The following is a 72,089-nucleotide window of genomic DNA, read 5'->3' as shown; positions in this document are numbered from 1 at the left end:
GAAGACTGTTCCAATGTCGAACAGCTTTTCCTGTCCATCTTCCACCTTTGGGCCCTTGAGATATTTGAAGGTGGCTATCACATCCCCTCTCAGTCTCCTTTTTCCCAGGCTAAAAATACCCAACTCCCTCAACCGCTCCTCATAAGACTTGGCTTCTAGGCTCTTCATCATCTTGGTCGCACCCGTTCCAGATTTATCAGGTTTGCCATTCCATACACGCATCCCACGCCCACGTACAACCCTATCCTATGAGGTAGGCTAGGCTGAAAGATGGAGACTGGCTCAAGCTGAGAACTTTAAGGTGAGCCCTTCCGAATCAGACCATCTAAGTTAAGCAAGTAGCACCCAAAGGCTCCGTTGGTTAGACCGTTAGAGCATGCCGCTGATAACGCCACAGTTGCGTGACAACTGCATATTCCCGCATTGCAGGGGGTTAGACTAGATGATCCTCAGGGTCCCTTCCAACTCTATGATTCTATGAATTCTAGGAAGCCTAATTTCCACACAGTGGCAATTGGGTGCCTCTGGACATCCCCCAAGCTGGGCAGGAAGGCAAGAGCGTCCCACCGACCCAAGTCGTGATCGGCTCCCCAGAAACTGGTAGTCAGTGACGCAGCATTATCTTCGAACAGGGATGAACAATAGCTAATAGCAGGGATCTGAACCCAGGTATTCTTCCTTAGGGTTGCCAGATTTCAAATATATAGCACCCGCAAAGTTGTTGAGCTATTTTTAGGGAAACCCAGAAATTGCTGAGCTTTCTTTGGGAACGTACCCCAAAACAGTTATTTTAATCTTCTGGAGCTGTTTCCGCTGCTTTTTCAATCACGTTGTCATACATGGCGCCCTTTATATGTCCAGCTATCCTTTGTCAACAAGAAATTGTCGCTGTTTTTTGTGTTAAATATATGTTATATGGAAATTTATGGACCTAATAGGTATCTAAAGCCATTTGCACGTAACAAACAGGAGCCTACACAACACAAAACACTGTTGCTGGATGTAGGTTATATTTTATTTGTTTTTATCTTATATTTTGGAAATGTACATCCAGTTTTTTCCTTTACATTTTTTGCGGGCCCCCAAGAGAGTGGGGCCCTAAGCTATAGCTTGTTTATCTTCTACGTAAATCCGGCACTGTTGTGATACAGTGGTTAGGGTCAGTGCGCTCCGGATATATTGCGGGATTCCAATTCCCATTGGCCATGCTGACTAGGGCTGATGGGAGCTGGAGTCTGGCAGCGCCAGGAGGACAGGGCTTCCTCTCCTAGGATTCAAAGAATCGTAGAAATGGAAGGGACCCAAGGGTCAACCCCCGCAATGCAGGGATTAAGACTCTTCAACAGCAGCCAGCTAAGCACCGACTCAGCTTTCCCCACTGAAACCGGTGAGTCTTTGCAGTTTTATTTCTTTGACCGCGGGAGGCTGAAGCGTTTCGGCTTAAGGGCCACGCCGACCACTGGCAAACTCTCCACGGGCCGCACGGTGAGCATGGACACTGCCGAAACGCCGCCTCTCAAGGTTGCGCGCAGGCCACGTAGCCATTTACGCCTTTCTAACAAATATCCCCCGCGGTTGACAATAAAAATTAAATTTGCACACAGTAATTAAACACAAAAGCAATACTATTAAATCCCACAAGAGTAATCTCAAAAGGACTAAGGGCCAAGCGTATCTCCCCTGAGGAGTTTCAGTCCTTATCTTTACCGGCATCGTGCCCTCGATCTTCCTGTTAGTACATCTGATAAATCCTAATTGCGCCGAATATTTATTATTATTTATTATATTTGTATTAAATTGGCTTCTCCGCTTCCGAGAACGTGATCGTTGTCGAGCTCTGTCCCGCCCCAGTCCCTGGAGCTCAGATGTTGGGTTGCATGTGCGCAAAATACAACCCGTAATCTCGATGAAAGAAACAAAACGCAGCGTACTCAAACTGAAGGCAAGTCTCTCTGTCCTTCTCCAAGCCTGGGAAATGGCAAGGAAAAGAGGCCCTGGAAACCAGCCCGCCTCGCCTCGTGTGAAGAACACCAAGTTCCCTCTGGGCTGTGACTGGAGGCTGAACTCTCTTTGCCTAGGAAGGCAGCTCAGATTCGGGCTTTAGAGAATCTCCATGCAGAGAGGCTCCTCTTTCTGCTTTCTGCGCAGCGAATGACAAGAAACTCAACTTGGATGACCAGAATCAGGCGCCAGGCACATCCTGGGGAACCTCTACCTGTTACTGACTCCAACTCCCATCATGGACATAGCCAGGATTTATGTTACGGGAAACAGGACACTCACTTGCCACCATCCTCTTTCTGGCTCTGTCTAACACAGCCTTTCTCAACCTGTGGGTCCCCAGATGTTGTTGAACTACAACTCCCATCACCCCTAGCTAGCAAGGCCAAAGCTCAGGGATGATGGGAGTTGTAGTGCAACAACATCTGGGGACCCACAGGTTGAGAACCACTGGTAGCCGATCCGGAATGAAATGTCTCAACAACAGTTGTTTTACTTTCTTTTCACTCCAAGTGCTCAGAAAAATCTGCTATTTCAATTTCCAATAGTCTGATTATTTTTTACTTTTAATTAAGCATTTTTATTGATGTTATTTATTATTTTAGTTAAGTATTTTATTTATTTACCGGATTTAGGAGAGGCGAGTGCCCCCCCCCTACCCCACACTCATGACTCCCATCATTCCCAGACAGCAGGGGTTTGGAGATCCACTAGTCACCTATCCGTGACATATAGCAAGCCGCCCAACCTGCAGACTGCCCCATTCGGGGCTTACATGCTGCATTATATGCTCTGCAAAGCAGAGACATCACCTTGCCAACAAAAGTCCGTATAGTAAAAGCTATGGTTTTCCCAGTAGTGATGTATGGAAGTGAGAGCTGGACCATAAAGGAGGCTGATCGCAGAAGAATTGATGCTTTGGAATTCTGGTGCTGGAGGAGACTCTTGAGAGTCCCATGGACTGCAAGAAGATCAAACCTATCCATTCTGAAGGAAATCAGCCCTGAGTGCTCACTGGAAGGACAGATCCTGAAGCTGAGGCTCCAAGACTTTGGCCACCTCATAAGAAGAGAAGACTCCCTGGGAAAGACCCTGATGTTGGGAAAGATGGAGGGCACAAGGAGAAGGGGACGACAGAGGACGAGATGGTTGGACAGTGTTCTCGAAGCTACCAGCATGAGTTTGACCAAACTGCGGGAGACTGTGGGAGACAGGAGTGCCTGGCGTGCTCTGGTCCATGGGGTCACAAAGAGTCGGACACGACTAAACGACTAAACAACAGCAACATGCTGCATTTAAAAAACATGCAGGCAAGCTGGGGAAGTGAGGTTTCAGGGCGGCTAATGATCTAGTTTAATTCACATTTGCTTAGAAATAAATCCATATGTGCTGACGCGCCATCGAGTCATCCATTACCCGCAACGCCGCAGTTCCCAGAAGTATAAACTCACCACTCGGCCATAAAGCTCTCCGAGCCAGTTTCTGCATCTCAGACTAATCTACTCTACCTCGCAGGGTTGTTGTGAGGACGGGGCCAGGCGAGACAGTGTACGTGACCCTGAACGGTGTGGATTGAATGTCAAATGAATGTGACTAAATCCGGGTGTTACATTCCCCAAAGAGCCCAGCAGCCTTTCTCTCACAGAGCTATAATTCCCAGCACTCCAAACCAACTAGAGTTCTCAGGGTAATTTAGGGCAAATCGTGTGCTTTGAACGTGTGTCGGGTGTGCTTTCAATATATGGTGTGTGAATCTGCCCATTGACTTTAACTGTGTTTATGATTCTACCCTAAACAGCCTGCTTTGGTTTTTTTAAATCACATTCTGAATATGATTCCAGGAGAAAATGGGAATATCCTGGATTGCACGGCAAGACACAATTACCCTGAATCTTGCTTTGGACGCAGACGAGTGTATATTTTTAAGTAGTTCCCGTCTTCCATCAGACTCACGTCTATTTTTTTTAATAGGTAATAATAAAAAATAACAATAATAAATAGCCTAGTCATTTCTTCTTAAAGGGAAGGACGTGCCTCTTTCATCGTTTTTACTTTGAGTAAATAGTACCCTCGTTGTATGTATGCATGTATAGCTGTAAAGGTCTAGACGGGATTTAAAAAATCAGATTTCAACTCTACTTATGTTGTTATTTAAGGTAAGTGCGATTTATTTATTTAGCAATTTATTTATTTATTTGCTAACAAAGTTTTTTTCTAGTTGAGGAGGTGTTGGGGGGGGACTTGCAGGGAATTGAAAGCAAAACCGACATAGCGCTCACGCTCTCTTCTTTCTCTCGTGTGTATGCATGTGTGTGTGCGTGTGCGAATTTTAAATCCTTTTCCACACGATCACACGAATGAGACAGAATACCGAGGCTTGGCACGCGGGAGAAGGAAAGCGGCTCGAACAGGTGATTTTGCCGAAAAGAAACACAATTTGCTAAGAAGTGCCCGGAGGCAGCCTACGGTAGAAGCATTGCGCAGGCAAAGAACGTCTCGCGTCCCCGGTCAAATAAAACCCAACTTTGCTCGAGTTTTGGACCTTCTAACCGCATCTGAATCAAGAGGATTTATTAACATGGACGTTGCGGGGGGGGCAGGTGCCCCAGCCTAAATCAAGTAAATAATTAAAAATACTAATCTAAAAGTAGAAATCGTAGAAAGCCTTTGACAGTTTTTTCTCAGCACCTGGGGTCAAAAGAAAATAATTTCGTTAGAGGTGGTACTGATAACACCAACCCTTATGTGACAACTGAATATTCCCGCATTGTAGGGGGTTGGGCTTCCAACTCCCTTCCAACTCTATTATTCTATGAACTTATGAACTGTTGTTGAGACATTTCATTCCGAATCAGCTAGACAGAGCCAGACAAAGCATGATGCGTGTCTTGGCTTCCCCACATAAATCCTGGCTATGCCCATGTTTATTGGTAATCAATTTTTCAAGAACTTGGGACCCCAATTCGCTTCTCTCTCCCCCACCATTTTCTTTTCCTGAAGACCCGAGGTCTTCAAATAGGAAAGGGCAAATTCTTGGGAACGGGAACTCACCCCACCAATCCTGTAAGAATAACCTTCTTCTTAGACTATTTACCAGTTTAAGGGGTCTTCTGGGTGGCTAGGAAGCGTTGTGGCTTTCTTGTTAATTTCACAGAAGCTACTGCAGAAAACTCTTCCTTAACTGACTCATTCAGCTCCCTCCCGAGCTCGCAGCCTCACCATCGGGACAGGTCAGACTTCCCCAAGCTGATTAGCAACCCAAAATATTTGAGAGCACCGGGTTGGGGGTAGGAAAGCATAGATTTTTAAGCCGGGAAGCGAGTGGCCAAACTCCAGCTGTTTTGGGACTACAACTCCCATCATTCCTAGCTAACAGGACCAGTGGTCAGGGATGATGGGAATTGTAGTCCCAAAACAGCTGGAAGGCTAAGTTTGGCCATCACTTCAATCTAGACGGATCAGTCATCCCCGTGTTTAAGCTCTATGTCCAAGTGGGAAGAAGTGCTTTTAACGTTATCAGCCCAAACTTTGGACCCACTTTCTTCAACTACGCTTGGAACATCCTATATGCACCCGGATATAAAGGCTGACGCATACACACGTGCGGTTTAATTGCCGCGAGCATCCCGTCTACACGACCCTGTTTTGACTGTGCTCATTATATGAGTGACTTGCTACTACTGCTGTGAAGTTACTTCCCGTCAAGTGCGACCAGGCAGTCATGTTTTAGTAGGCGTTTACCACTACAGTAGTTCTGGGAAAGCGTTATAGCATTATTATACTACTGGTGGTAAGCAGCAAAGAGGTGATTGGTACAGTAATGATTTGGTAGTCTTGCTGACTTACTGCCTGTGTTTAATAAGAACTAACAGTGCAATCCTGGGCATGTTTACTGCAGAGTAAGCCCTACTGTATTCAATGGTACTTACTCCCTGGTAAGCGTGCATTGAACCGCAGCCTAACAGTGTAGTCTTAGTCTGTGTGCAAACTACCTTTAAAGCCCATTCGAAGCACATTTGCTTCAAAGAATTCTGGGTACTGTAGTTTGTTAAGGGCTGCTATTGAATTCACTGGGGCTGCCTCCCTGGGAAGTTGTGTGGGGACAGCAGCCTAGAAGACTCTGGAATTAAAATGTCCTTTTCTTATTTAAAAATGGGAAGTGGCAGGGGTGGGGGAGACACCACCACCACCATCATGTCTGCTATTTTCTTCCTTGAGTAGTTACTGGAATTAGTTTCTGGGAAAGCTAAGCCGATGGGAAACCTACCTCTGCCATGGATAATGCAATAATTGTGTGTGGGGGTGGGTTGTGTGTTTTGGTTTAGTTTTATTACATATTTTGTGTTTTCATTTTGTATTTTTATGCTGTGACACCGCCCTGTGATTTTTGGATGAAGGGCAGTACTGTATAAAAAATTAATTAATTAATAATGGATTGTCTCTGTGGTCTTGGGCAAAGCAGGTTTTATCAGCCCCAGTTTTTCATCTGACCCATGAGAAAAACAGGGGCCTATTCCACAAAGTTGTTGCAAGGGCAACCATAAAGAAGACTGCCCAGCACTTTGCAAATTAAAGCACTCCAATTACATATTTATTCAAAGTGTGAATAATGTTAATAATAAAGTTTACCTCCCTCTGTCACAAAAAGCCAGAAGCCTGTTTTAAATTGCTTTAACTTGCCCCCAGTTATCAAGCTTCAGACTGAAATGCTTTTGAGGCAGAAATTTGTCACTTTTCCTTCGGCTAATTTGTAAACCTTTGTACTCTGGTGGAATGAAATTAAAAGGCAATTCAAAATAAAGTAATGTAATCATAGAATTGTATAGAGTTGGCGCGGACCCCTAAGGGTTATCTAGCTGAACCTTCTGCCAATCTGGGGGCCAGCTCTTTCACCAAAGATATCTTGCTTTTCTCTGCCGCCCTCGTTCCACCATCCCAAAACTGCTGAATAAGCAGGTGGACAAGCTGGGGTGAAATGCCAACCAGTTGCGTCGGTCATATTGCAACACCAACTGCCAGGGCAGTTCAAAGAGGTGCCTAAACTGAGACGAGCTTTCTCTTGACTGTTTGTTGTTTCAGAAAAATGTAGTCTCTTCTGTACAGGCTGATCCAGCTGAAGGCTGTTCTTATCCCAACATGCCTAATTGGTACCTTGAGTCCAAGGTGTCATTAAAAACACTTGGATTATAGTTGGAGGTACAGAAGTTGGGCTCAGAGGAACGCCAGGCTGTGTTTCTGAAATTCAGCGGTGCACAGAGAGGTGGCCTTTGGAACTGATTGGGCCTGATCCGGTCATACTCTTCTTGCAAAGAATGGTGGGCCTGGGAGGGTGGGTCCTTCCTTTTGATATTCTACAGCCTCCTTTCCTTTCCACTCTGCACAGACTTTGGCGGCACCCACAAGCTAGCTGCATGAACAAGGGCCAGCCTACATGTGAATCAAGTTGGTTTTATTAGCATCAAACACACATAATTCTTGTAAGTACATGTGTTCTACTGACGTGGGAGAACCTTTGATGGTGATTTATTGGGGAGACAGGCCTCCAGTCTGTAATTGTCCCCTTAAAAAAAGAGCACCTAGACATTCTGCACATCTAAGCTTACCCTAAAATGGGAGTAACTTGGCTTTACAAAAGAATGGGATGGCTCCAGTTCCATGATTCTTTCGTTCAACTCTCGTTCCAACTGAGACTTTTCACGTATTTTATTCTTGAGAACCAGCAGACCCAAACATGTTTGGGTAGAAGGCTACTCTCTGGATTCCAATAGAATTTACTAACTATGTAAGTGTGTAGCTGATCACAGCCTCAACTCACAGTTAGCCCAATGCATATTGTTTCCTGATCCAAAGGACAAGAAGGCACCACACACATCCACATTCCATATTCAAAAGCTGACTTGACTGAGAGCTGAACCTCATACTGCATGCAAACCATATATTTAAAGCGTGTTTGTGTGCGTACACACAAACACACAGAAAAAGAATTCTGAGAACTGTAGTTTCGCTCTCACAGAGCTAAATACTCAGCACCCTTAGCACACTAAAGTTCCCAGGATTTGAATGTATGCAGCCCTACCTGAACACTGGCAGAGCGATTGTATCTTCCATTTCACCTGACGGTAGTGGACTAGTTGAGAGGGTTTATGGCAGGTGTATGGCACAGAGTTTTGATTTCCAGTACAGCGAGCAGAGAGCTCAGGAGGAATAGCTGGGTCAAATGGGTGAGGATTGGGGAGAGGGGAATACTGCTGTTGTCTCTAAGCATTTGCCACCTGAGGCGGTTGCTCCACTAAGCCTAATGGTAGGGCTGGCCTTCTGAACTAGGGATTTTTCATATCAGTCACAGCTATTAAAATTTATTATTGTCTTACAATATTCACGTTCATAGAGATGAGTGGGGTAGGGAGGTTGGAGGAAATCTGTTAAACAAATAAAAGAATAAATTCTAGATCAGTATTTCTACAAAACTACTTTTTCCTTATCTGGGGATAGGCATGGGGGAGATGTACTTTGAACTTTCCAATGTGAACCGAAAATTCATTTGCCCTTCTCTGAATTTTGCAGGCAGGTCTCCAAGAAATGTTTACAGAATTGCACACACTAGGGAAAACAATGCATAAAAATGCATATATTTGTGGGGGGGGGGAAACATTTAAAATGCATTCTATTAGGGAAATTGCTTAATAAAAAATGTATATTACGTAAAATTGCATACGGACAGTTATACATTAGGAGAAATCCACTGGTGGGTTTTCAGGAAGACTAAAAAAAAAAAAGACTGGTGCAGAAATGTGGAGAGCTGAATGTAAGAAAAATGTAAAACTAAGAAAAAAACAGAACTGACATATTTGCCCATTCCTTTCTGAACATCCCTGGGATTGAAGCCAGAGAACATCAGGCAAATTGGAGAAGGATGTCTTCATATTACTAAGTTATGTGTGGTTTTAGTGATGGATTCTGATGTTGTCTTATTGTATGTGTATATGTACTGTATGTATATAATAAAATCAGCCTTCTCATGGGAAGCTGCTCTGAGAGAACCTTTTGGTTTTGAAAAATGATATGCAAGTTAAAAAATTACAATATAGCTGAAACTGAGACCTTTTTGCAGGCACAGCATGTGCTCTGTCCATGTGCATCAGAACTCTCTAAGACTTGCCAAAAGTTGGACTTTTGAGGATTTTCCTGGAAATTGATTAGAAACAGGATCAGCTTTTTTTATTATTATTTCAGTCATGCATGACAAATCCCTGTTCTACACAAATATTGACGCAGAAGAGCAGGGACCACATCAGAACTGAATTAGATTAGAACGGTCTCTAATCGGCATGATAAATGCATGATAAGGGAGTCAGTTATCTTTAATTTTTATTATTGGCCTCTGTTAAGAACATAAGACATGCTGGAGCAGGCTAAAGGCCCATCCAATCCAGCATTCATTTGTTACCCAATATTTTCTTCGGTAACAAAAGTACATACGGCACCTCTGCTTTCAGTTCATAGAGTTCTTTCTACAGATCATTCATATTCAATGTGAGACACTAATATAATAGACAGTACAAAGTTGGGGGAGAAGAGTGGTGCGGGGAGAGAGCAGGGGGAGAGAACTTCCATTCTTCTTCATAGTGTATATGAAAGTTTTTTGTGTTAGTGTCATGTAGGTAGGTTCTATTTCTATTCATTTATTAGTTTTTGTTGGCAGTGAGAGAGATAGGGGAGGCAGAGCAAGGTTGGTTGCCTATAGTTGACTGCAGCGAATTTCATTTGTGTGTGTGAGGGGGCCGGAGGTTGTTGGGTCAACTTAGCCATATCGATTCATATGCTGTCAGTGTGCTCCTGTTGTGGTCTTGTTGGGCTGTGGAGAGGCACACCGGGATGAAGATGTCCTCTTTTGTTTGTCCCCATGCTAGTTTGAGTTTGTTGGTTAGTTTTCCTAGTACAGACGCACTACAAAGAACTCATAAGCCACATGGTCTCAGCAGCCAGGAGCATCCTAACCAGACACTGGAGGGACCTGTCAGGAGTCAACATGGACCACTGGTACCAAACCATCTGGGAAACAACCCTACCAGCATTCTGTTCTCACAGTGGTCAAGCAGGAACCCCTGTAGAAAGCCCACAGATAGACATGACTGCAACAACAACTGGTGTCTGGAACAGCACCTTGATCAATGAACATTAAAGGTAAAGGGACCCCTGACCATTAGGTCCAGTCGTGACCAACTCTGGGGTTGCGATGCTCATCTTGCTTTATTGGCCGAGGGAGCTGGCGTACAGCTTCCGGGTCATGTGGCCAGCATGACTAAGCCGCTTCTGGCGAACCAGAGCAGCACACGGAAACACCATTTACCTTCCCGCTGGAGTGGTACCTATTTATCTACTTGTACTTTGACGTGCTTTCGAACTGCTAGGTTGGCAGGAGCAGGGATTGAGCAATGGGAGCTCACCCCGTCGCAGGGATTCGAACCGCCGACCTTCTGATCAGCAAGCCCTAGGCTCTGTAATTTAAGCCACAGTGCCACCCGCAATGAACATTAGCAGGGGATAAAGATTTTTCTCTCTGCTTATGAACCTACCGATTCCTGCAAATCAAGCTAGCTGTTAAAAGCAGAAGAGCCGGCAGGCCAGTTTGTTTATTCCCCAGGTCAGTCAGGAACGGAGGGAGCACAGGGTCAAACTGGGCTTTTAATGTCATTAGTCTCATGAGCTCTTCTGTTTTATAGGGTGATATATTGAAGTGGTGTGTTTTAGTGGGTTTTTAAAAATATCCTGAGCTCTGTGGAAGTGGGTGTGGAATCCAAGCAAACCATAAAGCCTTCCATATGATTCTTTTTGTTTTCAAAAGAAGCCGTTGGGGTTGGCAAGCCCTTTCTCCTTGGGCTGTTGTCCCCATTTGCAAAACTATCTTCTCTCCAGTTCCATTAAGTCTCTTTTGAAAAGTGCCCAGTTCAGGTTGGAAAATAAGTCAAATATAGATAATTTATTGATCTCTATTATATCAAATGTCAATAATATAACTTTTTATTGTTCTAGCTGCAGGCCATAACACTCAATCATACAAATCTATAGCTATAAACAATACATAGAGGTAATAAAACCCTGCAGTGACATACCAGAGGAAGTGTAACAACCCATAACATTGGTAGAACAAACTTTCTCCTATGTTTTCTTGCAGCTGCTGCAAACTAGGCAACTGTATAGGTCAAAATCCACCTGTTCTTTGAAGCCTTTGGCTTAGCCCCATGAGCTTAATCAGAATTATGACCCACTGAGTTCAATGGGACTTACTGACAGGTCAGTACGTATACTATGCACTGTATAGGATTACAGTGTCATTGTATATATGACTACTCAGAAAAAAGTCCTAGTGTCCTGTCCTCCCCCCCCCCCAAAAAAAATTAAGTGATGTTGGCACTCCTGCTTCATCCCCAAGTAAAATGAAGCCAGGGTACATGCAAATAAATTTGTTCACAATCATCTCCTTTAATACTTGCATTTCATAGAGAGTCTCTTCGCTGTTACCCCCTGATTAGATTTAGATTGTAAGCTCCTTGCATTAGAGACCTGGTTTGTTTTTTGTATAAAGTACTCAAGCACTATGTACTGCTGGTTGTGTTTTTGGTGTTACTGCCATTGTGATCACCATCAACACACTTTTCTGCTCCAAAACCCCATTTTATTTTATTTTCCATAAATATCTAAGGTATTTTGGTTAAGATGGAAAGCAAAATCTCTTTCCTGGCAAACTTATATATAAAAGCGAAGTAAAGAAGCCAGCAGACCAAATCCTACACCTCACTGTATTTTATCAAATCCGAAAGTTATTATTATAGGTTTCTGTACTGTGTAGTGGATGGATTGCAAGCCCACCAACTTGTCACATTTGAGTTTTATTGTGTTTCTTGTTCTGTACAGTTTTCTTTTTGTGGTGGTAAAACAGCTTTGCAAACAAGCATGTTGCAGAATCTCCATGGGCTTTTAAAATCCAGAAATGTTCCCTGCATATCCGGAGCCAGGGACCATCAATAAAGTCATGCATCAGAGGGAGTAGCGAAGCTGTGCCAAAGGAGGGAAGGGATATTCGTTAAAAATGGAGCAAAGTGTTACCAACGGAAAGATATTTTTAAGCCTTAAAAAAAAAAGTGTAATACATTTTATGTCTGGTCATTAGACCAATTTTGGAAACTATTTCCTATGCCTTCTTCTCATGTATGGTCAGATTCCACCGCCACCTCTTCCACCCAAAGAATTTATATGAAACTATTCACAGTGCTGCCATTCACAGAGTGTTTTAACCAGGGGTAGGCAACCTGGGGCCCGGGGGCCAGATCGCCTTCTCAATCCGGCTCGCAGACGGTCCGGGAATCAGTGTATTTTTACATGAGTAGAATGTGTGCTTTCATTTAAAATGCATCTCTGGGTTATTTGTGGGGCGTAGGAATTCTTTCACTTTTCTTTTTCAAAATATAGTATGTTCCACCACATGGTCTGAGGGACGGTGGACCGGCCCACGGCTGGAAAAGGTTCCTGACCCCTGTTTTTAATTATCAATCCCTCTTCCCAGGGAACTCTGTAAATTGTAGCACTGTGAGGGGAAGAGGGGTCTCCTGACAACTCTCAGCACCCTTAACAAACTACAATTCCCAGAATGCTTTGAAGGAAGCCATGGCTGTTTATAGTGGCATGATACTGCTTTAACTGTATAGTGCTGATAGGGGCTTTATTTGGAGAGCCAAGTAGTTGCATGGAGCTGGTGTAACTTAGGACATGTCTCCACATTAGAACGTGCTGTGCACCTGTTACGTTTTATGAGTTATCAGATCGTGCCATAACGGTTACATTAGAACAATAAATGCTGTGTGTAAATGAAGTTTATATGTACTCTGGGCCAAGTTCTTGTTGACCCTATGTGTCATCAAGTACTGAAGTAGTAGGAAGAGGGATGTAGGCAGGATGCAAAATTGGTAGTAGACCAGACTGCCGGTAATTTATTTTGTACTGATTCAAGCTGGAATTAATTAGGCAAGTGGAGAAATGCCCTTTGAAAATGAGCTGGAGCCAAACGTACCAGCAATAGCAGATACATCAGTTGCGAAGAATATTGTAGGGGTCTGCCATATGCCAAAACTAAAAATTATACACCATTATGTTTTGTATTTGTAGGGCTCAGAAGGATAAATAAAATCTTAAAAGGTTGATTATAAGTCAAGAAGTCAAATATGCTACATGCTTAAGTAGAATGTCCCACTGAATTTGATGGGACTTGTTCCAGAGAAAGTGAGCAGTGATAGACCTTGGTGACTCAAATTCCAGTGGTACCCTGTGTGATACCAAAATCCACCTCCCCAACCCACACACCTCTTGCCTTCTGTTGGACACCATTGCTATGGTGCCTGCTGTAGCGCCCCAGAAGCTCTAAACCAGTTGCGCTCCCCTAGATCTGCCTTTGAAGTGAGCATACATTTGCCATCTAATCCAACTAATTCTTACTCAAAAAAGAATTCTGCTGATCCCACTGGGATTCCTCCCATGTTAAGTGTGCACCTTGCAGTACAATCTTAAGCATGTTTGCTCCGAAGACATCACCTTGCCAACAAAGGTCCATATAGTAAAAGCTATGGTTTTTCCAGTAGTGATGATGTATGGAAAGGAGAGCAGGACCATAAATAAGGCTGATTGCTGAAGAATTAATGCTTTTGAATTATGGTGCTGGAGGAGACTCTTGAGAGTCCCATGGACCGCAAGAAGATCAAACCTATCCATTCTGAAGGAAATCAGCCCTGAGTGCTCACTGGAAGGACAGATCCTGAAACTGAGGCTCCAATACTTTGGCCACCTCATGAGAAGAGAAGACTCCCTGAGAAAGACCCTGATGTTGGGAAAGATGGAGGGCACAAGGAGAAGGGGATGACAGAGGATGAGATGGTTGGATAGTGTTCTCGAAGCTACCAGCATGAGTTTGACCAAACTGCGGGAGGCAGTGGAAGACAGGAGTGCCTGGCGTGCTCTGGTCCATGGGGTCACGAAGAGTCGGACACGACTAAACAACTAAACAACAACAACAACAACCGATCCCGTAGAGCTCATTGGGGTTTGTTTCCTAGTAAGCTTGTCTTGAATTGCTGACCAAGGTTGAAATCCTATACTCAAATTTCCTGGAAGGAACCCCTGTTGGACACACTGGGATTTCTCAAGCAAACATTCATAGAATTGACACTATGCATCCATTAAAATGGAACTTGATAAAAAGCATCTGCTCTGTATAAAGTAATAACTGGCAAGATGAGACTCCTTGTTGTTTTTGTTTGACTTACTACACAGCAAGTGATGTGGGGATCCCAGCCTAGGTCAGGCATTTGCAGTTTTATAGGAGCTGCTGGAAAATTCTGTCTCGGCAAAATGTCATTTAGGAAAGTAGCCGAGACATTTGAAGAATCTCTTCCCACTTCTCTCCTAGATATTTAACAGGCGCTGACAACTGGGCAGCAATATCACTAGTACACTGAACTTTGTCAGTGGTTTATTTTATCTTTCTATATTGGGGAACCTTTAGCATGTGGTCTTTGTCCATGGAGAGTAAAGATTACTTTCTGTGTCCATTGAGGGCAGACCCACCAAGTGTCCCTATTTTCCAGGGGTGTCCCTGATTTAGGGAAGCCATCCCTGTTTCTTTGATCCTGGAATGTCCCGTTTTTCCTTAGGGTGTCCCTATTTTCATTATAGAAATGTTTGAGGGGGGGGGGGTATGGAGTTATCCAACCTCCGAGCCATCTGAAGGCAGCCCTGTATAGGGAAGGTTTTTTAAAAATGTCTAATGTTTTATTATGTTTTTATATATGTTGGAAGCTGCCCAGAGTGCTGGGGCAACCCAATAAGATGTGTGGGCTATAAATAGTAAAATTATCATTATGGAATGTGATGTCCTTATTTTCATCAGAGAAATGTTGGAGGGTATGGCTAGTATCCTGCTCTACAACTTGCCTTACATCAGTAGTCTTCAGGCCTTTTACCTTTTCACCTTTGATTACAGTGAGATACACACACACACACATACATACATACATACACACTCCAGGCTTCCTCAACCTTGGCCCTCCAGATGTTTTTGGCCTACAACTCCCATGATCCCTAGCTAGCAGGACCAGTGGTCAGGGATGATGGGAATTGTAGTCTCAAGACATCTGAAGGGCCGAGGCTGAGGAAGCCTGATATACTCTGCGCTTCGTCATCAATCAATAAATAGAATTCTGCATCCAAAAAAATGAATTTGGTGACCTGAATACATTATGCACTTTGAACACATTTGCGTGATTTCTTTTATTTTTGGACGGCCTAGTCTGCACTATTTGCTGTTTTGCACTTATCTAGTCTGGTTTCTTTAGTTAAGGAGAGGGTCAAAGAGGTATAAAGAACACTGAAACATGCATGTATACAACGGAAATATTATTGGATGTGGAAAGCCAACTAGCCAGAAGGATTTTCCCATGGCTCATCCATCACATACCATTTTTCTGCAGGAATGCTCTCAGAGGGTTGAGGATGGGTTGCTCATTCTTGGACCTTACTTTCAACCAACACTCTCTGTTCCTCCACCTAATTATATGCCATCCTTTCTGTTTCCTTACACCAATGATGGGGGAACCTGTGGCTCTCCAGATGTTGTTAGAATATAGATATTGTTCGAATCCATCTGTTACTAGCCCCAGCTGGCATGGCTAATGGTTGGGGGTCTGGAGAACCATCTTGGAGATTTCCCCAACCCTGCCTTACACTCTTTCTCACTCTGTGAATGATTGCTCGCTTGTAGGCTCCCCATTCCCTTCCTCCCCTCTCACATTCATTCTGTGCATCAAGCCATACTGCTACTTAGGCCTGGGAAGAAATCCCCTTCTTTCATCATTTTAGCTACTTCTCTCCTCCTTTAAATCCCTTCTTCTCGAGCCTTTCCCCATGGCTCCCTCCCCACCGCCAACTTTCCCGCATCCCACTCATGCCACCCTTTATAAATTCTTACCCTCTTTCTGGCCTACCTTAAACTCCTAATCTCTATCTGGCTGCTAACTTCAATGGCTATCAGTCAGGAAAGCAAGAAAACCTCCAGGTTCAATGGTAGTCTACCTCTGAATATCAGGTGCTCAGGTCAACAAGTTGTGCAGATCAGTTGCCTTCATGTCCTCTGTTTGAGGTTCCTGGAAGCATTTGACTGGCCACTGCTGGGTGGATTTTTAATCCAATCCAGCAGAGTTTTCCCCTCCAGGATGGTCCCCTCCCCCCGCTAAAGCAGGTTGTGAACCCTTTGGCCAGAGAATCTGTCAGTTCACTTAATATTCAGCAGATGCTAAATGCATTTTGTGAAGAGTAGTCAGGGTGGAAGCTACACTTGCTCCCCACACATTATAATTCACATATCTTTCAGAGTTTACAGCATGGGTAGGCAAATCAAGGCCCAGGGGCCGGATCCGGCCCAATCGCCTTCTCAATCCAGTCCAGGGAATCAGCGTGTTTTTACATGAGTAGAATGTGTCCTTTTATTTAAAATGCAACTCTGGGTTATTTGTGGGGCATAGGAATTCGCTTATTATTGTTTTTTCAAAATATAGTCCAACCCCCCACAAGGTCTGAGGGATGGTGGTCCGGCCCACGGCTGAAAAACTTTGCTGACCCCTGGATTACAGCTTCAACTAGGTGTACCTTGAGATGACAAAGAAAATTCCACCCCGCATTTTCCGCCTTTCTGTTCCACACCTTGCAAATTTGCTTCTTCAAGCAATTGACCTGCATTTTACATAACAAGGATGATGCCTGATGTCTCTCCAGGGATAATTGATGGTAAGGAAGATTTCACTGCAGACGCAGCAGCTTTTAGAAAATGGTTTTGTCTCATTCGGTTATGCAACTGTTGAGACATTTCTCACCATGCTGGGGTACGTAAATCCAGTTCCAAAAGCCATTTCAGGCATGTAAGACTATGCACAGCCAAACTCACATTCTACTTTGTTTTAAAGGATACCAAGGGGGTTATTATCTATATTTAAAATCCATTTCTCATCCTGTAGCAGTCTCACTGGAAGAATTTTACTGAATTGCCCCTTAAAATTGTCAGGGTTTTAAAAACTTGTATAACTCAATGTGATGTGGGGCGTGGGTGTGTTATGTTATGTTAGGGGCAGGCTGTGTGGTGCCCTCCACATGCTTTTGTACAATAACAGCCCACAGCTGCAGTTGGCGTGGCCAAATGGCCAGGGGAGAGGGGAGTTGTAATCCAAGAATATCCAGAGGGTACCACAGTGATTACCCCTGAATTGTGCAGTGGGACTGCTATTCACCTATCTTCTCACAGGTTTGGTAACCCAGATTGAGCTTCAAGTGGGTTGATGTAGCAAATCCAGCTACCATACTGCACAGTTGAAATACTCAAATGTATGCCAACTTACAGTTCAGTTCCAGAACACACTAGTATACCCCAGTAACCTCCCAACTGGGTACCTGCTGGGGGTGGGAGATAAATTTACCTTCCCTGCAGCATTTTAATGAATTAGGTAGTATAATTTGCACTTTTGCACTTCCTGAACCAATTTGTGAACCAACACACAATTATCCTTCAAAATGCACCATCCGCCAAATTTTTCGGTTCACCAACTGAAGTGTACAAAAATGCACACACTAGGGTAGAATGCATTAAAATGTAAGAATAGTGAAAATAAAAAAAAAAGTGTTATATTGGAGGAAATCGCTTGCAAAAATGTGTTTATTAGTCAAAGTTGCATACAAAAATGTGCACATTAAGAAAAAGTGGGTATAAAGAGAAAATTTATTAATTTTCATGAGTATTTTTTAAATGCAAATGGCTGTAGAAAAGTTGGGAACTGTATTTAACATTGTTGGGGGCAGAATTGAGAAACTGAGAGAAAGTGAAACTGACAGATTCGTCTATCTCTGTTTACTGCACTGCACTCTACACAGAGCCATAGCTAGGTGATCTTGCGCCCCTGGCAGAACTATCCAGATTGCGCCCCCTAGCCACTGACAAATCAGCTCTTCTTTCTGCCTCTCCTTCAACCCCCCCCCTCCACCCATTCAATTCACCCTCTGTTTAAAACCACTTCTTATGAGGCAATAATTGATATTGATATTGATATTTATGGACTTTTTTTAGCCCATTTTGTGCCCCCCCATCACCTGCGCCCCTGGCAGGCGCCCACCTCACCACCCCCTAGCTACGGCCCTGACTCTACATAGGATTGTTCTTGATGACAGTTTGAAAGCTGCAGGTGGTGTGAAGCTCTGGAACCTGCTAGCACAGGCTTCCTCAACCTCAGCCCTCCAGATGTTTTGAGACTACAATTCCCATCATCCCTGACCACTGGTCCTGCTAGCTAGGGTTCATGGGAGTTGTAGGCCAAAAAAATCTGGAGGGCCAAGGTTAAGGAAGCCTGTGCTAGCAGCTAGCTAATATAATGGAAGAACAGCAGAAGATGTAATCAACATCTATGCTAGCTTCAGATTTGGTTCCGCCCCGTTCAAGCTTCTGGGAAACCTTACAAAGCTTGGATCCTGTGATCAAAATGGGATCAAGGCATTTCCCTTGTCTTTCTTGAAATATATGGACCTTTTCTCAGACCAGAAAGCTTAAGTTTTGCTCTGACCGATTGGGATAAAGGGTATTCGTCTTTCTTCTTGGCACCCACCCTTTTAAGGTTTCTTGTCCAGAGAGATCCTCTTTACTTTCCCCCTCCCCCTTTTCTCTTTCCAACCATAGACAGATCCCCAGAACCCTCAGGGCAGCTTACAACACAATATAAATTAATAAAACCGATATAAATCCAATAACCATTTAAATTGCACGTATAAATAACAACATCATAAAAACTGTAAATCAGCAGCAGAGCAAAAATAGAAAAACCTGTCTGGCAGACTTCCTTCTTCTTCTGAAAACTTTTCCTGGCTACTGAAATGAAAGTTCCTGCTGTTTTTCTCCTAGCTGGCACACCATCAGTGTTTTGATTTTTTTTCTAATAAGTTTGTTTTGGTTTTGCTAATAAAATGGTGTTTTCTATATTTTTCCAAGTCACTTGGAGAGCATTTTTAGTTGAAGAGTAATAAAACAAATGTGTAATGTAGGCAGAAATGATAGCAAGTCAGCTTGCAGAACGGAGGTGGGGAACCTCAGGCCCATGAGTCAAATTTGGCATGGGATGGGCCCCAATTGGCCCATGTTTTTCCACACCCACAGCTGCTTGCACCATACCTGATGTCATATGTAAGGTAGAGACATGACTGAATTGGCTATTCCATGGGGAACTTGATTGAACAGCTAGTCCATGGGTAGGCAAACTAAGGCCCGGGGGCTGGATCCGGCCCAATTGCCTTCTAAATCTGGCCCATAGACAAGTCCTAGAATCAGTGTGTTTTTACATGAGTAGAATGTGCCCTTTTAATTAAAATGCATCTCTGGGTTATTTGTGAAAATATAGTCCGCCCCGCCCACAAGGTCTGAGGGACAGTGGTCCGGCCCCCTGCTGAAAAAGTTTGCTGACCCCTGAGCTAGTCCCTGTAGAAACCTGGGTTGAACTTACTACCCATCAACGTCAGATGGGGTTGGACATCTGTATTACATCTAAATCCTTTAAATGCAGTCTTCTTCTTCTTCTTCTTCTTCTTCTTCTTCTTCTTCTTCTTCTTCTTCTTCTTCTTCTTCTTTTTCTTTGGTGATCACTCGTAGCTGAGTAAGGTTGTCTTCCATAAACACGGTTTTAACAATGAGTCCGTAAGTGACTGTGGAGGCCAATTCTGGATCCACACATCCTTCCACAGTGCGGACATTGGGACCCAATGAACAATATGAATACACAATTGCACCAGCTAAACACAAGTGGGGTGGGACAAATCTGTGAAGTGGCTATGCTATATTACAAAAGCAAGACTACCGTATTTTTTGCACCATAACACTCACTTTTTTCCTCCTAGAAAGTAAGGGGAAATGTCTGTGCATGTTATGGAGCGAATGCCTATGGATGGCGGGGGATCTGCTGCAGTCGTGAGCAGAGGATCCATAGTTCCTGTTCCTTCCCTCCTCCGTGGCTTGCTTTGAAACAGCAAAGTGGGAGAAGAGCCGCTGCGTGGGGAGGAGAGAGGGACAGAGAGCCTGCTTGGTTTAAAGGAGCAAAGCGGGAGAGGAGAGGAGCTGCTTACACGAGTCCGGAGCTGTTTTTTTCAGCGAGCCGGGGAGGAGGGAGAGAACAGCTTGCTAAATAGCAGCAAAGTTTTTCGCAAGCAGGCTCTCTGTCCCTCTCTCCTCCCCACTCAGCTGGCTAAATGGTAGCAAAGTTTTTCAGTGAGCCAGGGAGGAGGGAGAGAAGCAGACCCTTTAAAGGAGCAAAGCGGGAGAGGAGAGGAGCCTTCTCCTCTTATACCCGTCTTCTGCATTATTAACAGCATCCTTCTCCACCCACCCCACGCGTGTTCCTTGTCCCTTGAGTGCTTTTCCTTCCCTCCCCACTTAAAACGTGGTTACAAAGCACGGATCCACATGGATCCTCAGGATTTTTGCACTGGGTCACCCCAGATTCACCATCAGATCACATAGCATGTCCATGGCTACATCTTGCACCAAAAAAATCACGCACCCACTGTTGCCTGGGGCCGCAGTGGTGCAAAAACGTGGTTACAAAGCATGGATCCACATGGATCCTCAGGATTTTTGCATTGGGCTGCCCCAAACTCACCGTCAGATCACATGTCTGTGGCCACAGCATGAACCACAAAAATCATACATCCACTGTTTCGTTTAGAATTCCCCCCCCCCCTTGTTTTCCTCCTCTAAAAACTATGTGCGTGTTATGGTTGGGTGCGTGTTATAGAGCGAAATATACGATAATTTAAAAAATTGACTGATGGGTGTCCTTGGGTTTTTGATTGCCAGATAGTTTTCAAAAATATTTAAATCCAGAATCTAGAGAATGGGTAGGCAAACTAAAGCCCAGGGGCCGGATCTGGCCCAATCGCCTTCTAAATCCGACCCGCAGATGGTCCGGGAATCAGTGTGTTTTTACATGAGTAGAATATGTGCTTTTAAAAAAATGCATCTCTGGGTTATTTGTGGGGCATAGGAATTCGTTCATTTATCCCCCCCCCAAAAAAAAATAGTCCAGCCCACCACATGGTCTGAGGGATAGTGGACCGGCCCACAGCTAAAAAAAGTTGCTGACCCCTGGTCTAGAGGAACTTCTCATTTTGGGGCAGAGGACAAAAGGACACACAACTTTCCCCTCCAACTACGAAATGTGTTGTTGTTGTCGTGTGAATACTTTCTCACATTTCTTTTATTAAATTGTCATTTAAAAAAAACTGCAAACAAATGTACAAGAAGAAATGTGAGAAAGCATTCATTTGCAGTTGGCAGAATATAACACATTGTGTAATTAGGTCAAAGTACAAGTTAAGACAAGATACCCACCAAATGAATTACTGGGAAAACTAATAGACACAAAAATATTTTGTGCAATGGCTGAAGAGCAAGCCAAAAGAGACAAAACACTGAAAATGCCTTGGTGCTGTTTTCAGTTTTGTTACTGTGTGAACAATTGGTGGGGAAAAATCAACCTGGACAAGTCATCAGAATTAGAGACAGGAAACTAGAAATTACTTCCTTCTGTTTTGCTCTCAAAACACATACTGGGAAGTCCTGCTTGCCTGGCTGCAAACCACTGTGGAAATTCATGATACTTGGTCTATTTACACATGTGTGATAATTTTGATGATGCCAGGAGCCTAGATGATGCCAGGATGCCTTCTACTGAGTCAGGCTAGTGTTACTAACACTGGTTGACAGCAGAACTTCAGGAAGAGAACATTTAAGTTCCATTTACCTTGATGGATGAGAATGAAGCACATCCTTTGAAATATACAGGATCAAAAGGTGATTCACCTGGACCAGCCTTTGTGGACCATGTTTCTAGGACTTTGTCTTGCTAAAAGGTGTCTTCAGGGCTAGAAGACATAAGGCAGTGTCTGCTGAAATCTCAGAATGGGCAGTGGGGTGGGGAAAGGCAGGGGGACTGAGTGGGGCAATGAGGCAGTAGTTAAGGAGTGGGAATTTGGTGCTCTTTAAGACTCCTTGCCCTGTTATCATATAGTAAAAGGCAGAATACATTGTGCAAATTATTATTATTATTATTATTATTATTATTATTATTATTATTTAAAATGCAGCTCACATTATTTAGTGTGGGAGTGTTTGCAGCAGAATTTGGGAGACCCTGGGACAAATCACATACCGTATCTTTTGCTCTATAAGACTCACTTTTTCCCTTCTAAAAAGTAAGGGGAAATGTGTGTGCGTCTTATGGAGCGAATGCAGGCTGCGCAGCTATCCCAGAAGCCAGAACAGCAAGAGGGATTGCTGCTTTCACTGCGCAGCGATCCCTCTTGCTGTTCTGGCTTCTGAGATTCAGATTTTTTTTTCTTGTTTTCCTCCTCCAAAAACTAGGTGCATCTTGTGGTCTGGTGCGTCTTATAGAGCGAATAATACGGTAAGTAGCTATACTCACCCACAGACTATATACAAGCTATATATAATGACACACAGGCTACATGTAACTATCCCCTTTCATGCAATATGGGAACAGCCACTGTTATCTGAACTGCTCTGAGTTACACAAGAGTGCAGCAGGGATAGTATTGGTGGGGGAAATATTGTGTGGAAAGCACAGAAGAAGCTGATGGGCAGAGGGTACCTTGAATCCCATGATAGATTTCTAAAAGAAAGAACAATAATTGGAGCGCATAGAAGAAGCCACTTGCCCTCTCCTGGTACCACCTACTGAGTACAGGATGGGTAGGGAATCAACAGTTGTCCAAGGAAGGTGCTCCCAGTATCACTTGTTGTTGCTGCTGCTGTAGTATGTTTAGTCCACCTTCCATACTATGGGTGAGCAGCGAACAACGAAAACACTACACAATATGAACAGTGCTCCAATACATCATCAAAAGAGCAGGTTAAAAGCACATAACATTGTTAAATAATAATCTGAGAGATGAATCCATAGAGCCAAACACAGCTCCTCAGTTGTAGCAGCACGCCAGCACCCAGAGCCAACCGGCAAACGGGTTTGTCTTTATCTAATCCCAAAATGTCCCCCCAAAAAGGACAACATTGCTGTCAACTGACTCTTTTATATTACAATGGAACATACACGCGCGCACACAGGACCATGTGACCGTGCAAGGTTCCTGATGCAGTTCATGGCAAAGATTCGGGTCAGGTCAGTCTTCAAATATGAAGACTCAAATCAAAGTGTGTGTGTTGAACAGCCTTGGTGGAAACATATGACTTTTCCATAGTACAATGGTAAGCCTCTTGTCTGTTGCTCTACCAACTTGTCTCTGGCCTCAACCGCCACTGGCATACGGCCCCTATGGCCCCTGGAAAGTTCCATACAAAGGTATGTGGCCCTTCAGCTGGAAAAGGTCCCCTACCTCTGTTCCAATGTGAGGTGGTTGAGGGCGATCGCAAAGTTGCATGCCTTTGCAAGTTCAGAAGTGCTAATAGAAAATTAGCACTACAAAACGCTGCTGCAGCCATTTGTGGTTTTGCTGACACTATGCAAACTTGTGAGCTTAAAAGGACAAGTGTTATAGGATTGGAATTGCCCCAAAAAGATGTTAGATTGTTTTCGTATGCCACTACAGTGGCAAGACTGCTATTAACTAAAAATTGGAAATCTCAAGAAATACCAACAATAGAAGAATGGTAGGTGAAGATGTTGGACTTTTTGGAGCTGGCTGACCTGACTGGAAGAATCTGGGACCAGAAAGATGAGGAATATCAAGAAGATTGGAAGAAATTCAAGGAATATTTAGCCAAATATTGTAATATAAGATAATTAGAAGTTACTTGGAAGTATCAAATAGGCTTAGGATTAGAATAAGAATGGATTGTAAAGCATTAAGGTTAAGAATACCAATAAAAGAGAAGAGGATAGTAAATTGAAGGAGTTAATTATATTAGACATATGATTTTGGAGAACTGTTACAAGGTGATACAATGAAATTCAGTTAGGGCAGATTTGAGGAAGTCAGTTAACAATGAAAGTTAAATTAGGTCTTAGAAGTAATAAGTGTTTTTATTTTTATTTTTTCTCTTTAGTATTGTAATATGTTTTCTCTTGTGTGTTTTGTATGTTATTTCCATTATAAATGTGGAAAATTAATTTTAAAAACTGAAAATAAAATAAAATAAAAGGACAAGTGTTTCTTTATGCAGAAACAAACAAATTAAGGAAGCTACAGTTGCTGTAAGGATCCTTCCCTTTTGAGTTAGTTTTGTAGTTCCTATGCAATAGCTGCAATCCCAACCCCACTCACTGGGAATAAGCCCCCTTGAATTTAATGAGACTTACTTCTGAGAAGATATGGTGAAGATTGCAGTACTACTCAATTTACTAGTATTTATACATTTTGCATTTTTTTCATTCTTGTTAATTTTTGAAATCACTTCATTACATGGAAGGATTAATATTTTAAAAACAAAAGAGAAATGAAATTTTAAAAGTAATAGTGTTCTCATTGCACAGGAGGGAAAATATCAGTGAGATTCATTCAGCCATAAGATCAGCTGGGCAATGGAACAAAAATTTAAAGGGGTGTGTTGGAACTCCCGGCTTTAAAAATAAGCAGCTGGTGCAAATATGTGCCAGGGAATTTTGAAGGATTGCTGTGTTGCTGTCTGTGTGTAGTTTTGGAAGCTGTGAATTAGCTACCTTTAAATGCAAACTGAATCAAATTCCACCCCCAACCCAAATCCTATTCCTTACATGGTGCCATTTCTGTTGTCTCTTTGACATTTGTCCAGGATTTTTAAAATCCCATTTTGGTATCTACATTGGATTTGAAATACCGTATTGGCCTGAATATAAGTCTCACTTCCCCCCCAAATTCCAACCATGAAAGGTTAAAGTACGGTTTATATTCGCGACCTTACGTTATGCAGCCAGTAGCATGGTGCGAACAGTGACAGGAGTGCAGCAAAGCAGGCCCCCCCCCCCGGACGTAGTCCCCCCTCCTCTGCCCCAAGACCGGGAAGGGAGAGAGTGAGGAAGAGAAAAGGCCGCTGGCAACCTAGCACAGCTTTCTGCCCCCCCCCCAGTATGCAGCCAAGGAGCAGTGAGAAATGGAGCGGCTTATATTCGGGTATTTTTTTCTTTCTTTTTCTCCCCCCCCCTCCAATTTTAAAGGTGCAGCTTAAATTTGGGTGTGGCTTATACTCAGGCCAATACGGTAGGGTTTTTTTTTATATGTAAAAGGAAGAATTACATAACTGAATGCTAAAGGCAGATACAAATAAGGTGATATCTGAAGTCCAGGCAGGTTTCCAAAGAGGAAAATCCACATTGGACCAGTGCTTTGTAATGAACTTTCTGCTATGTAAATACATCCATAATTTGAAGCAAACATTATATGTCGCTTTTATCAATCTAAAGTCAGCTTTCGATACGGTCCCAAGACACGCATTGTGGCAAAAATTGGAAAAGACAAATATAGACCTCCGTCTGTTATTTCTCATCAAAACATTATATACTGACACATCGATACAAGTAAAGGTGGATCTGGCTAGCCATCTCACCACTAGAATTAAGACCATTACTGAAGTCAATCAGGGATGCATTTTGGCGCCTTTCCTGATCAATTTTTATATTAATGACATGGTTACAGAACTGGAGGGCCTACAGTTTGCCCCTGTCACAATTCTCAAATGCTAAAGAAGAAGAATTCCCTACACTTAGAAATCTAGACGTCAAGGTTCTAACCTAGCTTCCCATCCTGACATGCTACATTTCTATATGTACATAATTTATTTTCCACAGAGGAATATTCAATCCTGCAGTCCGCCACTTGCACGCTGAAGTTTATTTTTCAAGGAAGAATTTTACTACGCAACGAACTATTTGTCTAAAGAGCCTCTGAGACTCTGTAAATAATGGTGGAGGAGGGAGAGAGACACATGACAATGATAAATTTAGTGTTAACATTTTTTAGAGGTTTCATGTTCAGCTTCCCCCTCTTAATGACTGACAATGTTCATTGATCTTTCTTGCTTGGGTGCATTCTTTCATTGTATTAGCAGATAATTTATAGTACTACAGGTTTGCCAAGCATGGTTTTAAAGTACCTGCAAAAAATCTATCTTTCTTGTTTTGGTGTGTCATTTTAAAAGGAGAACAGTAGATTCCAGTTATGTCTAGAGAGAGATGAAAACCTTTGCACATGAATTCAATTGCTGCCACATTGCTGGGCTTTACCTGAATTTGCAAAAGCACATAGCAGTCATGTTTGGCCATGGATCACTGTTCCAGATTACTGGAAATCATTTAAAACAGCTGCGTATAAAGGGATCAGATTTATGGCTTCTTGGCTTGCAATACATTCACAGGAGAACAGCTGAGTTAAAGTAGGGGGCACCAACCTGTCCTACTTACAGACTTGCCACTCTTGGTGCATTTCTGATTATTGTGGAATTGGTTCTCCTTATGCGTGCAAGTCTTGTCTTTCTTTTCTTTTTTTGGAACATCTGAAACCTGTCTGAAATTGCCCCCACTCCATTTAATCCAATTTCGCCCTTTCCAAAGAGAAGTCTTATACACACACTAAATCTGTTTAACAATGACCCTTATTATATATGCATTTTTTACAATATTAATCTCCAGTTTGGAAGCACTTTATTGATTTCCCCCAATGTATTTGGAAATGAGCATCATGTGAGAGGCTTATCCCTTTGGCACACGGTGATTTATGCAACTTTCTTAAATTTCAGAGGGAATGCCTATTACAAAGCACTAAAACAGGTACTATTGAACTCCAGCTGTCTGGACTACAAGTCCCATCAATCTCAGACCACTTTCCATGCTAGCTGAGATTGATAGGAGCTAGAATCCAAGAGGACTAAATATACCCCTCACCATTATATACCTCTTATCTAAAAAGGTAAAGGGACCCCTCACCATTAGGTCCAGTCATGGCCGACTCCGGGGTTGTGGCTCATCTCGCTTTACTGGCCGAGGGAGCCGGAGTACAGCTTCTGGGTCATGTGGCCAGCATGACTAAGCCGCTTCTGGCAAACCAGAGCAGCACACGGAAATGCTGTTTACCTTCCCGCTGGAGTGGTACCTATTTATCTACTTGTACTTTGACGTGCTTTCGAACTGCTAGGTTGGCAGGAGCAGGGACCGAGCAACGGGAGCTCACCCCGTCGTGGGGATTTGAACTGCCGACCTTCTGATCGGCAAGCCCTAGGCTCTGTGGTCTAACCCACAGCGCCACCCATGTCCCATCCCTTATCTAGGGTGATACTAATTGTTACTAGTGCAGGATCAGAAGAGGAGGGCACTCTCAGCATTTGCTTCTGTATCCAGCACAAAACCCTGATCCTTAGCTTTATAGCATTCTCACAACCTTCTCTAGCATTTTCTTCCAGCTCTTCCTTCCTGTTGCCCTCTGCCCATGATAGTGAGTTACTGCCCATTTTTTGCCCTACATATGTAGAAATCCCTCCCTGAACATATGTATACTGAAGTGAGTTCTCTCCCCTGTCCCTTCAAACACATCCCACAATCCCACCTTTTCCATGATACCTTTGTAGACCCTCCAAGTGTCCTTATTTCCCAGGGACACCCCAAATTTACAGAAGCCCTCCAGATTTTTATTTGATCCCAGAAGCTCCCACTTTTCCTTAGGACATCCCTATTTTCATCAGATAAATGTTGGAGGGTATGGAGTTATGTGACCCCAGAGCTAAGGAGATAAGCAATTATACAACCTCTAGAAGACACCTGAAGGCATCCCTATATAGTTTTATTATGTTTTATACGTGTTGGAAGCCACCCAAGTATTATTATTATTATCATCATCATCATCATCATTATGGAATAGGACATCCTTCTTTACTTCAGAGAAATGTTGGAGGATATACCTTTGGCCTCACCCCTATGTCTTCATTCCAGGCTGTAGCCAAGGTCTCATTCTCAAAAGTAAGCAGCTGAAGTCATACACATGTTTCTCTTGACTGTACCATTTCAGCCTGCAGGCAAAAGCTCCCCTAACTAAGTGTTTCTTGGAACAAAAAGGTAAGTTCTTTTTCATGTACAAAAATGACAGTAGTGATGGATGAGATCTCCTTGGCTCACTGTCGAAACTGTTTGGAATTGAAAGAGCTTTCTCAGTAGCATTGAGGGAAAAGATTGTCTAGTTTCTAAAAGTGCTCTCCCAGCTTCTTCTCTCTCAAAACCCAGGAGGAAGACAAGGTTTGAGATCTGGATGGGGGACAGGACACTGAAGGGCACAACAAGCCCTGTTGTTCCAGGTCAGACTATTTACCCAAGTAACAGCAGTTCTCCAGGGCGACAGGCAATGAACCTTCGCATTGTCTGCTACCCAACCATTCAGCTGTAGATGCTGATAGGGTCAGCTCTACCATTAGGCAGACTGAGGCAGCTGCCTCAGGCAGTGGGTGTTTGGAGAGGGGAGCAGTAGCAAGATACTGGAGAACAGAGATGCATTGATCATATGCATCCTGCCCTAAGACTCCTTGCCTAGACTGCTTCCTTCACAAACAGTGAAGGATGCTGCCAGTATTGAAGTAAGACGGAAGTAAGACTCGATTTGCTTCTGTATGAGGAGTGTGTGTGTGTGTGTGTGCTTCTCACCCAGGGCTGGATTTATGTTTGATGAGGCCCTAAGCTACTGGAGGTAATGGGGCCCGTCCAGCTGTCCTTTGTCAACAACAAATTGTCACAGTTTTTTTGTTGTTGAATATATGCTGAATGGTAATTTATGGACCTAATAGGTATCTAAAGCCATTTGCAACCAGTCCATGCAGAATGTAGGCACCCTATATATAGAAATGAGCAAACCAGTGATATTTTAGGGAGCAGGCTAGCAGGCAGGGCCCATTACTTATATCATAGGAGCCTACACAACACAAAACACTGTTGCTGTATGTCGGTTTTATTTTATTTGTTTCTTATCTTATATTTCGGTAATGTACATCCAGGTTTTTCCCCCTTTCAATTTTTTGGGGCCCCCCAAGAGAGTGGGGCCCTAAGCTATAGCTTGTTTAGCTTATACATAAATCTGAATCTTACCCTTTACCTCTGGCAGTGGAAAAAAAACTTGGGCTACCCCTGGATGCTACATAATAAACCCAGGACAAAATGTATTCTCTGATTTATTTTTTTCTGGAGTGGTAAACTTCCTGCTTAGGGGTTCCTGCCACTTTGGAAATGCCTTGAAACATTTCTTTTTACCCAGGCATTTCATTTGACATGTAATTGATTTTATGAATAGTGCTGACAGTTTGTTTTATAGGTTATTACAGCATACGTAGCATTTTATTTGTGTTGTATTAATTTTATTGTAAAGTGCTGTTAGTAATAACAGCAGTGGTAGTTGCAATATGTCCCACACTGATGATCGTGCCCTTATCTTGCCTTACCTCTCCGGCCAGAGCGTGACATATTATGGTGTATTTCCTCTCACACCAGAAAATCTCCCCTTTTTTCAGTGACACCCAGCCAGCCTTGCTCATGCTACACAAAAAGCCAGTTCAAATGTCTCAGAAATGCAACATGGTACTATACCCCTTCAGACTGCAGCTGTGGGTGTATGTTTGAATGTTCCTCCATAGTTAAAAAGTCTTTGACTCTTTTTTCTGGCATACCTCCATTAAATGCAGATTTTAGTTTTCTCCCTTGTTTGTTTTTATTTGTGTAACTTCAGATCCTAATCCTCCCTAACCATCGACCATGCTGTCTCTGGCCGGATGGTCAATGAAATCCAGAAACCACAAAGACAGACAGGAAGAGAACAAAGTCAGGGGAGATTTGGCAGAGGTTGTGGTCATAGAGGTTGATAAATTGGGTGACATCTCAAGAGCTTCCAGTAGCAAATTAATTAATATTTTGAAAAATCCATTTCATTTGTGTCTTCATTATTTCACATTCCATGGTGATGAATTCATAGAGTTTTAAAAGTTGTTTGGGTACTAGCATACATGAAAAGGGTGAGATTACAATCTATTTAAACAAGACTGGACATTTGCAAAGCAGTGCATATCAAGCTCATAGGCAGTTGTTGATGTTTTATATCAGATTAATTTGACAGAACTTTGTATTATGTACATTGTCTATATTTCTGTAGGACTATATTAAACACACATGCAGATCATACCATCAGTAATGGTCATAATAAAATGAGCAATGCCAATACAGCACTCTAGATTTAATGCATGTGCTGTGTGAATAATAATAATAATAATAATAATAATAATAATAATAATAATTTTTTATACTCCGCCCCCCCCCAGCCAAGGCCAGGCTCAGGGCGGCTAACAACCAATAATAAAAACAAGTTGATTAAAATACAATTAAAAGATTAAGATACAAAATTAAAACAATTAGGGAGCAATCTCTTAGTTGCATAAAAATAGTTGCATAACCTACTGTACATTAAAATGCACTTTGAAATCATTTTTTCTTAACAGGGGAAAAGGAAGGGAAAGATACTGTAAGAGGAATCGGTGATAAATTTTAGAAGAACACCTGGACAATTTAAAAGTCCCCAGGTATTTCCAAAGGTGTTATACACCATTCATTGACTGAAGAATCGAGTGTGGAGTTATAAAACAGTCACCAGGGTAAAGTTGCAATGCAGCCATTGTTGTGGCTTTTCATGCATGTCAGGGATGTGGAATCCTTTTTCAGTCTACGGACCGCATCCCTTTTTGGGCAATTTTCCAGAAACCACATGCCAGTCATGTGGGGGACCAGAGTCAAAAATGAATAGAGCAATCAATCCATACCCTCTGAGATTTCTCAGATGAAAAGAGGGACATTCTATTCTACATGGGGAAGCTTTTCCCACATTTGATCTCCTGTACACGTAAACATCATATACACAATCTACATGAGTCACCCTGAGCCAATTACAACTTCTCAGCCTCACCTACCTCACAGGCAGTGGCGGAGTTTCATGCTCTGGCACTGGGGAGGCGGAGAACAGGAGGAGGTGGGGCTGGTGAGCATCCTGGGGGCATGGCGTGGCACCTGCAGGGCGTGGCGCATGTCCTGGGGGTGTGGCGCCTGCAGGGCATGGTGCCCAGCACAGACGGGGGAGGCAGCCGCGATGGCACCCTACCGGGATCGCGCTGCCAGGGGTGGTGCGCTCCCCCGCACTCCTCTTCCTCTGCCAGTGCTCACAGGATTGTTGTACAGAAAAAAAATGTGTGCGAGAATGGATCATATACAACACCTTCCACAGATAAATGGAATGAAATAAAATTTTAGCTATAAGCTGCCTTGAGTCCCCGTAAGGGGAAAAGGTGGAATATAACAACAACAACAACAACAACAACAACAACAACAACAACTGTGAGAATGATCAGAAACATACCAGAGAGCAAATCCCACTGATTCAGTGGGACTTAGTTCTGAGTAAAAAAAAGGCTGCACAGTCGTTACCCAATTACCTGGGAGTAAGGACCATTTAATATAGTGGGACTTAATTCTGAGTAAACAGTGTAAGGTTCCATTTATAATAAAGGAATAAACACTCCACACATTTCATTTAAAAAATGGCTGGCTGCTAACAATAAGAAAAGTTGAGAAATTTTATTATAATTGGAATATTGTTTTTTAATAATGATATTGGAAAACTGCTACATTCAGTTACAAGGAAATTCAGATGGAGGAGATTAGAGGAAGTCAAGTAAAATGTTTATGAAGTTGGAAGTTTGATTAATTAATTAATTTCTTTACTGTATACGTGTCTATGGTTGTATTTCTGGTCATTATTTCTTATGTTTGTTTTATTTCACTTTTTTCTTTTTTCTTTTATTATTACTTTTCTTATTTTTGTTTTATTGAAGTAATGTGTTTGTATAAAATTCAGTAAATATTATTGGTGGGGTGGCTGGCTGCTGAAGCATTGCTGTTAAAGAATTTTAAGTAGATTGCGTACATTTCCCTTCAGAATTATAGGAAGGGCTTCATATTCCAGCTTCACTATTTCCTTCATTTGGTGCAAGTATTCCCCCCCCCCCTATAAACAGGATTCAGTATTTGCACCTACACATACACACACCACTTTTAATTGTTCTCCAAGACGTAGGGGAGAAGAAAAAGGGAAACCAGGACATTCCAGTATCAAATCAGAAACCGGGATGGCTTCTGTAATTCCAGGACTGTCCCTGGAAAATTGGGACACTTGGAGGGTATGGAATAGAAATTTTACCTATGCGCAGCTGGCTAATCTCTCCACACACAGCTTTCTCTGTTCTCCATCCAGGTAAGCATAAAGAGTTATGTTCAAGGACACATTCCAATCAGGTAGAAACATTCAAGGAGCGTGCAAAGCAAGATTGGTAATGGACGTCACTTGGGGAGACAGAATATGGCCTGAGGAGAGTCTCATAGGTGAGACAGAGATGCCTGGGGGGCCTCATTTGTCCCCAGAGCGCGAGGTTTCCCATCCTGGTGCCTAGCACACTAGAAAGAGCTGGGTTTTCCAAGCCTATGTTCATTGTTGTTGTTTTTCATCTGGACCTCACCAGAACTCAGCTCCGGCACCTCTCAGGTATGTGCCATTGCCATTATAAGAGAACAAGGGAGGTGTTCATCTCTTTTTCTAGAAAAATAGCACTGCCTAGGTTCATGATTTCTCTTAGAAGGCATTAAATATGACCAAAATGGAATGCTTTAGTACATTATGGGAATGTTTTTCATGGTAGCTGTGAGGAGTTTATGAAGCTCTTTGCCTGTCTCCTTTTAACATCTGTCCTTGTACCCTGTTTGCATTTGATTAGTGAGGTGCTTTTAGATCATCAAGCCTTCTCTTAAATTTAATCCTTTTTTCTTTTTCTTTTTAAGAAAAAGGCTTCCTGGCTCACATGTTGTCTACAGAGCACAGTCTTTTCAATCATCAGCTCCTTTGCATTTGTGGGCTATGGGGCTCGGGAAAGGATTGATTTACGAATCCTTCCCATGATTTATGTTCTTTGCAAGAAAGGCCTTCGTGAATCACCAAGCACGCAGACACGCACACACACCATTCCTGTTCTGCTTTCAGAAACTGTACATACACTACAGCTTCGGAAAGTCTCTGAGCCACCAAGCTCCAACTGCAAGCCGTGCAGCTGTAATTATCCAACCTGTAATCAAGACACTGAATATTAAGAAATAATGAGAGCTCTTCATGCCTGGGATAATCTCTTGGGCCACTGACGTGCAAACTTGGGTGAGACCCATATAACAAACATTCTACCACATCATCGTATTCCTGGAGGCATTGTGCAATTTTCTCTCACAGATCTGCAGCCACTTGAGAGGGAAGGGGGGGAAGGGACAGACAGACCTGTGAAATCACAGCTCCAACGTGAAGGTAGATGGGGCTCACCACCACATGCTCATCCTCTTTACTAACCACTCTGAGGGCCAAACTTAGATGTGGAATTGGTCACGTACCGCAGCTTTGAGAAGGGCTGTGGGTGGCTGGGCATGCAGAAGAAGTGTCAGGTTCAATCCCTGGCCTCTTCCAGCAGAGCTGGGAGAGAACTATGTCTGAAGTCCTGGACAGCTGCTTGCAGCCAGTATGGGCACTACTGAGCAGGATGGAGCAATGGTCTGACTCAGAAGAAGGCAGCTTCTTATGTTCTTATGTTGTATAGATACAATAAAAAAATGGGAGAATGATATAGGCTATGAGATTAACCCCACTCAATGGACCAGAATGTGAACCCCCCTTTAAATCCGTATCAACGAAAAGAAAAGAACTCACTCTGAAACTCACCTACAGGTGGTACCTAACACCAAGAAAACTAGTGCTAATATGCCCAGGAACCTCACCAAAATGCTGGAGAGGGTGCACCTCCACAGGCACATACCTCCACATGTGGTGGGAGTGCCCCAAAATCCAACTATTTTGGACAACAGTCATACAAGAAATATGTAAAATAACTAAGCAAGTATTAGACACCACCCCAGAATTGGCCCTACTAAACATCTTCCAAGATACCAATGCCCATTTACACCACAAAGAACTCAGAACCCACCTACTTTCAGGAGCCAGAAACACCATAACCAGACACTGGAGAGACCTGTCAGGAGTAAGCATGGACCAATGGTACTAAATAGTATGGGAAACAGCCCTACTAGAAAAAATAACCAATAAACTGAAACTGACACGGGGACAAGCAGAAGAAGATGCCTTTATCCCGGTATGGCTCCCCTTTATCACACACACAGCCCAACAAGACAATGACAATAATCCACCAACAGCATACAAATCAATATATCTAACCTGATCCAAAACACCCACCCACCCCACTCACACACGAAAACAAAGACCACCACAGCCAGTCACAAACAAACAACCACACCCTAGGCCAACCACAACCTCTCTCACCACCAAAGAAACACAAATGAACAGCAGAGAACCTGCATGAGCAACGCTGACACGAAACCCTACATACATTAAGCAAAATAGAAACATTACCACCCGACCCAACCCCATCCCCACCCATCTTCCCCCCCTTTGTTTGTCTCAACAAACGAAACTGATTTGTAAAAATGTTACATGGAAAAAATACGAGAGACATTACACATGCTTCTGTAAAACGAGAAAATCTTTAGTTGTTTTTTTTAAAAGAATGATTTCTTTATTAAATGGGGAGAGTGGGTTGGAACAATGGCACGAGGCATGTAAGAGGGGCTTTAAGCCTTTGCTCCAACCACTGTCCCAAACAGAATCACACCCCACCTGCTCTGCCTGCTGTTCGCAATGGCAGGGAGTTCCCATTGGTGCCTTTGGAATATTCGGTTTGGCCATGTTTATGAATTCCCATGTAGCCCAAACAGCACCACCCATGTAGCCCAAACAGAACTCAACAGAACTCAGCTCTGGCACCTCTCAGGTGTGTGCCATTGCCATTATAAGAGAACAAGGGAGGCATCCATGGCAAGTTCTGGCACCTCTTTTTCTAGGGAAGTAACACCAGTGCCATCCATCAGCAGACTGAAGAAAACACCATGGTTTGCAGAGGTATGAAAAGGGGAGGAGAGGGAACCCTAAAAGGAAGAGCCCCAGAACAGCTCAATGAGGTCTGAGCATGCTCAGTGAGCACAGAACTCTGGCTGACTGTTACAGGGTGGGGATGGCAGAAATCTCAGGCAAGATGTCATGGTGGGATTGTCTGTCTGGAACCCTGAACAGGAGCACTCCAAACTGGAACACTGCATTACAGGTTCCACTTGTCTATTATAAAACACAGGAAGTTTTCATCAGACTATTTCCACACACACCCCTCCATGTAGCCCAGTAGGGTCTATTCTCATCCCCCCCCCCCGCCACCATTCCATTTTACAGCTGCTTCTGCATTCCTGATCTGCTTTCGTTTGTTTTTGCACCAACATTTTAGCAACGCTGATTTCAAGAAGAAGAAGAAAGAAAGGAATTCGACTGAGCATGTGCACTTTTTCATGTTAAAATCACTTAAGACATAGCAACATCTCTAGACTACAGGGATTTAAAAATGGCGTTTGCTTCTGCTTCCCTGAGGCTAAACATGTTGACGTGGGGGTGGAAAGCAGCAGTTTGTTGTAGACAAAGGGTAATATATTTTTAAGTAAAATAATTATAATAAAATGAGCATTTGTAGCCCTTTGAGCCACTCTGGGCTGCTTTGGGCAGAAGGGTGGAACAGAAAACAATTAGCCATACTCTTTAATGATTTTCTGCATTGTTTTTAATTGCGTTCTTATGTTTTAATGCTTTACGTGCCCCTGGTTTTTTTTTATTACATAACTGTATAGAAATACGTTTAGAAATAAATAAAATAATACTAGGTGCACATGTCTGGCCAGCCACTCCCTGACTTTAATTAAAAAACAGAAAAAGTTTTTAAAAAGTTGTGCCACTTGGCATTAGGCCATCAGCCCCAATGCATATACACACCAGCCCAGGAGCTAGTATGTATGACGTTCTCACTCACTGGATCATCACCTTGTCATGGTGAGTGGGCTTGCACGTTCCTATGAACCTTGTGAAAAATGCAGAGAGCAAAACCAACCCCTGTATATGGCATTTATTGACCTGACCTTCATAATGCCCTGTGGACTGTGCTTCTGAAAATCAGCTGCGCAGATTTCAACTCCTCCATGATAATATGGCAGCAACAGTCACAGATAACAATGGTTCTCAAAGTGAACCACTCACAGTGGGATCAGGTGTTAAACAGGGTTGTGTTATCGCCTCAACTCTATTATTTTCATGGCCATGATCCTACACATTGTCAAAGGGAAACTCTCCACCAGGGTAGAAATCATATATCGAACAGATGGAAAGCTCTTTGATCTGAGTAGGCTGAAAGCAAAGAGTAATGGTATCCATAACCTCCGTCACAGAGCTTCAGTTTGCTGATGACAACGTAATGTGTGCACACTCAGAGGATGACCTCCAAACCATCCTAAATATATTTGAAGAAGCTTATGAAAAGCTTGGCCTATTGCTCAATATCCAAAAAACCAAGGTGCTGCACCAACAAGCACAAAACAACCCCTCTGCAGCACCACAAATCCAACTCAATGGTGTAACATTGGAAAGTGTCGATCACTTCTCTTACCTGGGCAGTTATCTTTCCACAAGGGCCGACACTGATGCCGAAATCCAGCACCGCTTGAGTTCTGTGAATGCTGCTTTCTCTTGATTGAAGCGCAGAGTGTTTGAGGACTGGGACATTCACAGGGAAACCAAAATGCTTGTTTGCATAGCTATTGTGTTACCAACCTTACTATATGCTTGTGAAACATGGGCCACTTCTAAATACCATCGCTAGCTCCTTGAAAGGAGTCAACGGTGTCTCCAAAAAAAATTACATATAATTTGGGAAGACAGGTGAACGAATGCCAGTGTACTGGAAGAAGCAAAGATCGCCAGTGTTGAAGCAATGATTCTTCAACATCAAATTTGTTGGACTGGTCATGTTGTTCGGATGCCTGATTATCGTCTTACAAAGTAACTACTCTATTCCAAACTTTAAAATGGAAAGTGTGGTGCTGGTGGTCAACAAAAGAGGTTTAAAGACTCTCTGAAGGCAAATCTTTAAACATGTAGTATAAACACCAAAAACTGAGAAACACTGGCCTGCGAGCACTCCAATTGGAGAATATCCTTTACCAAAGGTGTTGTGGACTTTGAAGACACTTGAACTCAGGATGAAAGGAAGAAACATGCTTAAGAGGAAGGCACATTTGGCAAACCCTCACCATGATCAACTCCCATCCAGATACCTATGTCTCCACTGTGGAAAGACGTGTGGATCCAGAATTGGCCTCCACAGTCACTTACGGTCTCACTGTTAAGACCATGTTCATGGAAAACAATCTTACTCTGTTACGAGTGATCGCCAAAGAAAAAGATGTATGATGCTGCCCCTACTGACTGCCACTCTGGACATTTGCTTGAGATCCAGACCTAGCTGCACTGTGGGCTACCTGTATATGTACATAGGCAGAGAAAGAGGGGGACAGCCAGTCTATGTGGCTTCACCCCAGGAATGGCTTTGACTGGCCAGATAAACCAGGTGACAGTAGTGGATGGGTCTCAAACCCTTGGTGAGTTAGGGTCTTCCTCTGCATGCAAAAACAGGCTCAGGAGGATTGAGCGGACAAGACCAGTGGTTGGCTCAATGGTCAAGAAGGTGGTGAAGTCCCTAAGGAGGTTGGATGGTGTTTTATATGCCTCCTTCTGGCAACTCCTGCAGCCAAGTACCAGGTGAGCCTCCCTGAGGAGAGCATTCCACATACAGGGAGCCACAGCAGAACAGGCCCATTCCCATGTTGCTGCTCTCCAGATCTCTTGAGGGGACACATGAAGAAGGGCCTCAGAAGATGATTGTGGGGTTTGGGCTGGTTTCATATAGGGAGAGGCAATCCTTAAGGTATTGTGGTCCTGAGCTTTTTAAAGCTTTAGAGGTCAAAACCAGCACTTTGAATTGGGCCCAGAAACTAATTGGCAGTTAGAGCACTCAGGCCACGACTGCTCTTACATTTCAAGCACAAAGCAAACTCCATTGTGTTCACTCAGCATTGGAATTAGACCATAATTCTTTGTAATTAAGAATCAAACACGTTCCTTCCTACCTGCATCACTTTGTCATTTAAGTTCCCATCAGATTCTGGACTCTACTCGTTGCTTAATAGGACAGAACTTTTTATATATATAGACAGACAGATCCTTGTGTTCTAAGCTATTGGAGCAAATACAGTGGTACCTCAGGTTACATATGCTTCAGGTTATATACACTTCAGGTTACACACTCCGCTAACCCAGAAATAGTGCTTCAGGTTAAGAACTTTGCTTCAGGATAAGAACAGAAATCAGGTTCCAGCGGCGTGGTGGCAGCAGGAGGCCCCATTAGCTAAAGCAGTGCTTCAGGTTGAGAACAGTTTCAGGTTAAGAATGGACCTCCGGAACAAATTAAGTACTTAACCTGAGGTACCACTGTACCAGAGTCTCCTGATAAAAGTATGGGTTTGACTGCAATCAAAGTACCACAGTTTTACTTGTAGGTCTTTTATTCAGTGGTGTAGCGTGGGTTGTCAGCACCCGGGGCAAGGCAAGTAATTTGCGCCCCCTAACCCATGGATTTGCGCCCCCTAACCCATGGATTTGCACCCCCTAACCCTAATCCCCAGATGTTGCGCCCGGTGTGGCCGGCCCCCCCTGCACCCCCCACGCTACGCCACTGCTTTTATTTATTGTTTTGTCTCCCCTTGCTTATGCTCCTCTGCAAAACTCCATGTTTACTGATGGAAGCACCATCACCACCATCATCATTAGCCTGAAAAATAACTTCCGTTCACCAAGACTGTATATACCACAACAGCATAATATGAAAGTGCATTCCTGATATAGCAAATGCCATAAATCACTGCAGCTACCCAGGTTTATCATTCATCTCCGAGTTCACCAAAAAATCAATACTGTTAGTGTCCACTGTTTAAAAACACCTTTGCCAGATAGCACAGCATTAGGGATTGAGGGGACAGAATGCTCTTAAAGGCTGCCAGTAAAGTGTTTAACAGTATGGCTGGTAATTTATTAGAAAGGAAGGTGGAGGGTTGTTGTTGTTGGGGTGGGGAGAAGAACATACCGGGAATAAATGACAGGAGGAAAGTGAACTGGCTGGCCTTCTGCTTCCTCTGATTGAGCTGTTGGGGTTTTTTTCCTCTCTCTCTCTCTCTCAACAATAATTATTGGTTTCTCCTTGTAACTTTCTTTTGATGCAGTCATGGGCATTTATGGTTCTCAAACGTTGTCTGTAATGTTGCAACACCTAGCATATAAAAAGTAAAGTATAGCAATCATCATCATACTTTGCATTTCAATGTGGTCTTTCATCTTATGGGGAGATGCAGAGCTTCCCTCCCCCAGAAAAAGGGGGGGAAATAAAGAAAAATGGGAATTAAAAGCTGATAGGTAAAAAAATAAAAATTCCTTGGATAAAAAGGGCTGCATGGCAAGAGGCTTGTGTACACAACCTGGGACCTCCTGTTCCTTTCATTTCCCCTTCAGCCCCACTCTTACACCCTCAAAATCAGCTCTGAAGGATAGTAGGGCTTCCAGGAGCCAATTTTGGGGGTTATGGGGGAGAAGAAGACATGGAAGTTGCATTGTGATATAGCTGAACCCTGCTGGCACAGCACTGGGTACAAGTCAAATACTTTCCAAGGGAGCACAGGATTGTTGTTTTACACTCACAGTCAAATAATTTATTCAGTATTTCTGATGGAGCGCCTCCACCGCCATCGTTCTGCCCGGACAATGAGGTCCAGAACCGAGGGCCTTCTGGCGGTTCTCTTGCTGCGGGAAGCCAAGTTGCAGGGAACCAGACAGAGGGCCTTCTGGGTAGTGGCACCCGCCCTCCCACCAGATGTCAAAGAGAACAACAACTACCAGACATTTAGAAGACATCTGAAGGCAGCCCTGATTAGGGAAGCTTTTAATGTTTGATGCATTTAATATTTTGTTGCAAGCTGCCCAGAGTGGCAGCTTGCAACAAAATATTTATTATTATTATTATTATTATTATTATTATTATTATTATTATTAATTTTCTCTGTCCAACAGAGGAAGGACTAATCAGTTTTAAAGAGAGAGAGCACAAAGAGGAAGGAAAGTTGCTTTTGTTTATAAAATACATTTTGCAATGTGTGAATCTGCATATTTTTTCTAATACTTTTGTTTTGAGATTTGATTTCTCTGGGATAATTACGCAGTTTTATTTTTATGTCGGGCAAAGCCTGTTGGCAGTCCACAAGTCATTTGTAGTTGCTGTTGTTGTTACTACTGCTTCTCTGATTACTACATGTAATATTACTACAATAATCCAACCACCATAACACGCTGGCTCCCACCAGCAATTTGTCTGGCCTTTGCAGTACCCCACTAACTATGGGAGAAAATTTCAATTTTGTAGACATCTCTCCCAGTGAGAAACATGGGCATATTGTGTGGCAAGTACATACTTCTAGCCCATGGCTAGAAATGCATTCAGTTCCAGTGGTGAAAAAGCAAACCACCCCTGCTTTGTTGAAATCATTTTATAGGCTTACAAGGTTCTGCTGTTCCAAGCCATATATATGTGCAAACTTGTACCACTAATTAATCCAAAAGAGCAATGTGTTGTCAAGTACATTAAGCATATACAGCACTGCAACATATACCCTTCTGTCATTCTGTGCAGATGAAAGCAAAGCCGATCACTCTGAAGAGAAAGTCATCCTGGGTTCAATGACCTTGACTATGAGACTCTTGAGAGTCCCATGGACTGCAAGAAGATCAAACCTATCCATTCTTAAAGAAATCAGCCCTGAGTTCTCACTAGAAGGACAGATCGTGAAGCTGAGGCTCCAATACTTTGGTCACATCATGAGAAGAGACGACTCCCTGGAAAAGACCCTGATGTTGGGAAAGATGGAGGGCACAAGGAGAAGGGGATGACAGAGGGCGAGATGGTTGGACAGTGTTCTCGAAGCTACCAGCATGAGTTTGACCAAACTGCAGGAGGCAGTGGAAGACAGGAGTGCCTGGTGTGCTCTGGTCCATGGGGTCACGAAGAGTCAGACTAAACGACTAAACAACAAATACTATATTTTGTGGAACCTTCTCTGAGGTCACTGTCACCTACCTTGCTTTATACCTGGAAAGGAGGCAGGGCTAACTGCCGGATGTTGATAAACTCCTATCAGCTCTAGCCATTATGGCCTGCTGTCAGCACTGTTGTGAGTTGGAGTCCAGCAAGATCTGGAGGGGCAAAGATTAGCAAACCTTGCTGTATGCCAGGCATAGGCAAACTCGGCCCTCCAGATGTTTTTGGGACTACAACTCCCATCATCTCTGACCACTGGTCCTGTTAGCTAGGGATGATGGGAGTTGTAGTCCCAAAACATCTATGCCTGCTTTATGCTACAGCAGCCTGCACCACTTGTGTTCTGCCAGGATGTATGCCCACCTGCCAGCTGTGTGACAGATCCCACCCTGCTTGGAGTTTTGCAAACGCAGGGCAAGACCTCCATTCCCACAAAAATGATCCATAAACCCCTGGTTGCAGCCATGTATGACAGGCAGTTTGGAATGTAGGTCACCATGGAGGAAGGGGGAATATAGCAAACATAACTTTTTCCTGTAAGGTTTTTGGCTTAAGCCCACAATCCAGTACTTCGCAGACTGATTGCTACAAGAGAACCACTAGTGTGCTATAGTAAATAAAATAAATTATTAACTACAGCTCCAGGAAGCTCAAAGCCAGTGCTGGATTTACGTATGAGCTAAACAAGCTATAGCTTAGGGCCCCACTCTCTTGCCCCCCCCAAAAAAAATTCATTATTAATATAAAAAAGGTAAAGGACCCCTAGCAGTTAAGTCCATTCATGAACTCTGGGGTTGCGGCACTCATCTTGCTTTACTGGCCAAGGGAGCCGACGTTAGTCCGGAGATAGTTTTTTGGGTCATGTGGCCAGCATGACTAAGCAGCATGACTAAGCTGCTTCTGGTGAAACCAGAGCAGCGCACAGAAATGCCGTTCACCTTCCCACTGGAGCAGTACCTATTTATCTACTTGCACTCTGACGTGCTTTCGAACTGCTAGGTGGGCAGGAGCAGGGACCAAGCATCGGGAGCTCACCCCGTCGCGGGGATTTGAACCGCGACCTTCCAATCAGCAAGCCCAAGAGGCTCAGTCATTTAGACCACAGCACCACCCACATCCCTTCACTATTAATATACTTCTTCTTAACTGTTTTTCAGTTCAACAATTACTTTGATAAAATACATATTTTGTTATATGCAAATGGCTTTACATACCTACTACAGTAGTACCTCGGGTTAAGAACTTAATTCGTTCTGGAGGTCCATACTTAACCTGAAACTGTTCTTAACCTGAAGCACCACTATAGCTAATGGGGCCTCCCGCTGCCGCCGCGCCGCCAGAGCACGATTTCTGTTCTCATCCTAAAGCAAAGTTCTTAACCCAAGGTACTATTTCTGGGTTAGCGGAGTCTATAACTTGAAGCATATGTAACCCGAGGTACCACTGTAGGTCCATAAATTACCATATAGCGTATGTTCAACACAAAAAAACAGTGACAATTTGTTGTTGACAAAGGACAATTTATATGTGGACATATAAAGGGCCCCATTCCCTTCAGGAGCTTAGGGCCTCATCAAACCTAAATCGGGCCCTGCTCAAAGCAGCCACCCACATGAGAGGTTACCCATATAATAGAATCTCCCTGCATTCTTAGAAAGGATCTCCTCCTAACCAGTCTCTCCTGAAGAAAGTAATCTTCTCTTCCCTACCTGCCCTACTTTCATGGTTTAGGTTGATAACTCTTCGGGACTGCGGACGGCTTTTTTTCTTTTTCTTACATAACGCCAAGTCCTTTGAAGGCGCTGTATAGAATAAATGAATCATCACCATAAATTCTTTCTTTTGGCTGTAGCAACAAAGGCCAAAAGCGATCGTCCTTGTCACAGCCCCAAACGCTTTCTAAACTCAGCCTGCCCCGTAGTAATTAAAAGCCAATCCATGACTCTTGGGGCGGGGTGGCGGATCTCCCTTGTAAAGGTTCCTGACGGGGGTGGGGGGTTACCTCAATTTTTTTTAACTTTTTAAAATTTTTATTATAATTTTTGCAACCCTGCTGAACGTTGAAACTTGGAAGCGCGACCGTCATTGCAATCCATCATTGCGTCAAATCCAGATTGTCCTTGAGCCCAAAGCGTACTGTTTCCAAAGGGAGCCTTTCAACACAGCTTTGATTAGCGCGTGGAGCTCTCTGTACCTGACGAATACACAGCTAGTTCACCTTATTCCAACCAGTGCCTGAGCCCCGAGTAAAGCTTCGCCCCAGAGCGATTGAGTCGGACAAATGATTCTTCCCTCCTTCTGCGGAGGCTGCTTTTTGGAAAGCAGCGGGGCTGCAAAAACCAGAAAGGCACAAGGACGTATTCTGCGCCGACGTCTAAAAGTACATTCGATGCTGTTTAGTTACCCTTCAATAATTTTATATAGCGAGTTCTAGGGCTCAGAGCATTTCACGGACCTCAGCTTGCTGTAGAGTAAACCGTGCAACAGCCCTGCGTGGTAGGTGCGGACAAACCTTTAGTATTAACGGATCTGTTTCGCTTTTTAACCAGGACCTCGAGATCCACCAACCCAAGCCAGGTGTGAAATGGGGGGAGGGAAAGAGAAACATAATTAAGGGACAAGATGCCTTTTTAAATTCAGCCTAGGAATTGGTTCAAGCGCTGAGCTCACAATCCTTTCGCACCACAATCCTGTATTTGTTTCAGCAAATTGATTTAGGGGAGAAATGGGGTGGAAAGAGCCTGTTTGTTATTGCTATCCTTAAACAATTGGGAGTGGATCATCTGGATCATCCAGATCTGGATCAACCTTCTGCCTTAGCACCTGGAGATCTGGGTCCATTTTCTACATTACCTTCTATAACGTTGTTGTTGTTTAGTTGTTTAGTCGTGTCCGACTCTTCGTGACCCCCTGGACCAGAGCACACCAGGCACTCCTGTCTTCCACTGCCTCCCGCAGTTTGGTCAAACTCATGCTGGTAGCTTCGAGAACACTGTCCAACCATCTCGTCCCCTTCTCCTTGTGCCCTCCATCTTTCCCAACATCAGGGGCTTTTCCAGGGAGTCTTCTCTTCTCATGAGGTGGCCAAAGTATTGGAGTCTCAGCTTCACGATCTGTCCTTCCAGGGAGCACTCAGGGCTGATTTCCTTCAGAATGGAGAGGTTTGGTCTTCTTGCAGTCCATGGGACTCTAAAGAGTCTATAACGTTACAGGGTCAATATAAAGGTAATAAGAAAAATAACCCTGCTGGATCAGGTTGAGGCTACATCTCTATACGGATTTACCTGGGTAGGTATGTATAAGGATGTATTCTAAAGCCACAGTCCTGTACAGTACACACTTATTTGGCAAGGAACTCTATTGAACTTGATAGAACTTTTTTCTACAGTGGCCTGCTATGTGCTTCTGGGAAGCCCACAATTTGGGGCTCCCACTAAGTTGCCCCTATTCCTTGAGCTAATAAACTATTTGGGGGGGTCTCTATTTCCAAACTAGGGGACCGAGTTAGACACCTATTTTGCATACTTTGTTAGATACAAGATTCCCAGCGGGATTGGATCTCGATTATTTCTTGGGAGAGATTTATTGTGAGATAACGCTATTACAGCTGTTTAATTCTGCTTTAGTTTGTATTTAATGAACTAGTCTACTTCAACACTCCAGGTGTAAATGGAAATGGTTACATCTGGGTCACACATTTGGAACCGGTGAAGGTTGAGGCTTGGTGGGTAGGGGGAAGACGGCACTCAATATTTATAATCTTTTGGTAGATGATATGAATTCGTCGTAATTCCAGTACTGCGGGTGGGGGAAGGAAACAAGATCAACACCACAAATATTGTGCTGCATCAACGAAAACATTATCCTTCGACTGACTTTAATTCACTTTGGCTGAAGTCCTGCTCGCATTAAAGCTAATGGCGATCCCACTAAATTTAATGGATCAGGATTTCGTCCTCAGTTCAGACTCCTCGGACCATCACTTATGACTCGGCAGTATATGATTTTGCTGCGTCAGGTGTCGCTGACACCGGTGTCTAGAGACTGGAGTTTTCGGCTGAAGCTCCAGTTACTGAGATAATGGAGGAAGATTTGCTGAGTCATCCCTAGAGGCTGCAAAAACTGTAAAGCTGCAGATGAATTGCGGGTAGCAACTCTTTTACATATGTTTTATGGGGAGTTCTGAGAAACGCCAAGTTTTTATGTAGTGTTAGAATTCACACCAGCACTTTCTGGATCTGGGGACAGGTTATCACACACACTAACATTCCTTTGTCAGGAATGTTCTTTGCTAGAGAGAGAGCTAACTTCCTTTAGAAAACTGCATTGAAGACATTTCATTATTTTTTTTAAGGGTAGTGTTGTTAATTTTTATTTACTGTTGAGAAGAGATGTAACTCCAGCTAATGCACCCTGGTGTATCCTAACCTCCACTGCCCCTGCCCCTTTTTGATTCGTTTCAGTGGATAAAATATATATTTCATCCTTCAAAAGCCAGTTAGAGTCTTCTTTGATAACAGGAGAACTCTACATCTACAAAATATGGTTTAAATGTTTGAATCACTTCTCTTCTGATTTCAACAAACATTAGAATAATTGTAAGGTAGGTTTGTAATACCTCTGACAGCACAATCTCATACATGTTTCCTCATAAGTTGTGTTGAGTTCAGTAGAGCTTACTCCCAGGTACATGTGTTATGGAGTTGTGGCTCAAAGCCTAAACTAAACAAACCAGGGATGGCAACTTGAATAAAATATTGGAGGTTACAGATAGGTAGCCGTGTTGGTCTGCCATAGTCAAAACAAAACAAAATTCCTTCCAGTAGCACCTTAAAGACCAACTAAGTTAGTTCTTGGTATGAGCTTTCGTGTGCATGCACACTTCTTCAGATACCAAAATATTGGAGGGACCGAGATAAGCCCCACCCAGCATAATTGATCACAAGACGCGGTATGCACACACCATTTGAAAGGCAATGTCCATTAACGGGGGGGGGGGCTGGCCCTCTCAAAAAAAAATTAGGGGATAGAAGGAACCTTGGATTTTGGTCCCTAGGAGCTGACTCCTTTGAGAAGAACAATGGCTTGCTTAAGGACCCTTTATCTGAGTCAATTGCTGAGTTAGGATTTGAACCCTGGACATTCCACTTCACACTATTGGCTCACTTCATCTTTACAGAGCTCCACAGAGAACTTCATAAAAGGTTTCTAACCATCTTCATTCAGAACCATACAACAGCCTATTGGAATGGGAGTAATAGTTCTACATGCGCCTTGATTATCTTCAATAAATCTATGTATGAGAGCTTTGTGGAGTTTTGTTAATACTATCCACAAAGAGAGCGAAATCTCCAGACGGAAAAGTAAGGACGAAGTTAGTTCGCCCTTCTTGGGTTTGCCATAACTAGACTGCTACTAGATTACAAAAGACGAAGGGAGGTTTCTTCCTGCTCTGGCCACTGCCAGAGGTATTCCCCCGCTCTCTGGCAGAGCCCATAGAAAGTAGACTATTGCTGTGCCTACATTTCCCAACCTGCCTTGGGGTCTAAAAGGGGGGGAGCACTGTATTTCCTTAAAGGGGAAGCATTGTTATTCCTTCTACCTAATACTAACACAGAGATTTGCTGTCACTAAATAGCTGACCCCTGTAGGAGCAGAACACCCTTTATGCTTCTTGGCAGCAGTTGAAAGGAATGTATAGGTTACTGGATGAATGCAAAATGATGTTAAGGATTAAAAATTTCAGTATGTACTTGTGTGGGGGCGTATAAGATATTGGACTTTGGAGTTAAAATGCTGGCTGATGCTGAACTGAAAACTGAAATTCCTGCTGGAGGAGCACACTTTGCCCTGGGTATGATCACACTGAGACCCTGAGTTTGGAAAATAAGAAAGCTACATTAATTGCAAGAAATCTTTTTCTTCTTCTTTGGCACTCACTCGTAGCCAAGTAAGATTGTCTTCCATGAACACGGTTTTAACAGTGAGTCCATAAGTGACTGTGGAGGCCAATTCTGGATCTACATGGCCTTCCAGAATGGAGACATAGGTTTCTGGGTGGGAGTTGATCATGGTGGTCCATGACACCTTTGGTAAAGGCTGTTCTCCAATACAGTGGTACCTCGGGTTAAGTACTTAATTCGTTCTGGAGGTCCGTTCTTAACCTGAAGCACCACTTTAGCTAATGGGACCTCCTGCTGCCGCCACATGATTTGTGTTCTCATCCTGAAGCAAAGTTCTTAACCCGAGGTACTATTTCTGGGTTAGCGGAGTCTGTAACCTGAAGCATATGTAACCTGAAGTGTATGTAACCCGAGGTACCACTGTACATACATACATACATACATACATACATACATACATACATACAATAAATACATATTTGATAAGAAAGATCCCTAGTTCTAGCTAACAGGCCCTGCTTGTTTTTGCAGCATGGAGGGAGACCTAGGAGCCAACTCCTAGTAGCCAAGGTCCTTTTGGCCCGTAAAATAAAATATTTGAGGGGGCCAAGGGACCCCCAAGTTGATGGGCATTGCCATTCAAAAAATGTGCATGTGCCATGTATTCTGAATGATTATGCAGCATGGGGCTTACTTGCCCCCCCATATTTTATTCAAATTGCCACCCCTGGATGGAGAGAGATCCGAAAATTGATGTTTCCCCTCAAGAGAGAGGCATGGAGAAGGAGGGAGGAGGAAATGAGGTCAGCAACCCTAAGCATAGTAGTTTGGCCTAAGGAAGGTCAGCACAGGTTAAATGACCATCTAGAGCAGCCTTTCTCAACCTGTGGGTCCCCAGATGTTGTTGTACTACAATTCCCATCACCCCTAGCTAGCAAGGCCAGAGCTTAGGGATGATGGGAGTTGTAGTCCAACAACATCTGGGGACTCACAGGTTGAGAACCACTGATCTAGAGGGTCTTGGAGGGTCTTCTCTCTATCTACTCTCAATTTCTATACCAAACTTCTACTTATCAATTCTGGCTATCATCTTCAAGCTGTTTGCTCCTAAGCAGTTGCACATGTTTCAGTGGGCCTCTTCCAGAGCATTTGTTTGAAGATTCTGTGCCAGAATTCACCCAGAGCAGACAGAAGAAAATGGAGCCCCATATTTAGATAACAAAATCATTTTGGCTTCCTTGTTCCACAGCTGCCTTCCTCCTCCTCCTCCTCCTCCTCCTCCTCCTCCTCCTCCTCCTCCTCCTTCTTCTTCTTCTTTGGCATTCACTCGTAGCTGAGTAAGATTGTCTTCCACGAACACTGTCTTACAAAATGCACCTACCACACATATGTATGCCTCTAACCAAATGGCTAAGAATTGTGAGGCACCTGGCATAGTGAAGAGTGCAGTAAGTCTTTTACTAGTCTTTGTAAATGTTTTCACTGGCCTTTTAAATATTTGTTAATAATGATGCCTTTGTTAATTTTGATTGCTTTAGATCACTGTATTTATTGAGCTTTTATGATATTGGGCTGGGACCCAAAAGGCAGCATATAAATAATTTTACAAATAAAATAAATAAAGTCATAATTGTTATTACAGTACTACTCGTCATGTGATCTCTCTTACAGAAGCCTGCACATTTCACATCAGCATATATTTTTCCCTGCTGTCCCTCCTTCAACTATTTCTCTCCCTATTTCTCTCTCACATATAGGCTTCTTTATTGGTCAGCACAAGGTTGGCTTCTAGCTTACCGACTGTGCAAGCCTGCGCGTGCTTGCTCAGGTGTAAGTCCCACTGCGTTCCATGGAGCTTAGGTAAAGGGACCCCTGACCATTAGGTCCAGTCGTGGCCGACTCTGGGGTTGCGGCGCTCATCTCGCTTTACTGGCCAAGGGAGCCGGCGTACAGCTTCCGGGTCATGTGGCCAGCATGACTAAGCTGCTTCTGGCAAACCAGAGAAGCACACGGAAATGCCGTTTACCTTCCCGCTGGAGTGGTACTTATTCATCTACTTGCACTTTGACATGTTTTCGAACTGCTAGGTTGGCAGGAGCAGGGACCGAGCAACGGGAGCTCACCCCATCACGGGGATTCGAACCGCTGACCTTCTGATCAGCAAGTCCTAGGCTCTGTGGTTTAACCCACAGCGCCACCCTTAATCCATGGAGCTTACTCCATGGAGTGACAGGTGTGACTCTTATCATTCTACTACAGTAAGCCACACAGAAGCCAGAGGTTTCTTTCTAGAGAGATCTCTTCATCCAGAGAGATGGCAACATCACAGCTCAAGGACACTTAGCAGCCAGGCAAAAGCCCTTAAGGAGGCCAGTGAAAGGCATATGGCTTGGGGAGAAAGAGGCTTAGAGAGCCACATTTGGGTTCCAACTGAGGTGTCCCCCACCCCCGTCCGCTGTGGTCTAAGGGCTTGCCGATCGGAAGGTCGGTGATTCAAATCCCCGCGATGGGGTGAGCTCCCTTTGCTCGGTCCCTACTCCTGCCAACCTAGCAGTTTGAAAGCGTGTCAACTGCAAGTAGATAAATAGGTACCACTCTGGAGGGAAGGTAAACGGCGTTTCCATGCGCTGCTCTGGTTCGCCAGAAGCAGCTTAGTCATGCTGGCCACATGACCTAGAAGCTGTACGCCAGCTCCCTCGGCCAGTAAAGCAAGATGAGCGCCTCAACCCCAGAGTCATCCGCGACTGGACCTAACGGTCAGGGGTACCATTTCCTTTTATAAAACGAGTTCTCTCATCCCAGGGTAGTTTGGTCTTCTGAATTACCCTGCCAAGTGCTGAGGATGATTAGGGGTTTTTTTAACTGCTCATAATGCAGATGTCTGGTAGAATTTGTGGTACCACACCTGTCTGTTTTGGGGGCGGGGCTTTGTGGGTGTATAAGAGAGCATCCTAGGTAAAGGTAAAGGTACCCCTGCCCGTACGGGCCAGTCTTGCCAGACTCTGGGGTTGTGCGCCCATCTCACTCAAGAGGCCAGGGGCCCGCGCTGTCCGAAGACACTTCCGGGTCACGTGGCCAGCGTGACAAGCTGCATCTGGCGAGTCAGAGCTGCACACGGAAACGCCGTTTACCTTCCCGCTAGAAAGCGGTCCCTATTTATCTACTTGCACCCGAGGGTGCTTTCGAACTGCTAGGTTGGCAGGCGCTGGGACTGAGCAACGGGAGCGCACCCCGCCGCGGGGATTCGAACCGCCGACTTTTCGATCGGCAAGCCCTAGGCGCTGAGGCTTTTACCCACATCGCCACCCGCGTCCCAAAGAGAGAGAGAAAAAAAAGAGAGCATCCTAAGAGCATCCTAAAACTTGGGAGAGGGATAACACTCCCAAGAATCTTAGTGCACGGCTTGGTTGTTTCTAAACTGTCCGCTCCATAAAGCTGGTGGTGAAAGGCTGCAGCTCAACACCAAAGCATGCAGAAGGTCTCAGGTTCAAGCCCTGGCTTCTCCAGGTGGGGCTGGGAATGCCCCCTGCCTGAAACCCTGGAAAGCAGCTGCCAATCCATGCAGACAACACTAAACGGGATGGATCAGTTGCTCTGACTCGGTGTAAAGCAGCTCAGCTGCCTATGTCCTAGGTTTCATTATCTCTGTCGTGTATCACAGAGGGACGTGACTGGCGGTGGGGTGGGGGTGGGGGAAAACCTCCCCTTCCGACTCAGAGGGGGCATTCCGGCCTTTTAAAACGAGGCATTAATAGGATGCTGAGAGGGCGCTGACGTCCTCCTCCTCCTCACCCGAACCGCAGATGGTAGACAGTGACCGCAGATCTTCGCCGGCCCTGTCTCTCCCTCCCCCCCCCCTGCGCCCCTTCCCCACTTCCAACCCGTCTGCCGCTTCCCGGCACCAGTAACTTTTTATTGGTTGCTACTTGAATCCCGCCGCTTTTGTGTATCTCGGTTTGCTTCAGAAGCAACATCATAAAAGCCAATGTGTATTTCATTGACTGGCGATAATAAGGCAGATTGATGACATCCTGATGCCAGATTGAACTTTTAAAGGGAAAACAAAAAATAAGCAGCAGCAACAAAAAGCCACTCCAATGAGGAAACAACGTGGTTAATTTGAAAAAAGCATGATAATAATTCATTTCCAGCGCGTCTTTGTTTCATGTTAGCTCCCATGTCAAGTAGAGGAAGGGTTGTTTTTGCAACTCCTGCGCTCCTCACTCGGGTTCCTCTACTGACTCCGCAACAGAACGTGGACCGTAGGAGGTTGAATTAAGAAACACGCGTCGCTGGAATGAAGCCCACCGTTTGTTTAATCTGGCAGGAATGGACCCATTCTCCTGTAACTCGGGCAAGCACAGAGGTTATTTTTGTTTTGCTTTCCTTATGCGAAGAGAGGGCAGAAGGAACAACCAGTTGCAGAATTAATTAAAACTATCTTGCATAATTATTTGAAACTAATCAATCACAGGGAATACAGTGGTACCTCGGGTTAAGAACTTAATTCGTTCCGAAGGTCCGTTCTTAACCTGAAACTGTTCTTAACCTGAAGCACCACTTTAGCTAATGGGGCCTCCTGCTGTCGCTGCACGATTTCTGTTCTCATCCTGAAGCAAAGTTCTTAACCCGAGGCACTATTTCTGGGTTAGTGGAGTCTGTAACCTGAAGCGTATGTAACCCGAGGTACCACTGTAACATAATTAAGCTGAATATAGTCATATTTGGAATGCCTGCTGCAGATATTTCTAAATTCCCGTTGGTATGCACATTTTATATTCTGCAAATGTTGCCTTCACTCCTTTAGTCCACATGCCCAAGTAAGTGTAATTGCTTTCCCGGATAGTCTTCCTAGCCTCTTGCGGTTTAAACTGTAATCTCCCCCGGGGCAGAGATCTGGCCTTTTGTTTATATGACTCTCCGAAGCGCCGTATATAACAATGGTGCGAGATAAAATATTAAGAACAATGGCACGCATTGTTTATATGGTCGTTTTTAAAAAACATGACCGAGTTTGAAAGAATGCAAGCCTGTCAGGCCTGTTTAATGCCATCATTGGCTGTTGAAACAAGAGGCTAGCCATAAACAGCAGGCAACATGTCTGGGACAGTCGTCATTACCATTACCAGCAGAACTTTTTTTAAAAAATGTATTATTACATTTATATCCCTTCTTTCCTCCAAACGCCTTAAGGAAGCACCGAAGTTGGTTTTCCATCTTCTCACATTACCTCGAACACAACGTTTTTTAAGAGGAAGCAATTCACATACAGTGGTACCTCGGGTTAAGTACTTAATTCGTTCCTGAGGTCCGTTCTTAACCTGAAACTGTTCTTAACCTGAGGTACCACTTTAGTTAATGGGGCCTCCTGCTGCTGCCGCGCCGCCGGAGCACAATTTCTGTTCTCATCCTGAAGCAAAGTTCTTAACCTGAAGCACTATTTCTGGGTTAGCGGAGTCTGTAACCTGAAGCGTATGTAACCTGAGGTACCACTGTATTCAGTTGAACTACTGAGTTATGAAATATCAAGTGATAAACGTGCACATGTAATCCACCTCAAAGCGTGGCGTCAAAAATGTTTGACTCGGAGAGCTCTGGAAAGCACAGCTACAGTCCGGATATTGGGGGAGACACATTCTGGAGAGAGAGGTGAAACCTGAAGCTCCTTCACACGTGCAACAGAAAAGGACAACTTGCATGCGTGTGAATGGGCTATCCCAGATAGAGCCCCCACAAACAGAACAAATGGCAACGCTTTTTAACGATGATGTCAGTTCACATAATTCCCATTTATCTGGAATATATTCCTGAAATTATATGTGTTTGTCTGCTTGCACAAGCTGGTAAACCTGTCCCCAATAAATAATCTGGCTTAACGTAATAGAGTTATGTACATACACGTGTGAACACCACCTGGAGATCTTTAGAAGATAAATGTGGTATATAAGTGTAATTAATAAAATAAAATAAACTGCCTATGGTTTCTTGGGAAGCCTAACTACTGTGGGATATTTAAAATGCAGTCAAACCAACAATTCATGTTTTGCATCAGGGAGCTGAGGCTCACAGAGCCTTCCGGAAATTTGCTAGAGAAGGGGTATAAGAACACTCCCCTTGGGGGGCGTTGAGACGTGATGTAGATGGCTAAACACAGCGATAATGGAAGGATGAGCCCTTGCCCTGATACTATGCAGAAACCATTCACTATTGCAGCAATCAGTCTTTGCAAAGACAACTAATCGGTTTTGACGCCTATGGAAACAAGAAAGATTGAAGTCGTTCTTGACTCCGAGGGGCCCTAACCTGAGCCCTGCGACATACTGAGCAAAAAATAAGGCGACTGCATTTCGGTATGTAAATGCAAACAGGTAGCCGCACGCTCCTCAAATCTGATATTTGCTTCCAGGTTATTGTTATCTGTCTAAGAGGAGACCTGCTAGATCAGGCCTACTGAGTCCAGTACTCTGTCCCCCCAGTGGCCAACAAGCCGGCCCACAATAGGAAGCCCACAAGCAGTCCATGAGGGCGATAGTACTCTCCCCACTTTTGATTCCCAACAACTGGTATTCCAGTGATTCTTAGGACGCATGTATATTTCCCAGTAGTGGTGTATGGAAGTGAGAGCTGGACCATAAAGAAGGCTGATCGCGGAAGAATTGATGCTTTTGAATTATGGTGCTGGAGGAGACTCTTGAGAGTCCCATGGACTGCAAGAAGATCGAACCTATCCATTCTGAAGGAAATCAGCCCTGAGTGCTCACTGGAAGGACAGATCCTGAAGCTGAGGCTCCAATACTTTGGCCACCTCATGAGAAGAGAAGACTCCCTGGAAAAGACCCTGATGTTGGGAAAGATGGAGGGCACAAAGAGAAGAGGACGACAGAGGACGAGATGGTTGGACTGTGTTCTCGAAGCTACCAGCATGAGTTTGACCAAACTGCGGGAGGCAGTGGAAGACAGGAGTGCCTGGCGTGCTCTGGTCCATGGGGTCACAAGAGTCGGACACTAGTCTAAACAACAACAACATACACGGAATCAGGGCCCTCCTCTATTCCATGTTAATTAAACTGGGGTGATTATACCCCCTGAGCTACATAATCAACAGCCACTAGCCCGGATTAGTATCCAAGTAAACAAAAGAGAAACTCACGCTTGGACCAGTTTTTAATCCCTCTGATGATCCCTCGTTCAAAACTAGTCTTCATTAGCATAGGCATGCAATTACACAAATTAACATCAGCATATGAGAGAGCACTGCCCTGAGGAGTTTACAGTCTAAATCTGGTCAGGAGTGTAATCTGCTTTACACACACATACACCCCCAAAAATGAAGGATCGTCAAAGCAACGGAGAGCTAACCTTTCAGGAAAAGTTTGATCATAGCATCCACGAGTCCAGGTTCTCTGCATCAGTGGAGGACCGGGAGAGCATCCTGCAGCCTAGCCCTCTCTCCTCCTCCATCCTTCTCCGGTAAGTGGTAAAAGATCAGACGAGACATGGCGTCATCCTCTTGCCTGACTAGCACTGTGACGTCACGTGAGCCACCTGTCTTCTGGTGGATGTTTCATGCAAAACATTCCCACAGGTCAAAAGCAAGGACAAAATTGTATTAGGTCGGGGGAGGATGTGAACAGAATACCGTTGCCAACATTTCCGTCTCTCCAGCCCACCGCGTTTTCTGGCAGAGTTCCTCTTCTGTTCGGAAGTGGACCCGACAGTCGCCAGACCTTTGTTTAACGAGTGGCGCTTCTTCTCCCTATCCGTTCACGCTAAGTAAATGTACACGAGCATCGGGGGTTCTACACGTGTCTACTCAGAAAGAAGTCCTACTGAATTTAACGGGACTGACTCCCAGGCACACGACCCGCACTTCTCTGAGTGTTGGTTTCATTGAACTCAATGGGATTTACTTTTGAGTAAACGTGATGTGCGACCGCGCTATCACATCTTGCGGCACCTTAAAAACAGGTAAAGTTGCGGTGGCAGAAGCCTTGATGACCCAGACTCCACTTCATACGTAAAGGAACGTGTGTATGAGCACATCCTAGCAACACCCCCCAGGACAAACGTGTGTTTCTCTTAGCGATAACTGCCTGCTCCTAAGCCACGGCTGGTCTTGTCAAGGAACAATTTGGAGCTGCTCAAACACACACATACGCTAGTCTAGAGCGGAAATTTAAATTTATAGGCTGGTTTTGTAAGACTGTAATTTTTATACAGCCCGGCATATATTATTCATTTTAATCCTTGACCGTTTGTCACCGCGCTGGATTTTATTGAAATGGGCTCTTTCGAACCACGTGCACGGCGCGTTATTTATAACCTACAGGCTGGCGGGTCGTAAAACCCTCCCCGTCCCCTGCTAGCGGAGGGAGTCGAGTCCAGCCCAACTTCCCCATTGACTTCAACGGGAAAGCCTGAAGCACGTGGCTAATGAAAAATACGAGCCTTCAAAGAGTTTCAAGCACAGAGGACTCTGCCACTCTTTACTTACCCCTGTAGCTTCTCGACGTGCTAGTACCTATCAATGCAAAAGATATTTCAGCGGGCGGAGCGGGCATTTAGCCAGGCAGTAAGATAAAGTGGTACCTCGGGTTACATACGCTTCAGGTTACATACACTTCAGGTTACAGACTCCGCTAACCCAGAAATATTACCTTGGGTTAAGAACTTTGCTTCAGGATGAGAACAGAAATCGTGCTCCGGCGGCGCAGCAGCAGGAGGAGGCCCCATTAGCTAAAGTGGTGCTTCAGGTTAAGAACAGTTTCAGGTTCACAACGGACCTCCGGAACGAATTAAGTACTTAAGCCGAGGTACCACTGTACTGTACAAATAGACAGTGGTTTTCTTCCACGGTCCCAGTCCTATATACCCATGGGTAGGGAAACTAAGGCCGAATCCGGCCCAATTGCCTTCTCAGTCCGGCCAGCGGACGGTCCGGAAATCAACGTGTTTTTACATGAGTAGATTGTGTCCTTTTATTTAAAATGCATCTCTGGGTTATTTGTGGGGCCTGCCTGGTGTTTTTACATGAGTAGAATGTGTGCTTTTATTTAAAATGCATCTCTGGGTTATTTGTGGGGCATAGGAATTCGTTCATTATTATTTTTTTCAAAATATAGTCCGGCCCCCCACAAGGTCTGAGGGACAGTGGACCGGCCCCCTGCTGAAAAAGTTTGCTGACCCCTGCTATATACCTAGAAGTGGGTGGTACCAGGAGTTCCAGCTTGGCCCCCGCGACCGTGTGTGGCCGGGCCGTGAGTGCCATGCAGCGTGCATGGCCCTGACATCAAAATTTGCGGGTGCCTGGCCCCCTCATGGGGAATTTTGTGGGTGCTCTGGCACCCAGGGCCCCAGGGAGATGGCACCTTTGGTATGTACACTGCCGCCCTGGGCTCCTTGCGGAAAGGTGCACGGTATACATCCAATAAATAATAATACGAATATTGGTAATAGAAGCTACATGATCCAATCCTCTTCCCGCCTCAATATCCCAACGGGAATGTAACGAGCGGTCCTATCCCATAAAATACTTTCACTCGTGGCTTCCCACAACTGCATCCAGTGGCAAGAATGCAAAATCCTGGCGCAGGGCCCCTTCTCCTCCAGCTGCCTACGGCTTTGCCAAGTGGGCTACCTTCCCATCCTAGGATCTTCCCTTGGGGCATTCAGTTTCCTTGAAGGCCCCTTTTGTTTCCAGTTTGTTTGCAATGCGATTTGGATGAAGGAAAGCAAAACCCGTCCTGGAAACAAGATTGCGTTGTATTGCTGTTGCAAGTGTGTATTGAGGGAAGGCGAGGTGTCAAACAGTGTCAAAAGACCTGTTGTTGTTGTTTAGTCGTGTCCGACTCTTCCTGACTCCCTGGACCAGAGCAGGCCAGGCACTCCTGTCCTCCACCGTCTCCCGCAGTTTGGTCAAACTCATGCTGGTAGCTTCGAGAACACTGTCCAACCATCTCGTCCTCTGTCGTCCCCTTCTCCTTGTGCCCTCCATCTTTCCCAACATCAGGGTCTTTTCCAGGGAGTCTTCTCTTCTCATGAGGTGGCCAAAGTATTGGAGCCTCAGCTTCACGATTTGTCCTTCCAGTGAGCACTCAGGGCTGATTTCCTCAAGAATGGAGAGGTTTGATCTTCTTGCAGTCCATGGGACTCTCGGGAGTCTCCTCCAACACCATAATTCAAAAGCATCAATTCTTCGGAGATCAGCCTTCTTTATGGTTCAGCTCTCACTTCCATACATCACTACTGGGAAAACCATAGCTATACGGACCTTTGTTGGCAAGGTGATGTCTCTGCTTTTTAAGATGCTGTCTAGGTTTGTCATTGCTTTTCTCCCAAGATGCAGGCGTCTTTTAATTTCGTGACTGCTGTCACCATCTGCAGTGATCAAAAGACCTATGTGTCACCAGAAGAGGAACGTTTGTGTCTGTGGCTGCAAGCCTGATGGTGTCTACTTAAAAGTAAGTCCCATTGAGCTAAATAGGGATTGCTCCCAGGTAAATGGGGTTAGGCTTGCAGCCTTATACTGTACAGGGCGGCGGGGTGAGAGAGATAGTCCTCCTGGCATTTTTGATCCATGTCAAATTCATTCCCAACTATCCACGCGCCGCAGAGACATGGTTCCATCAGGACACCACTTGAGGGTAGAAATTCAGAGTCCCATTCAGCAGAATGAACAGGACCCTCCAACGCAGCAGGGCTGGCTAACCACACTTTGAAAGAATTTCCATCTCAAGAAGGGTGGTTGGGGAAGGCTATGAAGTCCAGAATCTCAAATTGTCTAAGACACCACTGCAACCAGAGGCACCTCAGACACAGCAAACTTTAATATTTGCAGTGGCGTAGTTGCAAATTCAGAAGTGAAGGATCATTTCATGATAGTCACAGCCACACAACTTCACAGCTGCACCGCCTTCTAAGATTATACAATAATCTTCCATTTATACGATAGTGATAATTGGGAGCGCGTTGCAATGGCCAGTGCAGATCTCCATGAGTTGTCTTTCAGCCTGATCTACTCTTTTCTGTGCACAAACATGGGCAAATGATTTGGAGTAGTCCAATAACTTTTTTCAAAGTGACCTAGATGTTGGTTCTCTTGAAGTTCCATTGTACAGAACTTGTGTTCTTGACATGTAAGCACCTTGTGTTTTCAGTGTTCCTTAAATGCTTAGCTTTGAAGCATATGGAACAACTTCTCATTGGGCACACCTTGCCCAGAATAACCATCAACTGCTGATCTCCTTTCTCTCTGATTGGCTCCATTAAGCACAAAGAGTGGGAAGAAAGCTCCCTTTTCATGTTGATTGAACGCTGTTGATAAGACGCTGGAGACAGATACCCAGTTGCGGAAATAGTAGCAGATCTTCGATCCCTTTGACACGCCCACCACCACCGCTACACATTTGGAGCCCAAGTAAGTCTCCCCCACCCCACCCCCACTTTGCTAGAACAGACCAGAGGTCTGTTTATCGCACTGAGCATCCTCTTCCTATAGGGAAGTCCCATAGCTCCGTGGTAAAACATCTGCCCTGCATGCAAATGGTCCCCAGTTTCTGACTCACTATGAGGCAGTTTTCTATGTTGCCCCGAGCCAACCAGCTGCTTCCTGGAAGTCTACAAGCAGGATTTGAATGCATGGCCTTCACCTGTTGTTTGGAATATACGTACTCTCTCTGAACACGTATCCCTCATTGTTAACAGCCATGCCATCTGATAGTTCGACTCTTCATGGGTTTATCTTAAACGGGTTTTTTAAAGGGCCATTTAAAAATGATAGCCATCAACCACAGAAACAATTGATTTGGGTAGTTCGGATTCCCCCCCCACACACACACACACATACACACACTAATTTCATTGCGTTGCTTGAAGTCTAGTAACCACGCACACACTTTTAATAAAAGTGGGCTTGTTGGGGGGGGGCTCGAGAGATTTCCTTCGCTTCTCTCGGTCCGTAATTTTATAAATCTATCTCGTATCCTCCGCGTCGTCTCCCCACCAAAACAAATATAGAAAATAAAAAAATCAAAGGCTCAAGTTCTCCTTAGTTATTTTATTTCATCTTTCGGGTAGATTTGCTCACGCCATGAAATCCTTTTGAAACAGAGAGCCCAGAAATTTGCTTGTACTCATAAACGAGGGCTAAATGTGACCACATAATAGACTACCATCACATTATTTGTAGTCCCTTTCCTCACAATTGCCTTCTTCTGTTGTCTTTCTCTTGATAGAAAGAACGAGTTGCCCAAAGAATAGTGTTGTGATTTAAAGAAGGGAAAGGAATCTGAAGAGTAATCAGAATGCATGTGGTTGGTTGGTTGGTTATTGACTGATTGATTGGCGTACGAAATCACTGGTATCAGCTCACGGAGTGACTATTGCTTTAAACAAGGAGATTGGCCTGTGCACTATATTAAAGGCACAAAGTCCATTGCTTCAAAATATTTGTTCTCTTCGCATTGCCATAGTTCCCCTAAGGTTCTTGGGGAAGAGATGTAGTTGAATGGCAGAGCAACTGCCTTGCATACAGGTTCGAGCCTGGTTATCTCCGGGTAAGGCTGGGCTGGAAAGCCCTCTTCAAAATCCTGAAGAGTCACCACCGATCAGTGTATAGACAATACTGAGGTAGAGGGATCTGTGGTCTGATTCGGTATATAAGGCCGCTTCTTGGATTCCTAAGGACTGAAAAGAATACAGTGATACCTCGGGTTACATACGCTTCAGGTTACAGACTCCGCTAACCCAGAAATAGTACCTCGGGTTAAGTACTTTGCTTCAGGATGAGAACAGAAATCGTGCTCCGGCGGCGCGGCAGCAGCAGGAGGCCCCATTAGCTAAAGTGGTGCTTCAGGTTGAGAACAGTTTCAGGTTAAGAACGGACCTCTGGAAGGAATTAAGTACTTAACCCAAGGTACCACTGTATTAGCAAAACAAATGCTTCTTTCCTTCATCTGGGAGTTTGCAGAATGTTGGTCCGACTGACATCTGAACTAGCGCCCTGGTCTCCTCCAGGGAGAGCTGAGCTGTCAGGCGGAGGGAGCTGGCACTGGAGAACGAGCTGTTTGTTCTAGTGAAAGAAACCGAGCTCCTTCGCCAAGTAGAGTCAACCCGGAGCCAAGCCTCAGGGTGACTCAGTGGTCGATTGGCTCAGAAGCCGGCTCTCATTTTACGATGAAACCGCCGCCTCCTTCTGCTATTTGGAGAAGTCTGTGTGTCCCAACAGATTCCCTGGACTGGGAAAGAACAAACCCATTGAGATTTGATGCTGGGAGTAGGAGAGCAATTGGAGAGCGTCTCATCCCTCTTCCATTGACAACTACCTAGGAGGTTCTCCCTCCTTTTTCTATAGGCAGTTCCGCTCAATCACTCAGTTTTATATTCCCGGACAATCGGGACTCTTGCAACAGTGCTATCCTATTCATATTGTGATAGCTCTGTGGCTAAATGTTTAGGTTTAGTAAATATGAGGATTTAATTAGAACTTGTATAACTGGGATATGAGACCGTCTCAATGTGTATTTGAAAGGAGGCTGTGCAAGGGGTGTGAGATGTTTATGTGTAAAAACTGTGAATGTGATCAAGATCCATGCGTATTGGAAGGCGTGTACCTACTTCTGAGCATTAGCAATTAGCATGTGAAGTTGATTAAACAATGTAAATGTCCTAATTGTGTACCAGTCTTTAATCCTACAATTGTTGATGAACTCAGCGAACTCCTGAGGAAATTAGCTTTTGGTACTTCAAAACATCAAAAGACCTGACCACTAGAATGCAACGGAATAAAAGAGGCTTGGTGTTTAGGGACAGGAGAATGGAGAGATGCCTTGGACTGGACTGCTGCAGGAGACAAACCCCTCTTGAGATGACCGTGCTGTAAGATCTGGACTCCCTTCATGCACACTGAAGGTGTGAATATGTGAATAAACCAAATTTCTTAAAGCTACAGCAGTCCCCGCCGCATCTTCAATTCTCCGAAGGACCACAAACCCTGAGGGAGTGCGTGGAACCCCGTGGGCTCTGCCCACTGTTTGGCAGACAGAGCGGGAAACACCCGACTTTTGTAACAATATTGACTTCAAGGTAAATCTCACTGTATTAAATAGGGCTTGCCTCCTAGTAAGCATGTTTAGAACTGAAGTCTCATGCTGCAAACCTAACCCCATTTACCCAGGAGAAATCCCCATTGAATTAATTAGGACTTCTGAGTAGACATGATTGCACTGCAAATGTCCCAAACCCTTATTTTATTTTTTATTAAATTTATATACAGTGGTACCTCGGGTTAAGAACTTAATTCGTTCCGGAGGTCTGTACTTAAGCTGAAACTGTTCTTAACCTGAAGCACCACTTTAACTAATGGGGCCTCCCGCCGCTGCTGCGCCACGGAGCACGATTTCTGTTCTCATCCTGAAGCAAAGTTCTTAACCCGAGGTAATATTTCTGGGTTAGCGGAGTCTGTAATCTGAAGCGTATGTAACCCGAGGTACCACTGTACTGCCTTTCATCCGAAGATCACGGGGGGGGGGGGCAGTTTACAGCATGAAAACACAAAATACATAATAAAAACAGACAGAAAAAGAAACAACCCAGTAACTCCCACCTCTCACAAACACCTTTAAAAAGCCACACAGTGTTTAATCAGCCAAAGCCCTGGTTATAAAGGAATGATTTTGCCTTGCTCCAAGCTAAACCTTTTGATCACGTTTGTTCCTTTCATTAACCCAGGTAAGCCCTGGTAGTGCCCTCTAGGTGCTGTGGACTATCAACTCCCTGCCAGTATGGTCAGGTCTGATGAGAGTTGTATAGTCCAAAACATCTGGAGGTCACAATGTTGGCAACTTCTGAATTAGCCAGTTATCTCCCTTCCATAACTCTACGCGGATCAACCTGTTTGACTTCAGCAGCCTTCTATGTATTACTGAAGAGGTGAAAAGTCCCTTCAGTGGGTGTGCAGATCCTGGACACAGTCTGAACAATACTTTAAAAAATAATAAAAGACCCAAGGGTCCTTAAACTGTTAATGACTACACTGTCATAGTTTTTTTGGGGTTTTTAAAGCAATGCCTTCAGCACAGTACTCTGACCTCCATCTGAACTGACATAACCGGCAAAGTGAATGATCTATCTATCTATCTATCTATCTATCTATCTATCTATCTATCATCTATCTATATCATCTATCTATCTATCTATCTATCTATCTATCTATCTATCTAATCTATCTATCGCTTCCCCGGGCTGCTTGGGAGGATGGGTAGGGTATAAATTGAATGAATAAATGAATAAATGACACTTGTATTCGGTCCTTCGACCCCCAACATTCCCAGGGTGGTGCACAACCATCTATTAAATTGCACAAATCAATACAAGGACCATAAAACCAATAAAAGATAAAACAAATAGAACCACAACCAGCCCGAAGCATCAGATAATCAGAAGATCAAAAAACCCAACAACTGTCTAGGTCTCACATTATTCCTTTCCATAGGCCTGAAAAAACCAACGCATCCTAATCTGGGACCAAAATGCAGATAGAGAAAGGGACAGTTGTGCCTTGTTTCTCCTTTTCCGGGTTTTTTTTCTTCCCATCTGCTGTTTAAAAACAGTAGCAACTGACTGTCATTCATGGGAATCCAGGGTCAATCCTGTTGGATGGACTTAGATGAGTAGGAGATGATATCTTATTTATTAATTATCTTTACCCTTTCTCACTTGCATAAAAATGCAAATAGCTATTTCAACAGAGTTAAAATCACCACCTGTGTGCAGCTTATCTCTCTATAAGCTATTAGGCCAAGGTTGCATAACCTTTTATAACAATTATGATACCCAAGGATGTTTTAGGCTGACTTAGATTATTATCTTCTCCCATTTATGTTTCTCTTTTAGCAAAGAAATAACGCTCTGACTATTAACTAGAAAATATAAGGTTTACTCACCTCAAACGTTTTGCCAGGATTCAACAGTTACAGTGATGAAAACCAGGCAGCCAATAATCCGTAAAGTTTGCAGAAGTCCATAGTCCAGTTCGCAATTGAGTGTCCTCTTTGGAGAAGAGCTAACAGACATCCTGCCCCACTGGAGGTAAGAAAAGGAGTGTTTAGTGACAGGAAGAAGTAAATATTAAGTTTGTGTTGTTCCTATTCTGCCACAGAAGTTTAGAGGATATGACTATCTAGCAATCATGCATTTGTGATTTACCTGCACATCCTCCCACAAATCCTATGCTCACTTAACTGGAATTAAGCCCCATTGAATTCAGTGGGACTTAGTTCTGAGTAGATTTTAGTGAATTGTGCTGCATTCACCTAATGACTCTCTCTAAGGGCCTGACATAATAATTTCTACTGAAGGTTAGCTGCAGTCCTGTAAATCATGGTGTGGTAGGATGCCAACCTTCCATTGCCTCCCAAGGGTGAAGACCCTGAACTTCCGTTAGCTAGTTTAAGTAAAGCAGGATATTCTAGTCCTGATCAATTAAACCGCCAATGGTTGAAAGGCTACCTTGGTCCATGTTTGTCCATTAATGCATCTTCCTTCCTCTCTACCCAGTCCCATGTCCCACTTTCCCTGATATTCAACAGACCTTAATTTGGACCTCCATAGTCATGCAACATAATGTTGCTGTGTGGAGCACTCCTGCTCTGGGCTCCACCCAACCATGCACTTTCCTGAGATACCCCATTCCATTAACCTCCTTCCGTAGCCAGACAGCACTCCCAACCCACTAAGCATTGCTAGTTCTCCCTGGGTTCTCCTAAGCCTGCAGACACCTCCTTCTTCTGCAAAGATGATGCCTTTTGGGGTGCATAAGAATCCACGCTAGGATAACTGCAATGGTGGCTGGTGTCCATTAGACCCGATAGGGAGGAAGACAGGGAGCCTACCATTAGGTGGTGCCAGAGAGCACAGCCAATTAATTCTAGTTTGGCATCCTCCTCCCTCATGAGCAGGCATAGGCAAACTCGGCCCTCCAGATGTTATGGGACTACAACTCCCATCATCCCTGACCACTGGTCCTGTTAGCTAGGGGTGATGGGATTTGTAGTCCCAAAAGATCTGGGGGGGCCGAGTTTGCCTATGCCTGCTCTTGAGTTTTACAGAAACTGAGGAAGTGGAAGTTGACAGCAAAAGAGAAAATAGGCAGGTGTGGGCTAACTGAGGGACGACGGAAGTTGGTGGGGCAGCGCCCCACATGCCCTAATGGACCATCCTCCAGTGGATAAGGCAGCTCGCTTTTAGTACATATAGGATCTTCCTTCCTTCCTTCCGGTCCTACGAATTCTCCAATTCCCAGATTCAGCCCGCGTCCCGTGGGAAAGCGGTAACTCATTTCAGAGCCCGCCACTCAAAAAGCCCTTTTCAAGATTACTCACCAGGCTGGAGACGTTTTATTATTAATAATAACGGGCCGCACAGAGCCATCAATTTTAAAGCTACCCTCTCTCTCCCAAGCCAACAGGGAGCCCTACTCAGTCCTTCTGTCTCTCTCAAATGGATGGCGCACTCCGGCTCATAATCTACCGTATTTGTCAGATCGGCAGGGCAGTTACTCACGGCGGCCTGACTTGTTAGTCTCCCCAGCTGACATGTTTATTTTGCTGGATTTACGCGGAACTTAAAATTAGGCGGGAAAAGGGAGTGAAAAGGACGAAAGGGTGGGAGGATTAACATTGCGGGGGGTGGGGGGCGATTCTTGATTAAGGAGTCTCAGGCTCAGCAAAGAAACTTTCAAATGGAATACATTTCTCAGGTTAGAGGCGTCTTCCAGAACAGAATGGGGAATGGTAAATAAAGAAAAAATGATAAGCATCTTTCCAATGATCTCCGCACCCCCTCCAAGCACACACGCCAGAGTCACTTAAATCGAGAGAGAGAGAGAGAGAGAGAGAGAGAGAGAGAGAGAGAGAGAGAGAGAGAGAGAGAGAGAGAGAGAGAGAGAGAGAGAGAGAGAGAGAGAGAGAGAGAGGATTGAGAGTATTTATGAAGACAGTTTTGGCAGCCTGGATAAGGAAAGAAAACTCAGACTCTCCTCCCGAAGAAATAATTCAGCCAAACGTTTCGTCTTCAGACCGCATCCAAAAGCAATTAAACCATCCTCATTAAAGTTATTTATTGAACCGCCGCTCCAGATAGGGCGAAAAGGGGAAAAAAACGGAGGGGGAGAAAAGTATATAGGGCTAAACTAGAACCATTTCCCAGCAGGAGGAGGAATAAAAAGATACTTAAAAAATTAATTAGAGCCCAAACTAAGGAATAAAATAAAATAGAAGAAGAAGAACCGAGCTTCTGTTGGGGAAGTGGCGGGCGGCGGGAGAGAAAGGCGTCTAGGGAGAAGTTAAATAACTAGGAAATATAAAAGTATTAACTATGAGCATGAGATTCCTAAAGCCCCAAACCGTGAAGCGCAAGTTGACTCCGCGCCTTTCCCGAGGAACTGGCCAGCCTGCGCTTCTCAGAGATTGCACAAAAATAAGGAACCCGCTGTATGAAAACATACACAAATAGAAAAACCAGGGGTTCGGGCCAGCATACAAAGACACAGTATATGGCAAGCAAAGTACAACGAATTGTATTCGTCTCAATGTACCCGCTATTACAAGGCATGAAGTACATACAAGCGGTACTCCAGAATCACCAAAATAAGTACAATGCGTATTACAGTTAATGATATATTTTCATTATCTCCGAAGCAAGAATTATTGGAAGCGTCGGAGCAGCTGTAGCAAACAGGACTGGAGCCCGTTGATCCCGGTTTCAAAGAGAAACTCCTTCTTCAGCCTGCGAAGTTAACAAGGTCCCACAAACTGAGGCACCTGCTGCGTGCTGTACTTATTTTGATGATTCTGGAGTACCGCTTGTATATTATACATGCCTTGTAATATCGAGTGCATTGTGACGAAAACAATTCGTTGGACTTCTCAGAGTATGGGCGTAAGCGCAGGATAAAGCTACCTGAGTGGCACAGGGCGGCTGAACTTCTCATCTAGGTAAAGTACTGGAGAATCATCTCTGTGTTGAAAGACTTGGGAGCTTTCTAGTTTTGAGAAAAGGGAAGTGGGAAGTTTCTCCTATTTTGGAGTATGTCCATACTTATAGTCTTTGCTTCACATTCCCTCATCCAATGAATTCTAGGAATTGTAGGAGGGTGGTCTGCAGCAGAGAACTCCCAACAACCTCACCAAGGTACTGTGGGGCATTTAAAGTGCAGTCAAACTGACAGTTCATGTTTTGCTAGAGAGGCACAGGATAGGAGCTGAAGTTCACAGAGTTTTCCTGTAATCTTGATAAAGAGCACTCCATGAGAGACACTATATATATTCTCCCACCTGTCTGGACACACCCTACCTTTCCATCTCCTTCCATTCTGCCAGCAATGTGAGAACATCTGCTTGTCTGATCTCCAATCTCAGACTTCCTTTTTAAGCTAGACCACTGTGGGTTAAACCTCAGAGCCTAGGACTTGCCGATCAGAAGGTCGGCGGTTCGAATCCCCGCAATGGGGTGAGCTCCCGGTGTTCGGTCCCTGCTCCCGCCAACCTAGCAGTTCGGAAGCACATCAAAGTGCAAGTAGATAAATAGGTACCACTCTGGCGGGAAGGTAAATGGCGTTTCTGTGCACTGCTCTGGTTCCCCAGAAGCGGCTTAGTCATGCTGGCCACATGACCCGGAAGCTGTATGCCGGCTCCCTCGGCCAATAAAGCTAGATGAGCACCACAACCCCAGAGTCAGTTACGACAGGACTTAATGGTCAGGGGTCCCTTTACTTTTAACTATGTCTTTGTAACAGAACTACCATTTTAAGCCTGAACGAAGCTCCTGTATCCGTTACTCTTCAACAAGTATTCTGAATGAGTAAATGTTGTTTTTATCTTTTGCAAGACTGATTTTGTGATTATTGTGTTAAGGGGGAGAAAAGAGGGTAATACCAGGAAAATCCAGGCCACCTTAAAGCATCCAGGATTACGTAATCCTATTTTAGTCTAGTTAAATTTCCCTTTTAAGCTGCAAAGGGATGCACTCTGCTAAACTCAAAAACATGAGGAAGGAAGGGTAATATCTAATAAATATATCATCTCCTAGCATCTATTCACATCCCAACAGTACAAATCCCCAATATTCTTTTATGGAGTTCTTGGTGGCTTAAGTATTTTAAGACTGATAGAAGTTTCTAGTGTAGGCTGACAGAGAAGGAGCGAGGTAATTTTCTGGTCTGGACTTAATTATCTTACAGGGGTACCTCCAGAGCCGTAGCTAGGTGATCTTGCGCCCCTGGCAGAACCGTCCAGATTGTGCCCCTAGGTAAAGAGTAAAGGGACCCCTGACCATTAGGTCCAGTCGTGGCCGACTCTGGGGTTGCAGCGCTCATTTCGCTTTATTGGCCGAGGGAGCCAGTGTACAGCTTCTGGGTCATGTGGCCAGCATGACTAAGCCGCTTCTGGTGAACCAGAGCAGCGCACGGAAACACCGTTTACCTTCCTACCAGAGCGGTACCTATTTATCTACTTGCACTTTGACGTGCTTTTGAACTGCTAGGTGGGCAGGAGCAGGGACCGAGCAATGGGAGCTCACCCCATTATGGGGATTCGAACCACCAACCTTCTTATCGGCAAGTCCTAGGCTCTGTGGTTTAACCCACAGCGCCACCCGGGTCCCTAAAGGTAAAGGTAAAGGTACCCCTGCCCGTACGGGCCAGTCTTGACAGACTCTGGGGTTGTGCGCCCATCTCACTTAAGAGGCCAGGGGCCAGCGCTGTCTGGAGACACTTCCGGGTCACATGGCCAGTGTGACATCGCTGCTCTGGTGAGCCAGAGCTGCACACGGAAACGTCGTTTACCTTCCCGCTGGTAAGCGGTCCCTATTTATCTACTTGCACCCGGAGGTGCTTTCGAACTGCTAGGTTGGCAGGCGCTGGGACCGAGCAGCGGGAGCGCACCCCGCAGCAGGGATTCGAACCGCCGACCTTTCGATCAGCAGGTCCTAGGCGCTGAGGCTTTAACCCACAGCGCCACCTGTGTCCCACCCGGGTCCCTAGCCACAGACAAATTAGCTCTTATTTCCACCTCTCCTCCAACGCCTCCCCCCATTCAATTCACCCTCTATTCAAAACCAATTCTTATGAGGCAATAATCAATATTTATATTTATGGACATATTTTTAGCCGAAAGTGCATGCCCCCCATCACCTGCGCTCCTGGTGGGGGCCCACCTCACCACCCCCTGGGTACCTCCATTGCTTTGCTTGCTTCAAAAGGTAGTTATATCTGCTTACCTGCTCATTCTGCTGGGTTGGGTCTTAGTTTTCTGCCCCAGAGTCCTACCCTGATAGTACCACTGTAGGCAGGCATCAGTATTTGACTGAAATGAACTAAATACCACCACTATACCACATGCCGCACAATAACTATGAGCAGTGGCGTAGCATGGGTTGTCAGCACCCGGGGCAAGGCAAGTAATTTGCGCCCCCTAACCTGTGGATTTTAGCACTCGAGTGTGAGCAAGCACCCCCCCAGATGTTGCGCCTGGTGCGGCCGGCCCCCCTGCACCCCCCCACGCTACGCCACTGACTATGAGGTACATTTATTTGAGGGGCATCGTTCCAGTCCAAGGAAGCCTAGCTAAAAACTGCCCTAGTAGCCACTCTTGCTGCATTCCTATACACACTTATCTGGCGGTCAGTCCCAACAAGCTTCTACATTGAAAAGCAAACGCATATATTGTATATGTTAAATGCTTTTACGTGCAGGTAACCCTGCCAATTAGGCATGGTAGTACTTCCAAGATTAATATTCCAACTCCCAGTCCTGTATGAACTAAGACTTTCTTGTGGACAAGTGGGGAGGAGGGAAAGAGAACCCAAACAAGCCCTGATCTGAATGCTCTATTTCTTCTTGAGGTTGGAAATAATAGTAGTAACTATACATAAAAACCTGTTTTTGACACTGCGGCTTCTGTAAATGTCTCGTGGAAAGCTACCAAACATAGCAAGAGAAAGACAGCCAAATATGACATTTATTCAGATAAGATTAACTCTTTTAAGCAATTCAGTAAAAACTGCAGCATAAAGAGTAAGGTAAAGGTACCCCTGACCATTAGGTCCAGTCGCGGATGACTCTGGGGTTGCGGCGCTCATCTCGTTCTATAGGCCAAGGGAGATGGCGTTTGCTTACAGACAGCTTCCGGGTCATGTGGCCATCGCTCTGCCCAGACACTGAGATCCAGCTCCGAGGGCCTTCTGGCAGTTCCCTCACTGCAAGAAGCAAAGTTACAGGGAACCAGGCAGAGGGCCTTCTCGGTAGTGGCGCCCACCCTGTGGAACACCCACCCATCAGATGTCAAAGAAGTTAACAACTATCTGACTTTTAGAAGACATCTGAAGGAATCCTGTTTAGGGAAGCTTTTAATATCTGATGAATTATTGTGTTTTAATGTTTTGTTGAAAGCTGCTGGGTTTCCCCAGCCAGATGGGCAGGGTATAAATTATTATTATTATTATTATTATTATTATTATTATTATTATTATTATTATATTCCCTGTGTATGGAATATGGGTGATTATTGCATATTCAAAACCTCGTGGAAGTCATGAAGACATTGCAGAGAGTTGCAAAGGCGCTTTTCACTGAGGGCTGTAATTTGGTTTCAACAACAAAGCTCAGCCTTGAAACAGGTGAGATAGCATCACCCATTACCTTTTCTCATCTCACTTGTCCTTGGCGCTGAACACAAGTGAAAACTCATGATTGTGAACAGTGAAAGTGCCCTGCCCTACTTCCAAGCCTGTGGCTTTTGAGTAGCTTCCTGAAGTTCGAATGAGTTTATGCTGCAAAGCCCTTTCCGCCCCTTGCAGCGGAGAGGGTGTTGCGGGCAGGATCCTCCCACATTCGCGGGGGCTTCCTTGCCCCCGCGAGACTTGGGGGAATCCCCGGGCGTGACTGCACCCAGCCCGCCAATCGGCGGGCGGGGGAGGCACGGCCTGGGCTATTTAGGGCCAGGCACGCCCGGGGACCGCCCTCTTTCCCCCCTCGCCCAGCTGAGGAGCGGTTTTCCCATCCCACCCACCCTTAGATTAGGCAGGCTTGGCGTTGCTATGGACTTCGGTTGGTCGCCGCAAGGGGCCTGGTAGGAATTTTTCCAAGTTGGCGAAATTTCCGGCCTTTTGGTTTTTTTTGCCTACCTCGTAGCAATCGTCACAACTTTCTCGGTATTGGTGGTTAGGCATTGGCATGGGGCAATGTTAGACAAATGGAGGGGGGGAAGGAAGCGCCACCACCTTCCCCCAATGTGAAGGGGTAGTCCGGTAGAGGACTCCGGGGGGCGTGGCCTTGTCCGAAGCCTTGTGAGGTAGGGCCCCCGGCACGCCCCCAAGCGGTGACACCCGTGGGATCCTAGTTGGCGTACTACAACAGGACTCCCGCGGTTGTGTTCAACCCTTCCCGGTCACCATGCCGGGTAGTCGATAGGAGCCAATGCCTAAGGCCAATACCTTCATATTTCCGTAATCAATAAAGTTGTGGCCTTTTATGCCCATTAACCTTACATCATTGTGTCCGTGTCCTTATTTCATTGGGTGAGGTAACTTGCCATGCAACTAAGGACAGGGAAAGTCTTGTAGTAAATGTGAAACTGAGTGAAGGGAGCAAAGAATGTGTGAATGGGTCTGAACCACTGCAAAATTCAGTTAGCCGTTCTGCTATTTAAAAAGTCAGAGGGGGCTTCCCTGGACAAGTTCAAGGGTCAGGGGAAAATAAGTGATTCATTTCTTCCTTATTTGCAGGAAAGGAATGAGCACATGGGACAATATAATAATATGACTGGGAAGGGGGAAGGATAATTAAGGTGGAGCATTGCAATAATCCCCCCCCCCCAGGAAATGTGGGCCAGTCAGGTAATTGGTACTGCGTGTGACATTAACATATGAGAGTGCTGGAGGTGAATTAGTTAAACAAGTTACCCAATCAGAACCCAGGGGGTGGAGTCAGAGGGATTATAAAACCAGCTCTTGGAGCAGCGAAAGGGGAGTTCGTTGGGAGTTGGGTGGTTGGTTGGAGTGGGAGTGAATTGGGATAGAGTCTGTGGGTAGGTTGAGTGAGTGTAGTGAAATAAGTTGAGTCAGGAACAGTTAGGCGCTAGGAGGACAAGTAAATATCTGAGATGTGGTTTAGTGAGTGAGAGCAGGTAGCAGAAGTTATAGGTCTGGATAGGCACCCTATGATTGTAATTGACCGATACCATTTATGAAACCACACGCTTGTTAAACTGCAATAAATAAACAGAAGTTTATGTTCCAATTTAAACATGGCTGGACTCAGTATTGTACCAGGTAGGGCCTGGGTGATGGCAGCGAGAAATCAAGTGATGGCACAGGGATCAATAGATGGTGAAACATCCGGGGACCCTGTGTGATCGCCACACTGGGATACACCTTTTAATTAAATAAATAAATGTCGTTGCCAGTCATCTCCTCTTAAAGATGTCAAATTAGGCTGTTCTCATAATGCCATTAAGGAATGTTTGAACACTGCTTGGTTTCCAGAGTCCCTGAAAATTAGAAGAGTGCAGGAACTGAAAACGGTGATAGAGCACATATTTTCCATGTAGAAGATCCCAGTTTCAGGCCAAGGCATCTCTAGGTAGAGCTGGGAATGCCCCTTCCTGAATTCCTGGAGAGCCGCTGCCAATCAACGTATACAGTACTGAGCTAGATGGACCAATGGTCTGATTTGGTATAGGGCAGGCAGGCAGGTTCCTATTTTCTTTTGTGAAATGATGCTGGGGTTGGGAGACAGAAAATAAGCAAGTATTTTGCACATCACCTCACTAGCTGGGAGCAATGCAACAACTCCATAGGGTTACGTGATGAATATGATGTTCAAGGCAGTAGGTCTACACACCCACCGGATTTCCCTGGAATTTACTCCCTCTTCCCTAAAACAATATTGGACACCCTCCAAGCGCCATTGCACATTTTCTGGAGAGGAGATTGGT

The 72,089-nt window shown here is 44.5% G+C and overlaps 1 long non-coding RNA gene across 2 annotated transcripts; it reads right to left on the bottom strand.

Annotated features, from left to right (window-relative positions):
• Positions 1–39,116: 39,116 nt before the first annotated feature.
• LOC309362682 lies at positions 39,117–65,934 on the bottom strand. Of its 2 annotated transcripts, none has more exons than XR_014165079.1 (4): positions 65,765–65,934; positions 63,042–63,180; positions 54,460–54,652; positions 39,117–39,382 (listed from the first exon to the last, which is right to left on the bottom strand). It is a non-coding gene; the product is annotated as an uncharacterized lncRNA (long non-coding RNA). The 2 variants fall into 2 exon arrangements; XR_014165080.1 differs by having other exon boundaries at positions 54,460–54,649.
• Between the last annotated feature and the right edge of the window lie 6,155 nt (positions 65,935–72,089).

This window comes from Podarcis melisellensis (assembly GCF_964234715.1).
Source record: "Podarcis melisellensis genome assembly, chromosome: 2".
NCBI classification, from domain to species: Eukaryota; Metazoa; Chordata; class Lepidosauria; order Squamata; family Lacertidae; genus Podarcis; species Podarcis melisellensis.
The sequence above is the reverse complement of the archived record's forward strand: the minus strand, read 5'-3'. Positions and strand labels throughout refer to the sequence as shown.